Source organism: Dermochelys coriacea, chromosome 3 (genome assembly GCF_009764565.3).
Source record: "Dermochelys coriacea isolate rDerCor1 chromosome 3, rDerCor1.pri.v4, whole genome shotgun sequence".
Taxonomy (NCBI): domain Eukaryota; kingdom Metazoa; phylum Chordata; order Testudines; family Dermochelyidae; genus Dermochelys; species Dermochelys coriacea.
In genome coordinates this window covers 104,343,171-104,404,368 of record NC_050070.1, presented here as the reverse complement: position 1 = coordinate 104,404,368, position 61,198 = coordinate 104,343,171, and the positions used below count along the sequence as shown (strand labels likewise).

General features: G+C 41.3%; 1 protein-coding gene across 7 annotated transcripts; it reads right to left on the bottom strand.

The window, feature by feature from the left end:
• Positions 1 to 4,496: 4,496 nt before the first annotated feature.
• Positions 4,497 to 40,414, bottom strand: MYB (MYB proto-oncogene, transcription factor). Of its 7 annotated transcripts, none has more exons than XM_038397353.2 (16): positions 39,570 to 39,918; positions 34,893 to 35,010; positions 33,344 to 33,415; positions 32,534 to 32,626; positions 31,860 to 32,080; positions 29,586 to 29,820; positions 28,545 to 28,625; positions 28,038 to 28,142; positions 26,501 to 26,758; positions 24,108 to 24,470; positions 22,436 to 22,578; positions 21,877 to 21,991; positions 21,662 to 21,787; positions 20,175 to 20,285; positions 19,405 to 19,512; positions 4,497 to 5,884 (listed from the first exon to the last, which is right to left on the bottom strand). In XM_038397353.2, the coding sequence occupies exons 1-16, from the start codon at positions 39,590 to 39,592 to the stop codon at positions 5,768 to 5,770; spliced, it is 2,289 nt and encodes a 762-aa protein (XP_038253281.1). In that variant the 5' UTR covers positions 39,593 to 39,918; the 3' UTR covers positions 4,497 to 5,767. The 7 variants fall into 7 exon arrangements, with proteins under 7 accessions (XP_038253281.1, XP_043366947.1, XP_038253282.1 ...); XM_043511012.1 differs by lacking the exon at positions 39,570 to 39,918 and adding an exon at positions 37,916 to 37,988; XM_038397354.2 differs by lacking the exon at positions 24,108 to 24,470 and having other exon boundaries at positions 39,570 to 40,035.
• Between the last annotated feature and the right edge of the window lie 20,784 nt (positions 40,415 to 61,198).

Sequence of the window (61,198 nt, the reverse complement as noted above, 5' to 3'; positions counted from 1 at the left end):
TGCTACACTGGAAATAATTGGGAGATGTGTAGAGTTGGTCAAATAGAGTAAAAAACAAAATTTGTTTCCCCATGAAATGAAATTTGTTTCTGACAAAAATCAAAGTAGTTCATAAATGTTAAGCTATTCAATCCAAGGAGCAGAAATAGAGCACCATGTGACTTAGGTGACCAATCACAAACTTCAGTATAAGGAATTCTGATTAGTTGCCCAAATACTTTCTATGAACAATTCACTTAAAGTTCTTAGACCCAAGTATGTTTGTAAAAATGATTCGTAGAACCATACTAAATACATAACAAATTTAATTTGATTGCTGATAGTTCATGAATAAAAAGCATCAAACGTGTTGAATAAATTGCTAACTTTAAATTATATAACCAGCCCTATTAATGTGCCTGCATTTCTGAGGGCAGAATTTGGCTCTGGATGATATCTCCTCACTCATTTAAAATGCAATAGTCATCCAAAGGAAAAGCTCTGGCTGTTTCTTTCTGGCAGGAAAAGAAGGTTGTGAGTTCACACTGGCACCAGGGACTGCAGTGAAAACTGCCTAGACGCCTCTGTCAAGTCCAAAAAAAAGAGGTCAACAACAACAACTACTCCAGTCGGTTAGGAATGATCAATTTAATTTGAATTAAAGACATGAGTCCTGAGGATTGAAAGATTTGGCCAGGCTGCCTCTCCTTGGCTGCTCAGCTAAAAGCATACCTCAGACACACTGATTCTTGGCAATGCTTGTCTGCTCTATTGATTGACTCCTCCCATAATAATGAAAAAGCAGCCAAACAGGATGCAGAACAGTGTTTAAAAACCATAATACTTACTCTCCTTAACTCGTTTTCTTCTTCTTCCTTGTAGAAACAGCCTGGTTTATTCTATAAACTAAATCTTCCTCCTCTTCCCCCTGCATAGGGGAATGATTTAGATATAGAATTTAATCTGGCAGAAGGGGAATGTAGAAAGGGTGGAAAAACCACCTGGTTTAAATAATTGACAATGTGGGGTTGCAGTTTGCTCCAGAGCCGTGGTTTTCAATCTGTGGTCCACGGACCCCTGGGGATCCACAGACTATGTCTAAGATTTTCAAAGAGGTCCGTACCTCCATTCAAAATTTTTTAGGGGTCCACAAATTAAAAAGTGGTTGAACACCACTGTTCTAGAGTCAACCACTTGCCTGGCCTGCCAGCGTGAAGGAGCAATGCCAAAAGGATGACTAGGGAGAATACATTAGGATCAAGAGAGTGAGGGTAAAAGTAATAGCAAAAGCAATGAGGAGTCCTTGTGGCATCTTAGAGACTAACACATTTATTTGGGCATAAGCTTTCGTGGGCTAAATGACTAGTGACTGAATGAAGTGGGTTTTAGCCCACAAAAGCTTATGCCCAAATAAATGTGTTAAGTCTCTAAGGTGCTACAAGGACTCCTCGTTGTTTTTGCTGATACAGACTAACATTTTTACTACTCTGAAACCTGACACCATGCAAGGCGGTAAAAATAATGAACACCTGGGAAATATTTTTCCTTCCAGCTTTTTGTAGCGAGATGTAACCCAGTGGTCAGTTTGTGTTATGGGTCTCCTGCGATGTCTGATCCACTGCAGATGTGAATCCATTACAGCCACTAGCTAGGAGAGAGTGGCTCTTTAGCTCAAGATATACAGACTTATACTTTTAGCTCTGGAGATCCGCAGTCCAAGATGGTAGCTCTCACATAGTTGAGTCTTGTCCAGGATTTGAACCTGGAACCTCTTGCACAGAAAATGCACCATTCTGGAACAATGCACTGAGGACAGGTAAAAAATTGCAAAGCTTGCTGGAAAACTGCTTCAGGCGCTGGTATTTTCTGTTACTGTTTCACTGCTCCTCTGCCTCTTTTTAAAATTAAAAAACCCCTATACCAGAGACAAAATATCACCTTTGAAATTAGTGCCCCCTGCTTAAATAATATAAATATATTTTTTTGCAAAATTCAAAAGCCTTCACACTGGTGATGTTATGAACCTATAACTGCAGGGCTGTAAAACGGTTCATAGATGTTTGAGCCAAATTCTGCTCCTAGTTAAACTAAAAATGCAGAATAACTTGACTGAATCTCAGTGGGCCAAATTCTACTGTCACATACACTATTGACTTTGCTGGAGTGACTTCATATTTCCAACAGTCTGGGGTAAATTCAGCCAAGTGCAGAAGCTGAATTGGCACAAAGCCAATTACCTCTTGCCAAGACCACTTACAACCTCAAGAGAGGGTTTGAATGCTGCTTAACTAATGCATAGGACTTATGTTGAGCCTCTGCAAGGGGGTGTATTTTACTCTTTGAGCAGAATTTGACCGAAGGGAACTGTTCAGGTGAGCATGGCAAACAAGATTTAACCTTTATTTGGCAAAGCGAGCACAGTGAAAATTGGTAGAAAAAAATAAATCAAATAGGTGAGCCACAGCATTCAAACAAAGCCTGTTTCCTTGTTCATTCCAAGATCCACATGCATGCAGAATTCTATGCAAATCAGGCTGAATCCGCTGAGTGTTTTGCATTTTCAGTAAAAGGAGTGAAAGGAAAAAAGAAGAGTTTTCCTACATATTAGCTATAACTGTCACCATAAATAAGGCACCTATTAAAATGATGTTTGCATGCCATGTTAGGGCGATTAGTCCTCTGCAAAAAGATGAAAGTTCCAATGCTGGGTATTTCCAGAGCAAACCTCCAGATTCTCTATTTAGCTAAACCCTGGCTAGATGGTTACAGTAACGTGCTCTCAAAAACCAGCAGTGCTTTGCAGTTAGGACTGCATACCTTCACAGCCAGGGGCAGGCTTCTCAGTGAAATGAGAGACCTAACATAAGTTTGGGGTTGTTTTAGCTTTGTGCATGTTACAGCTTAAGACAGACATTAAACAGAACACTTTTCATTGTCCATGAAATCCTGCAGCCCCCTCTCCCATTTTGTATAAACAATTTCATGCCCCCATGGTGGAGGGTCGGTGCTATCCCCCACTCTAGCAGACTACAAAGACAGTAAATAAGCCGCAGGAGGCTGAGCAATTCCCCCAGTGTGTGGGCAGCGTAAGGCCTGTGGCTGGCCTGTGGCTGCTCCTACTTACACCAGGGGCCAAAAGCACCCAAGAATGCAGGCTCTTCACAGGGGCTCTCCTTTCTCTGAACTGCGCTTCTGGAGGTGCACCAGATGAGCTGGATGAGAAACTGTGCTGCACATCTTAGTCACAGCCCAGAAGGAAGGCAGCTAAGGTCACTTCAAGCCATCTTTTGACCTTTTATTATACTGGGCTGCTTTGGGGACTGGAGGGGCCTCCAAAGTAACTTAGGCAGCCCTGGGGAACCTGTTTACATGATGACAAGTCTCTTCAGGCTGGCCTATGGGTTGCAGCATTCCCTGCAATCTCTGCAGCGCTGGTGTCAGAGGCCCACTCTGCCATACGCCTCCCGCCCCAACACACCCATGTGCCAAGGCTTGCAAAGGGCATCCTTGAAGGGCAACCTTATGGCGATCTACCACCGTGGCTGTATCGGGAGAATCCTTCCCCAGGGGAATATGGGGCTCTAAGAGCTCCTTTACACTGCTCCAGCCCTTATACCTTGAGTAAAGGGGCTGGAGTCAGGGTGTGGATCTTAGCCCTGATTCTTAGAGACTTAGTAGGTTGGGCCTCAAACTATGTTAAATTGTCTCTCAGATGGAGCCAAATTCTGCTCTCATTTCCACCAGTGTATCTCTGGAATACCTGCATCAACTTGAATTTTAGCACATGATGTTCTGAAACAGTTAAGTAAGATGAACGATAGTTTTAATAGTGACTTGTATGATAGCATCTATTGAAAAGCTGATAGAGCAAGGTACAGAGTGCCCTCATTTTCCAGCTAAATCTAGGGAGGGTGATTCTCCTCTGCACTTTCCTGGATCTGGCCCTACAGGCCCAATCACTTATCCATGAAACTCACTAGGAGTTTTGGGTTAGATTTTGATCTCTGGCTTGTTTAGCCATGTAAAAAGTATGCATGGACGTCCTGCTGCAGTATATGCACCCAGGATATTGCTTTTATTGCATCTGGTATGCCAGTCTCAAATGGGAGGATGCAAATAAACTGGACAATATCCCATCAGAGCACCAGTTTTGCATAGAAGCTGCTGCTAGCCTCTCAGTTGCCAAGATTACTCTGTTTTTTGGTATGGCTGTAGCTTTCAGGCCTGAATCTGCTGGAAGGTGAGCATCCTTGACTCCCATAAAGGTCAGTAAGAGTTGAGGGTGTTGACTGTGCAACAGGATGAGGCCCTTTAGGTCTGAACAAAGTCATACTCTTAGAATGCTACTAAGAATATACTACTACTATATACTGGACTGAGGCAGAACCCAACCTGCTAATGCTTACTCATCTAATTGTCCCATTGGCCTCAATGGAAAAAGTCCCGTTGACTTGATGGTGGCAATATCATTTCTGACAATAATGTTTAGTATGAGCAAGTTTCAGAGACTAAGCGAATTTAAGTAAAAAAAAAAGGACACACTTTATTTATCTACAAGGCAGTACATTGTCATATCAAAAATTAAGTGCAGATGAAGCTGCACCAAATGCTATTAAGGCAGCAAAGTCAGAGTCTTATTAAAAACAAAAAAAATCAGTGTTCTTGCCATATCGGTAGAGGTTTGGTACGGCAGTATAAAGAACCATACATTTCTAAGAACCTGATTCAGTACGTGAAACCCAAGTTAGGGGACAATTAGGCTAAACATGGAACGAAACAGACAACATGAACAAGACAGCGTTCTCCCAAACATATGAAGGTGCAATGCATGCTCTTACAAACCAATGAGAAACAAAACACAACCAGACAAAAAATAAAAAAGAAATCTCCCAGGAACAGTGTTCAAAAGTATTGCTTATAAAAAAAGGGGGAGGGGGAAAGTAAATATATAAAAAAATAAAATAAAAAAGGTCTGAAATGCTAGTGCAGAGTCAATTAGCTAACACCAAAGTTTGTTTTCTTTCCATATAAAGCTCTACTGCCCCTTTTACACTAGCAGCACGTCTACATGCTAAAGTCCATAGCAGCAAAACACAGTATCCATTTGGCATTTACAAAATTAAATTACTGAATAAAAATATAATTTGCTCTCATAAATCTATGTTTCATACAGTAATAATTTTTAAAGCAAGCTAATAAAAATCCCCCCAAAACAGAAACACACAATGTATAAGTGGTCTAAAACCATAACAAAATCAAATAGTACTTCAAACGGTATGGATTTTTGAGCATTCACAATCTTGATCAGTTTCCCCCTTTGTATAGACTAGCGTTTGTAGTAATGCTTTTTTTATTGCAGTATTTTATATCAATGCATTTTGTTCAGTGATTTAGAATAAAACTGTCTGAGTACCTGCTCTTTATAAAAACCCTACACATTTTGTCACTGAAATAACAATACTGGTGTATTATGTCTGCTTGATCTGAAAAAGTACAAAAAAAATCACTTGATTTTTAAAAGTCTGCATTAAGATAATAATTAATTGATTAAAATTCAATACCTAATAATTTAGGCAAGTGTCATTTATTTAAAAAAATCCTTTTAAGTTGGGTGAAATCCAACAAGAATATGCTCAGTGACTAAATGCACTTTGTGCTGCTCCCAACTGTTGTACCACAACAAAAATATGTTCTTCTCCCATTCGTGAAAAGTTTTCATGTAGAGGAATGGTGAATTCCAGGTCAATGTGAAGTGTTTTGAAAACTATAATGCTTGTCTGTAGACCCTTTACATGACCAGAGTCCGTGCTGAGAATGCATTCATGTATTTGCGTGCCTGCTCGGTAAGGATCATCTGATCCTCTATCTTCCCACAGGATGCTGATTCCCAGGCATTGCTCAGGTGCTAAATTTTAAAAACAAGGAGAGAAGTTAGGGTCTGGTAGAATATTATTTATTTTTTTGTATCATGGTAGCACCTCCAGGCCCCAACTCAGATCAGACCCCAAGGTGCTAGACACTATGCAAACATACTCGGAGACAGTCCCCCGCCCTGAAGAATTTAACATCTAATTAGACAAGATATACCAAGGAAATATTATTCCATTTTACAGATGGGCAACTGAGGCAGAGAAAGAGATTAAATGATTTACGATCAAACAGGCAGAGCAGGGAATGGAACTCAAATCTCCTCAGACTTAGAAGGCTGTCCTTCCTCTGTACAAGAGTATCTTCAGAGAGTCCCCTTCTCTTGCCTTTCTAGTAAAGGCCTAATTAGCGATGTTCTTTGCAGGTTAACCCTAACACTGCTCTGACATTAAAAATTACAGGCACCTGTAAATTCCTGCTGGATTTTTAGACTATAAAGATAGATTCTACCTGCCTCTGCACCCCTCAACCAGATTTGATGATCATGACAGCAGCTAACAAATAGTTCAACCTTCTCAGCCACTTTTACCTATGCGTAGTCATTAGCACATACCCAGTCATAGATCCACTTTAGCAGAGAGGAGGAAGAGGAGGAGAACTGGCTTTCAGCAGAAATAACATGCTAATTATAATTGAAGACATTCAAGTTCTTGGATTATTTACAGGGACTGGAGACTGTTCAGTACAGTGTTACGCTGAGATAAACATATCCACGGTGAGGGCTGCGCACAGTGTGTTTGTTTACTCACTATACAGGTGAAATGTTCTTCATTGCCTGGAGCCATAATTAGTGTAGGAATTTCAGCTCCTGGAATTTACTAACACACACATTTTTCCTCTGATCTACTTTTGTTGTTCAAACTAACACTTTTGCCAGGGCAATTTACCATCTAAACACACAACTGCATTATTAGGCAGTGCAAGCCATATAAATTTCTGTGTTCCAAACATCTAAACATAATTTCTTGATTCAAAATTGTTTGCTAAGAGGGGAATTGTTCTGTTGTTCACAACAAGTTGGTGGATCTCCTGATTGCCTGAAGATCTAAAAGTGTGGCCAAATCAGCAGAAACAAACACGAATCCTCCTTTGCCTGCAACATGCAGCATCTTGTACATTTCAAGATCCACACTGCTTAATTACATGGTCATTATTTGCCCTAATTCTAGGACTCTAGATTAAAGCATGTGCTGTTTAAGGTACTTGTTTTGGCCTACTGAACACATAATAGTCTCCTTAGTTAGTCTCTAACCTGAATTTATATAGATTATCATCCTAACTGGGAACAATGTTATTTGAGACACATTTAGGTTTGATGTGGAAAGCCATGGAACCCAGTATATAATTTGATTGATTATATACATGTGTTATCCTAGATAACATTTAACAAATATCCCCAATAAAAACTTTGCTGTGCAGGGTGCTGTACAAATACATAAGCAGATGTACTCCTTGCCCAAAAGGGTTTACAATCTGAAAGAGAGAGAATAAATGAGGGAAAGGGATACAACACATAAGAAGTGGGATCCAGGTGAAAGCTGCTGCACATCATATTATATCTGGATTTTTCTTTTTTAATTTATTTTTTGCCTTTACCCATTTATTTTTAGATTCCAAATGTTGGGTCTGATCCTACAGTCTTTTTGCATGCAAAACTCCCACTGACTTCCAGTAAAGTCCCCCACCCAGAAGGAGTGCTAGGTCAGACATGAAATCATTAGGCTCTGCATGTATCTGTGAAGAGACATGTCATACACCTAGTTCAACCCAACCTCATCTTGTCATACACCGTGTGGTGTGACTCCGTCTAGATTACATACCACAGCTAAAAAGCAGGTGTGACATACTTTTCACTTCACAGACACACGTGACATGCCTCAAAATGCTGCAACTTCCTCGTATGTTTTAGGTAAACAGCTTCCAGGGTTCAATTTTCAAAAGCACCTAAGTCATTGAGAAGCCTAGTTAGATTGACTTTCAATGGGAGTTAGACACCTAAGTGACTTAGGTGCTTGTGAAATGTTTATCCCCCACATTTCTGGATTCTCTCTCAAAAGGGTCAAATTAATTTCTGGCGTAACGCCACTGATTTTACTACAGGGTCGAATTTGGCCTCTAGTAAATAGTTGAAAGAAAACTTTCCCCTGTTTGGTCATTCCAGAAGTCTGATGTTTTAAATGACAAAAGTATGTGTCCATTTTCCTTCTGAGCTTCTGAAGTTTCAATGTGCTGGTCTACAAAAGTGGGTTCAGTCTTCCTTTAAATAGCTGAAAACATATGGCAGCAAGATTCCATCTGTCTCAAGCTGACAATTTTTTAAAAATGGAACTAAAATCATGCAGAGAGTGTCCCAATTTCATAAACGATTCTTGAGTGTCAGGTATTTTTACATTGGGCTCTTTGCATTAAGAGATGTATGTGTTAAAAACCCATGTATCCTGCCATCTCCATATCTCAGCAGGCTGCTACATGTCTGTTATTCCACTTAAAGCATTAAATAACATTTTCACCACATTGGCCTTCATTTAAGTGAGTGTCAAGATGGAAGAATCCAATGAAACAGTACCAAACCCTACTTTTGGTATCTGTTGTCTCCCATGCCACAATGAGAAAGCAGAGTTAGATCAGGCACAAAAATATTATGAGGGGGTAGAGGAGAATTCAGTGGATACACAACATGCATCAATTTTAAGTGACTTATGTCTATAGAGAAGAACTCATATGATGACGGAATTTGGCTTCTAATATGTTTTCTATCTGTACTAGAAATTTAGACTTCATTAATTCTCCCTCCCCCCACACACAAAGTACCCGTGAACAGACAAATTCTTTAGTCCAATTTAAGTCAGTATGAGTTTTGTTTGAATAAGGACCACGGAATTTGGACCAAAGTACCTGTATGATTTCTATTAAAGTTTTCACTCTTGTCGTTTGGTATTCAGATAATGTTTTAAGAAAGTTAGAACAAGCCCCTAACAAAGCACAATGCCTTTGCTCTGCCAGCCTTGCAGCTCACTTCTGGAGGCATGTGTTAAAGTCATCTGAACTCAAGCAATTCTACTTCCACTCTTGGCACAGATCGTTAGGTCTCACAACCCAGGCAGAGCACATTTCCGGATGTGAATACAAAAGTCGAAAGAAGCCACTTTGTAAAGAGGGAAAAGCAACTTGGAGGCTGAGAAGCACAATGAATCAGATCAGCAAAAGCATCAACATGGCTCAGTTTCAAGAGAATTTCAACATGAGTGCAAAAAGCAGAGCCTAATATTCACATCAAAAGATTAAAAGAAAGGGACAGGGGTTGACCAGAAAGCTAGAGACATAAAGGAAACAGGTCAGAACCAGGCACTAAAATACACCTTTTAGAGAGCCGTCATTACCTTCCCTGTTTCAGAGCTCACTTAACAGTGCCTTACATAGGCAAAACTGTTGCCGTCAATAGGAGTTTTGCTGCACAAAGACTAAAGGATTGGGCCCATAATTAGAAGCTTTAGGGCATGATCCAAAGCGCACTGAAGCCTAATGGGCTTTGGATCAGGCCTTTAAGTCTCCATATGGGTAAGAATTCTTTCAGTTTTCTGTTACCAATATTTCTGTAGCAGTATTTTTGTTTATTCACTGACAGTTTTTTCCCTCTTTAAAATTAGAATAATGGAAAAAAAACAGAATATGTATGCTACCATGAGTTCCCATACAATTAAGAGACCTGTGGTACAATTCTAGCCATGTCATTCTCCTTGGTTCATTTTTTGCATCAGTAATCCTATCAGCACATCCTTCTCTTGGCAGAGGAATTATCTCACTTATCCTGTAACGTGCCTTCAGCTGCCCCAGGCAGAAGTGAACTGTAAACAAACTGTTAAAGCTTTAACTGGGATATCCAATTAAAGCACTTTAAATAAAAACTTGGATCCTTTAAAGAAAACAGAACAGTAAGGCAAGACAAGGCTGTGCAAAGGTGCTTTTCTGACAGGACTAGCCTTTCTGCACCCAGAGTATGAATTCCTTATATTATGCAGTCTGTATATTTTTAACACGTTCTTTCAGCATTACCACACTGTACCTGCTGAGAATGGTACTCGCAACGAGCACTTCTGTAGTCACGTAATACAGAGCTACTACACTGATGGAAATATAATAAAAATCTTGGGCAAAGGCACATATTGGAAGATATATTTAAAACTCCCTGGACCAGATTCTGATCTCAGTTAGGCCAGTGAAAATCTGCAATTGCTTCACTGAAGTTATTGATGTTCCTCTACATCTGCCCAGGTGCATCTGAGCAGCATTTGGCCCAGTTGTTCTTACATTAAAGAAACTGTCACAGACATTCTAAGGGGTGAGACTATTGAGAGTGTTTTACCCTCCTTCTCTACTTAAAGAGTATGTGGGGTACTGAGACTAATTGCAACCTATACTGATATTTTATGGCTCAGTTACAGCATGCCGTTAGAAGCAGGGTTACAGTAGAAATGCAGAGCTCCTTACTTAACAGTAACAGCAGAATAGATGCCCTAATAAAGTATTTCCCTAACAGAACATAATACCCATCAAATATAACCTTAAGCTTCCCTATTTCATCAGTATTTGGAACTGAGGCATGTTTTTTCACTAGCTATTTATCAGTTCCATGTGAAGATTAATGCGCATGTCAAGTTACCGTAAACCAATTCTACTTCATTTGCTTAGCGAATAATCAGTTCTAATTTGCTTAAGTAGCAGCAATAGAACAACACTAAGGGATATGACTACACTGCAAGTAAACACCCGTGGCTGAATCATTCAGCTGAATTGGGCTTGCAGGGTTCTAAAATTGTGCTGTAGACATTTGGGCTCTGGGTGAAGCCTGGGCTCTCGGACCCTACGGGCTGCAGCCTGAGCCTGAACATCTACACTGCCATTTTACAGCCCCACAGCCAAACCCCGGCATTTCCAAGGCAGCTGACATGAGCCAGCCACAGATGTTTAACTGCAGTGTAGACATTGGCTCTTACTGGGGCACTGAGCAATCCCCTCCCCAACTTGGTGTTCTTCCAATTGTACAGATACGTAGCCCACTCTTGCTAAATAAAATAAAATGTCAAGGCCCTTTGGCTTTTATTATTATACTGATTATATCAATGTTAGGAACAAGTATTTGGTAGTGATAGGAATCCTACTTCAGGCAACATTCACATTTGGAACCAACGAGAGTTTTTCTGGGTAAGGATAATGAGACAAACGCTGAACACCTGTCAGATTTTGTTCCCAAGTAAAGACTTCAGGATTTTCCCTTTAGATTTTTCTTCCTCCTTTAGATTACATTCTTTCAATTCAAAGCTCATGTTAATGCTGCAATAGCCTCTCTGCTGCCATGTGCCTGTACTCTTTCCGTGGTCTCTGAAAACTGTATGAAGGAACCACAGTTGTTAAGGCAGCAGTCACTTCTGATGCATTTGCTGCCCAGAGAACACAGTTGCACAGACTGATTGTCCCCTGACTTCTGACCTCTTCTGCTTTGCACAACTGAAGGAAGCAAGGGTGCCTGTGTATCAGCCATAGAACAGAGAGAAGGAGCTACCCAACTAGCAGAAAACATACTATACATCATGGCCACATTTCCCTCCACACAAAGTTCAACTCTTCTAGTGGGATTAGGGCTGTTCTGATCCCCTGCTTCACTCTGGGAACAGAGGGAAACATGGCCTTATGATCCCAATATCCCCAGAAAGCCAGTCACCAGCAGGTTCTTCACAAAGATCTCTGCTGCAAGCTATAGATGCTGTCTCATGTGTATGTGTTTTGCTTTGTAGCCTAACTTCAATGTCCTGTAAGAAACTCCACAAAATAAAAAAGGAGAAAATTGAAGATCCTGTCAAATCATAACAATGGCCCTTGGAGAAGACTAACAAGGCTCCAGAGTAGAAGTAACTGTGTTTTTAACTTGCATTAAACTCATTCTTTAAAAGAAAATTAAGATTGTGACATAAACCATTGAAAGTCAGGAAATTCAAACTGAAGGGTGTCAGTCTGTGGTTAAAAAGAGGAAAGTGATGGGAGCTAAAGGTTTAAGAATGTGCTGTTTAAACATGCAGAGCTTGTACAACATGTAGTTTCCTTTTGTTATTTCTAAACAAATCAATTTTTTTAGACGTTTTCTATTTTAAAATGGCTGCTGTGAGGTGATGTGTTTTACCAGAGTGAAGACTGCGGGAATGGGTGTGCAGTCTGTGATTTAGCCTGATTTTTTTTCCCGGGTATTGTATATTTTGTGATCGTTCTTGTAATCTGATAGACTAGTGAATATGTTAGTTTATTGGGTGAATATATATAAATGAATAACATGAATATATATAAATGTTCTTTAAAAGCATACATATTACACTTGAACAGCCAAATCCTAAAGTCTTTACAGAGCCAGGTTTTACTCAGACAAAATACCACTGAAGTGAATCAGTTTACCTGGGTAAGGACTTATCCCTAAGTCTTATCTCTTGAAGTCCTTACTCAGGCAAAAGTCCATCTGCAGTGAAATGGAGTTTTGTTTGAATGATGACCATGAAAGGACTCTGGGTGAAATTAACCCATCACATAAAGCCCAAACACAGTACACTCTGAACGGCTTGGGGGACATCCAAAGCTTTCAGATAACTGGGTGTTTGGATAAACAAAGATGTTTGTTTGAGCTGGGGTCTAGCTTCAGGCTGGGCAGTAAAGGTTCAGGTACAGCTACTTTAAAGTGGGTGCATAAAACTGTTCCCGGAAACTAGTTGTCAGTGGTTCACAATCAAGCTGGAAGGACATATCAAGTGGGGTCCTGAACGGATCAATTCTGCATCTGGTTCTCTACAATATCTTCATCAATGATTTAGATCAGAGGTGGGCAAACTATGACCTGTGGGCCACATCCAGCCCGCGGGACTGTCCTGCCGAGCCCCTGACCTCCTGGCCAGGGAGGCTAGTCCCCGGCCCCTCCCCCACAGCCATGCCACTGTGCGAGCAGCGCGGCTTGAGCACACCCACCTCCCAGGCTTTCCGATAAGTCTGTCCTGCTGCTGGCATGGTAAGGGGGAGGGAGGGGTTGGATAAGGGGCAGGAGGTCCCAGGGGGCAGACAGGGGGAGGTTGGATGGAGTGGAGGTGGCAGTCAGGAGACAGGGATTGGGGGGGTTGGATAGGGGTTGGGGTCCCCAGGGATCAGGGGGCCTCAGGGGGGCAGTTAGGGGACAAGGAGTAGGGGGGTTGGATGGGTTGGGGGGTCTCTGGGGGCCTGTCAGGGACTGGGGGTGTGGATAGGGATTGGCGCAGTCAGGGGACAGGGAGCAGGGAGGATGGATAGTGGGTGGGGTCTCGGGGGGCAGTTAGGGGTGGGGGGTCTTGGGAGGGGGCGGTTAGGGGACAAGGAGCAGGGGGGGTTGGATGGGTCGGGGGTTCTGAGCGGGGCAGTCAGGGGGCAGGAAATGGGAGGGGGTGGATAGGGGGCGGGGGCCAGGCTGTTTGCAGAGGCACAGCCTTCCCTACCCGGCCCTCCATACTGTTTCGCAACCCCGATGTGGCCCTCGGGCCAAAAAGTTTGCCCACCCCTGATTTAGATAATGGCATAGAGAGTATACTTATAAAGTCTGCAGATGATACCAAGCTGGGAGTGGTTGCAAATGCTTTGGAGGATAGGATTAAAATTCAAAATGATCTGGACATATTATTTCAGACCATTTCTCCAAATAGGATGAAATTCAATAAGGATAAATGCCAAGTACTCCACTGAGGAAGGAACAATCAATTGCACACATACAAAATGGGAAATGACTGCCTAGGAAGGAGTACTGCGGAAAGGGATCTGGGGGGTCATAGTGGATCACAAGCTAAATATAAGTCAACAGTGTAAAGCTGTTGCAAAAAAAGCTAACATCATTCTGGGATGTATTAGCAGGAATATTGTAAGCAAGACATGAGAAGTAATTCTTCTGCTTTACTCTCTGCTTATTAGGCCTCATCTGGAGTATTGTGTCCAGTTCTGCATGCCACATTTCAGGAAAGATGTGGACAAATTGGAGAAAGTCCAGAGGAGAGCAACAAAAATGATTAAAGGTCTAGAAAACATGACCTATGAGGAAAGATTTAAAAAACTGGGTTTGTTTAGTCTGGAGAAGAAAAGACTGAGGGGGGACATAACAGTTTTCAAGTACATAAAAGGCTGTCACAAGGAGGGAGAAAAATTGTTCTCCTTAACCTCTTCAAGATAGGACAAGAAGCAATGGGCTTAAATTGCAGCAATGGAGATTTAGGCTGGACATTAGGAAAAACTTCCTAACTGTCTGGGTAGTTAAGCACTAGAATGAATTGCCTAGGGAAGCTATGGAATCTCCATCACTGGAGATTTTAAAGAGCAGATTAGACAAACACCTGTAAGGGATGACCTAGATAATACTTAGGCTATGTCTACACTAGAGAGCTTACAGTTGCACAGCTATACCGATGCAGCTGCACCGCTGTAAGATCACTCACGTAATGGCTCTATGTCGACTGGAGAGAGCTCTCCCATCACCATAATTAATCCACCCACAATGAGCTGCATGAGAAGCTCTCCCGCCGACACAGTGCTGTGCACACTAATGCTTTTTGCAGGCATAATTTATGTCACTCGGGGGTGGAATATTCACATCCCTGAGCAATATAAGTTTTGCCAACATCAGTGGTAGTCTAGGCATAGCCTTAGTCCTGCCTTGAGTGCAGGGGACTGGAGTAGAAGACCTTCCCTTCCGTCTTACGATTCTATGATTACTAGTAAACCTACCTAGGTAGAAAACATTTAGAAAATGGAGCGGGGGGGGGGGAACAATGTAAGGGAAAGCTTACTGAATCTGGTTATGCACTAAAGAGTTTCAGCTGTTTTGTACCTGTTAGAAAAAACATTCTGCTTTTACTACATATACAGGATCCTCCTGTAGTGGATGAAATGAAGCTGATGAGAGTATAATTGTCCCTACAAGTTGGAGAGAGAAATACTGGCCCAAATTCATCACTGATGTAAATCCACTGGTGTCAACAGTTACATCAGGGATGAATTTGGTTCTTTTGTTCTTTATCTGCATGTCACTAATGCTAATTTGGATTTGTTATGAGAGACACAAAGTCAAACCCTGATGCTGCATTACTATAAAATGGCTGTAATTCACCTCTGGGGAGAAAACAGATAAGTCATAATAGGTAAGCATTTCAGCCTGTAGCTTCATTCTTAATTTTTATTTTATATTTGGGTTAAACATTGAATGTCTCTTTGTCAAATATGGAGAAGAAAAGAATTTAACCTTTGAACTATTGTTCCAAGGTGTCTTGTGTCAGCTACTTGTTTTTGTATTTTTTACTACTAGTTCTTCTTTCAGTTTCCCAGTTACTAAATATTAGGCTAAGTTATTAAGTCAGTTTTTATTCCGTCCCTATTTAGGTAAAATACCCTTTGGCCAAATCCTGAGAGGTCCTGAAAACTCAACTGAACATCCTTAATGCCCACTGAAGTCAACAGTATTTTTATCTAATGGAAATGTGTCAAGATTTTGTATAGAAATTAGGCTGATATATTAGTCGGTATACATAGCAAAACTCTCCACAGATACTGATATGAGGAAAGAGGAAAAAATAGAATAAGGCTCTTGGTTGATAACAGTTAATGAAGAAATTTACTTTGACAAAATAGGATATGTAACTTAATTTACTATTTCCAAAGATCAAAATATCCCATTCACCAGACAGTAATGTTTTGTAAGTCACTAGGGGAGGGATTTTCAAAAACTCCTAAGGAGCACAAGTGCTGATTTTCAATGGAATTTCTGCTCCTATGTCATTTAGGGAGACAAAGTGGGTGAGGTAATAGCTTTTACTGGACCAACTTCTGCTGGTGACAGACACAAGCTTTCAAACTACACAGAACTCTTCCTCAGGTCTGGGAAAGGTAATAAGGGCATGGCTACACTGGAAACTTCAAAGCGCTGTCACAGGAGCGCTCCCGTGGCAGCACTTTGAAGTGTGAGTGTGGTCGAGTGTGAGCACTGGGAGAGAGCTCTCTCTAGCTTTAAAGCGCTCTGACTTGCTGTGCTCAGGGAGGTTATTTTTCACACCCCCGAGCCAGCAAGTTAGAGCGCTATAAAATGTAAGTGTAGCCAAGCCCTAAGAGCCTCACAGCTTGAGTGCAAGAGCAAACAGATAGTTCAGCGTAAGTAGTTAGCACATATTCTAAGGGACCATTCAAGGTAGAGTGGTCCATTAACACCCCTGTAGTCATAGGATAAAAAGAGGGGCCATAAATCCAGTGTCTCTATTCAGTCCATGATTTTTAGTGTCTAGCAAAGTTATGAATTTAAGCTCCCAGGCTGGTCTTTTGAATGTGTTGTGCAGGTTTCCTATTTCATTTAGTCATTTTGGAAAATATCACCCTAGAACAGTGGTCGGCAACCTATGGCACGTGTGCCAAAGACGGCACGTGAGCCAATTTTTAATGGCACGCTGCTGTCTGCCGGAGACGGCAGACAGCAGTGTGCCATTAAAAATCCTGCCCGGCCCGCTCTTCTCCGCCCCCCCGTTCTTTCCTTGCAGGGCAGGCAAGCTTCCCCTCTCCCCCCAGCGTGCTGGGTTCCTGCCCCTCCTCCTCTCCCTCCCTGCGGCTGATCAGCTGATGGCCCTTGCTATGAGCCAGCCGCAGCGCGCTCTCTGCTCCGGGGACCTTGGGGAAGGGGGTAGAATTGGCATACGACCACCACGACCCCATCCCCAGCCCTGACCCCTGCACTCTCCTCATACACCCCTAGCCCTCTGCCCTGATCCCTGCACCCCCCCACACACCCCCAGCCCTCTGCCTTCACCCGTGCACCCTCCCCACATCCCAGCCCCGTGCCCTGACCCCTGTACCCCCCCACAACCCCAACCCTGACTCCCGCACCCCCCACATACCCAGCCCCTCCAGCGCTCTGCCCTGACTCCTGCACCCTCCTCACACACCCCCAGTCCCCTGACCTGACTCCCACACCCTATGCCCTGATTCTTGCACCCCCCCACATCCCCACCCCCACCCCTTGCACCAAACGGGAGACCCTGCACCCCCGCCACACATTCCCACCTGCACCCCTCGCACCAAATGGGAGCTGCCCAGGTAAGCTTCTTCTTAAACATTTTGAAAACCTTGTTTACATATGACAATAGTTTAGTTATATAATATATAGACTTATAGAGAGAGACCTTCTAAAAACGTTAAAATGTATTACTGGCATGTGAAACCTTAAATTAAAGTGAATAAATGAAGACTCGGCACACCACTTCTAAAAGGTTGCCGACCCCTTTCCCATGAATCTTAAAATTCAGTTGGGGTTTACTTTTCCATGGAAGTGTTCAGGATTTAGCTAGACATCTCTCAGTAATGCAACCTGATCTTATACATATTGACTAGAGCATACTGAATTTTTTTTTTTTTTTGGACAGAATGCTTTTTCACCAGAAAATGCTCTTTTGTCTAAACTGCTGATTGTCAAACTGGGGAGGGGGCTGCAATTCCAAAGGCGTGACGAGGTTATCAGAGGCATGGTGGCTGTCTGTGCAGCAGGGAGAGCAGGCAGGAAGTTCCCAGTGGTTGGGGACAGGAAGAGAAAGCACAGTCCTGCTCCGCCCCAGCAGCAGCCTGCTGCTCTCCCCTTTCTCAGTTCCCTGGCCACTGGGGACTCCCTGTGTGCTCTTCCTATTGCTGCCTTGTCCTGTCCTGGATACCTGGCAGACCACAGCCCCGCATATTTTAAATCCTCTGGAGCCTGCAGGAACAAGAGGCTCTGGGCAGTGAGGGAGGGAGGGGGAGGACCCTGGTCTGCTCCAGTCTGTGCTGCCACAGGCACCTCTGAAGATGAAGCCAGTTGGGGTCCTGCAACCACTCTGGATATAAGCTGTCCTCTGCTCTCAGTGAGTCACTTTCTTCCCCAGATGGGCGGGAGTTGGGGAAGAGGCCTATATGTGATTCCCATGGAGAAGGGGGGTGCCGCAAAAAAAATTTGGGAACCTCTGGTTCACACGGAAACTTTACATTGGCATGTGTCGATTTTAAAGAAATTGGGTTTAGAAAAGAATATGAAAAAGAAGCATTCTGATACAGTGAAAATGTTCCATTTAATTGTTGGAATGGAACACTTTTTTTTAAAACAAACTTTCACTTAGGAAATTATTTTATATTATTAAATGTATACATATATTTAAAACTCAGCTTCAAAACAAACTGTTTCAATTGGCCCAAAGCAAAATTTTTTCAAAAATTTGGTTCTGCTGGAAATTTCTAAATTCTTTGTTTTCATTCCAATTTGGAAAGAGAACAAATTTAAAAACACTGGAATTTCCTGCTAAATAGAAATTCTGGTTCTCACACAGTTCTACTACTGATATTAACATATTATTAACCTTTGAAAAGAAGAAACATGGACAGACTTATGATCTTTTAATATACTGCTTTATATACCATGGTTTAGCTAATTAATCAAAGGCAGATTTTGCTGCTTTGTTGAACTGTTATAAATAACCAACTTTCCTATTAATGCAAATTCAAAAGTAGATTGTTTATCTGTAAAACTATTCTTAATCTGTATGTATTAAAGTAAAGGTGATTCATAAATGCTGAATCATGCTATTACTAGCTAGAGAGGGAGGGGAGGAGTATTAGTGGTATACTGTAGAACACATGCCTGAAAACTAGGAACTATGGGATTCTAATCCCCACTCTAACAATGATGCACTCTCTGGCACTGGGCAAATCACTTAAATGTCTCTGCCTCAGTTTTCCCCACCCGTAAAAGGGGAATAATGTTGTTTAGCCACCTACCTTAAAATGAACGCTGTGAAGGAAGATTAATTATTCAGTATCCGTAAAGTGCTTTATTCTTGTTTTATTCAATTTCCTAACTTTTTACTGTTGTTTTCTAGGGTCTGATTCAAAGAACATAGAGATCAGTGGGAGGACTTTCCATGACCTAACTGGATCAGACCCTATGTTGTTTCTTTGAATGTTAAAGGCTAAATATTTATATGTTAAAATTTGGCAAAACATACATATGTAAACACTTAATGAATCTAGCCTTATTCAAATTACAGTAAAACATACAAACATTTAATACAGTCAAGAGAGACCGATACCAAAAGCTGGACAAAAAACTTGTTGAGTTAAGAGGTTTTCAAGTGATAGAGTTAAACCAAATAAATGTGTTAGTCTCTAAGGTGCCACAAGGACTCATAGTTGTTTTTAGAGTTAAACATGTGTCTCTGTTATCCTCTTATTTTCAGCTAAGAAAGGACTAGCTTGACTGTGCCAGTCTGCTACATTGTATTGTATGGAGTACCACTGAATGCACAACCAGATAAAGTGAGGCCATCAGTTTGCTAAACCTTGGTCAATTAATCTTAAGATATCACCTCTCTGCACCTGAAAACTTGTTAAATCATTCTGTAAGAGATGTCTGGTATACATATAAAGAGATATTTATATCTGAAGATCAATTACCTGCAACGGACTAGCCAATGGCCTGTTTCTAGGTACTGCAAATGTTTTGTGAATGCTTTCATCCTCTTCTGACACTGGCATCTTTAAAACGGAACTAGTAAGAAGATTCTAAACAAAAAAAGAAGAGGGAATATTTAGAGGAATTTTCATAACACTAAATTTAGAAAGACCACAAACAATATTTAAATGTTTTAAAAACAGATCCACCCTAATTGCACACTGGATAATAGCATGCCTTGTTGCATTGGGAGCTTGGACCCTCTCATCCCTGAAACCTGATTATAGAGCAGCATTATAAAGTGTAGAGTAAGGCCCTGATTCAGTAAAGCACTTAAGCAATCCTAATGAACTGAATAGAACTACTCAGAGGTTTAAAGCTAAGCACATGCTTTGCCAGAATGGGACCCAAGTGGAAATTCATCTCTTCTACCAGTTCTAACTCTGTGATCTAGTCGCTTTTATATAGAGGTACAGCTCTCTTCTAAGTGGATGCCTTTTACAAAGACAGTCGGGAATGCCACACCTATATCTGAATGCCTGAAACTCCCACTGTCTTCAGTGGGAGTCACCAAGGTCTAATTAAGACCAGAATTGCCCCTTGTCTTTCACATATGTGTAAAATACACAAACACATAGATGGCACTACATACATAATGAACCAATACTTTTCCTGTTAGGAAGTTCAAAAATAAATTGTTCTGTCTCTTGCCCTTAAGAATATTGGATTAAAAATGACAAGAGAGTTCTGGAGTTTGTACACTTGTACGTACGGGCACATCTTCCATAGTAGATGCATGTGTGAAGAGCTGAGTGTTCAGGTTTTCCCCTTCCCAGTGATTCGAGCAAAAGAAGTTTCCAGCTTTAGCTGTTGGAGACTCCACCTGGAAGCAGAAAAGGAACCATGTGTTAAAAGGCAAAATCCATGAGAATATTTATGCTTTAAGTTCCTCAGCAACTGGACTGGTCTGCAGGGTCCAGGTGTCCAAAGCCACAATTTAGCCCTTTGTAGCAATTTTGTTCTTTACATCCAAAAATTCTTAAATACTCAATTAAAAAATAATAGATATTTGAATATGTGCATTCAGATATTCACTAGTTCCACTTTCAGTTATTTATACAAGTTGTAATCTTTTTTTAAAAGTAGTGACAGAACATGTATTTTGGGGCTTCACATAAATGATAAATTAATGTAATGAGATATTTTCAAACCACCGGACTTCTAGGTCACTCTGTAGTTTGGTCCCCATTCGGTTATTTTATATATTTCACCAATATTAGAAAAATTAGTCTAAATTTCTGGACAAATTTACCTTTATAAGATGCAAATAATGCACATTATAATAGCCTGAACCAACTCCCACTGGAATCAACAGAGACTTCCAATGAAGTCAAGGGGAGATGACTTGGGTACTAATAGCTAAGGCTGCGTGTTGGTCATGGAGTTCACAGAAGTCATGGATTCCGTGACTTTCTGTGACCTCAGTGACTTCTGCAGTGGCCGGTGCTGGCTCAGGGGTTGCCTGAGCTGGCAGCCCTTGGTCCAGCAGCAGCAGTCTAGATGTGGGAGGGGGCTCAGGGCTGGGGAAGGAGGTTAGTATGCCCCCGGGGGTGGAGGGTGCTTACCTGGGAGGGGTATCTGGCTCCCACTGGCATGTCTCCACAGCTCCTAGGCGGAAGGGCCAGGGAGGGACCGCTCTTGCAGCTCCAATTGGCTGCAGTTCCCGGGCAATGGGAGCTGCACCTGCGGAGCTGGCGCTTGTGGAAGGAGCAGCGTGTAGAGCCCCCGGCCACCCCTCCCCCTAGGAGCTGCAGAGACACAAAGCTGGGTAGGGAGCCTGTGAGCCCCACCAACCCTCCCCCGCCCCCAGAACCAGCGTGGGTCCCAGGCCACCCACTCAGCACTCACAGCACCCCTAAACCGCCACCCCACCCCCCTGAGCATCCATGGCCCCCCAGCCCAAGTTTTAGTTTGGGGTATATAGTAAAAGTCATGGACAGATCACAGGCCGTGAATTTTTGTTTACTGCCCATGACCTGTCCATGACTTTTACAAAAAATACCCAGAACTAAAACACAGTCTTACTAATATTATTAGGACTAATTATTTAGCTCATGTGTTTTATTATTAGCTCAGGCACTAAGATCTTGGTATTCACCTGGAAAAAAAGACACCTCTGATTGTTTGAAAATAAGTTTGATAGAACTGTTTGCTGTGAAACTGATTTAGGTTGCTCCATGTAAAAGTTTTATGCCTTACCTCTTGTTTGATTTTCTTCACCAAAGGGATTCCACTTTCGTGTAGCCCAGACACAATACCAGATTCATCAGATTCTTGTTTGATAACATCGTGCAGGTCTTCTACAAGATGAGTTGGAGTTTGAGGCTGAAAGAAAAAAAAAATGTATAGTTTATGTCTCAGGCAATCCCTTCACACTAATATCCAAGTGACTTTTATCACCATTTCTTTCTTACCAGCATCTTCAAGGGGCCATATTTGATTTCTTGAGCTGCAAGTGCATTTTTGAATGGAGTAGGTGTTCTTGGAGAACTCTCCAATATTGACCTCTTGATGGCTGGAGTTCTGAAACTTTAAAATGAGTGAGAGAAAAATTTTGTTACAGAGAATGTGTTTGAGCATCTTTGTTCTGACCCTATAATTCAATGGAAAAGTGACCAACTGTTAAAGACTGATGGATTATTAAATTAAATTAATATTAAATATTATCCTGTGATAATGCCATGAGTTCACACTATGCTATTTTACTTTTATGGAGGAAGCACGTGTTTTAATAATTTAATGTAAAACAATAATCTAATAAATTGATGACTGTATATACATGATTGTTAGCCATTCAGAAACTCTATAATGAAAAATACAAGTATTTTTCTAAACTAAAGAAAATCCAAAGAAAATGCATCAACAAACAGGACTGTAACAAACAATCCAGCATTTTGTGCTGGCTGAGTCCTAAACTGAAAAAATAAACCCCGGAGAATCTGAAAATACAATGTTAAAATAAAAAGGACTTACATATTGTTTTCCTTCTGAGTCTTAAAAGTTTGGTCTCTGTGAAGTGGTGTTGTAACAGACACTTTATGACCACAGAGTGGAGTGGAAGTTAAAGTAGGATTGTCCAGGTCCAGATTTTCATGGTTGGCTGAGGTGTTTAAGAACTGCAGTTATGAAAAGAAAAAGCAATATGCACACCTAGATGATGAAGATGCCTTTGAGTAAAACTGGGGAAAAAAATCATCTTTCTATACAATTAACAAGATTATTTCTATTGACCCGCATATCATTGTATGTATGGCTATTAGTGTCTGATTACAGGGTAAGGGTGTTAACTCATGAGCAGCTGGTTGAGAGAATCATGAAGCAAAAATTAGCATTTCAAGTGCTGGAACTATGAACAAAAATTATTTTCTGTTCCAATAAGAAGCATTTACTACTACTCACAGAGCTAAATCTTAAGAACTCTATTCAGTTTTTAATCAAATAAACTGCAAATGACTTCCACCATCATTTGCCTAAGTAAGGCTTCAGTAAAAATAAATAAGGATTTCAGGAGTTGGCTCATAAAGTATGGTGGTTAAATTCCATTAAGCTTTATGTAAAATATTAGGCATGTTTTTAAATTAGTAAATAAAGTGTTTATTATAGGACACTGAACTCCTGTTATCTCTCTGAAAATAGAGTACTCCATTTGCACAGCACAAAATGAAAATTATAGCAAGCTACAAATGCACTGAATCTTCTGAAATGCAAGTATTGGACTGATTGAACAGGAGACAGTTGTATTATTTAGGTAAAGATTCTGCATTGGGAGGGTGTGGCCTTAACCTCACTTCCATCTCTAATGCTTATGATTCTATGAATTTAGTGGCATCATTACTCTGTTAGTCAAAGTTTTGCCAAAATATATATTACCCAATAGGCCTAGTCGTACTATATTTTTGTATGTGCATCTTTTTAATTTGTTACATCTCAAAATATGCACTTAGCTCAGTCAATAATATATGTTTAAATATACCTATTTGCAAATGTACCAGACCTTTAGATAAACAAAATGCATTTAATAACCTCCAATAAATTATTTTTCTCTCTTTAAGGATCATCAAAAAAGAAAACCAAGAAATCCACAAAGAAAAAAAATCATGCTGACATAATGCTACAGCTGTGACACAAAGCAACAAATGACAGGAAATTCGAAATGGAGATCAAGATGACCTTCATATACAAATTTTATCCCTGTCCCATCCCACCCCAAGAATCATTTGAATTTTCTGTCTGTTGTCAGTTTGTCTCACAATCTGCATGTTATTTTAAATAAACAGAGTTTGGGTTTTTCTGGGTCAGTGAATCACACCGCGTAAATGGACAGAGATGGGAAAGTGTTACAACGAACAGAAATGTTAAACTCTGGTAGTTGGAGGAATTAAAAGCAAGAGAAAGCAAACAACCATTTTCCCCTTCAAAACCACCAAGAATTAAAGAGACAATAAAAAAAGAGAATCAACAGTTAGCTTGCTGATAATCTAAACTCAGTGGTGAAGACTAACAGCAGTGAGAAGATTCAAACATGGAGTGAAATCAACAAGTGCAACAGCAATTAGTCATTTGTTCCAAAGGATTAGTTTCTAAACTGTAAACACTCTGGTGACTTTTGAGAATTAGTAACATCTGTGCAGAAGACTTGATCTACCTGCGAGGGAGAGAAGGGTAGGCTTTTGACAGGGGAGCGCTTAGGAGTTGAACTGCTGGCCTCAGCAAATATGAAGGAGCTACTGTAGCCACTGGCTAAGTGGCTGGAATGCCCTCTCTTTTTGCGAAGAATGACCAACGGAGCTGTGCTGCATTTTGAGGCAGATAAGGACTTTGGTGAGTCAAGAGAACCCTGACTCAACATTATTTTGCTCAAGTTTGTGCTAGAGCGTCCTTCAGGTCTACACGCATTGGCCTCTCTTTGCTGAAGCTGTAAGACTTTGCCTGAGGGAGTTTTGCTAGGCGAAGTGTCTGCTTCTTCAAAGAATTCAAAACTGCTGAGATCACCCCATGATGAAGGATCCTGAAACAACGTGGGAGGCACGGAACTATAAGACAGTATATAGTGCCACCTCATGAAAATACAGCATTATGATATGCCAGTAACAACAACAACAACAACAACAAAAAAGCCCTTCCCAATTAATTCACTTTGACCCTATTTTTTTGTGTAATATTATGAACACTTACTCATGTTTTTAATATATCCACTGAGTATATTAAACTGAATATTATTCCACTGGTATTGGAAACCGAATTCCTGAAAGTAGCAATGAATCAAGTGATGTCCTACCAATATTAGTTACATCAATATAGAGATAATATCTTCGTATTATGGAAGAATACGTTAATCAGTCTCCAAATGAAGCTCATCCCCTCTCTAACCAGGATGCTTGCAACTACATGCTGAATGAGTGTAGCAAAGTTTGAAATGTGCACCCTAGTTGTTATAAATTAAGATGACACCTAAAAACTCATATCAACGTAATAGCTCTATTTCAACTGACATACCCAAAAATCACAGTGAACAAAGGCCTATGTTAAATGCAGTAAGCCACTCAGTATTAAATTAAGGTTTCCAATTCTTTAAATATGCCATGCAAGCTCGTTAAGCTTTGAAAAGAGGCAGCTATTGATGTTATGTCCCACAGCAAGGAAGAATTCCAGAAAAGCATATAGAAGTGTGCACAATCACACATAAGCCTACAGACTCCTGACACTTTTGTCAGAATTAAATATCAAGCTGGTTTTGTTATCTCTAATTTGATTTAATTTTGAGATGGGGTATTATTAAGAGTCCATTTAAACCAGTGCTTCTCAAACTATCTGATGTGGCGGACCGGCAATTTTTTTTTCAATGTACCAGGGACTGGTACCATATTTGTGCCATATTATTATTGTATTCACATAGGCACATAGCACATCAGATCAGAAAAACTAACATTCTTCACTGTATTAATTGGAATGGGAGTGTGGCGTACTCGCAGAGATGTTCTCATTTAAATGCATTGAAGACTGACTGAAAGGCTTTGCGTCTGTGCAGATAGTATAAAATGACTATTATTATTTGTATTATGATCCAAGAAAATATTATTTGAACATTCATAGTAATAACTTATATCAGAAACAATATAATGAATATAATAAAAGTTGGCAGACATTTTTTAGGGGGCTTATCCGCTCCCACCCAACAACCTGCTGCAGTGTCTTTTTCCTCCACCAGCTCTGCTGATCAGTGCAGATGCGGTCAAATTTCACAGAGCAACAACACCAACAATAATTAATCCTGCTCTCCCCAAACTTGCGCTAAACTGTCTTCCAGCATCAAGGGGCTACTTTTTTTATTTTTTTGGAATGGGGTGGAGGGTTGAGAAAAGGAGAGAGAGTGTGGCAGCCAAGCCCAAGAAATTGCCAGAGATTAATGAGCCTTCTCCTTATTAGTGTGTCCGTGGGCTTTGTCTGCTCGGGGCTGGGCAGGGGGCAGCGTGAATGGATGCCACAACCTGCAGGAAACACACACATACATTACACACGCTGTGCCTCTCCCTCGCCGCGGTGTAAGGGGGGGGGGGACCCGGCCCATGGCAGAATCTCTGGCAGCTGCTGCAGCAGCGGCCAGGGTCAAGCCAGCATGAGCTGGGGCAGCCCGCACGGAGTGGAACCAGCGCGAGCAGAACGCGCTGCCTCAGGACCCAGGCACCGCGGACCGTCAGCTGATGGCTTGCGGACTGGCACCGGTCCACGGACCACCACTGGTCCACGGACCACCACTTTGAGTAGCACTGATTTAAACTACTGAATTTTGTAGTTTGCCGAAAATTACTCCTCCCACACACACAAGGAGGAAAAAAAAAAAAAGAAATCCATATATTATATAAGATTAAATCACTCTTTGGGACTTGATACAAACAACCATGTGTTATTTTAAAAATAAGTTTCAAATCTTGCATTTATGTTGTTCTGAAAATAGAAATAAATATAGGGAGCTCCCAGCTCCACTCCCCTTATACCTTGATTGCATGCAAATTCACCTGAACTGACAGTTCTACTTACGGAATCTATTAACTGAAGTGTTTCTGCAAATTCTAAGAGATTCTTAACATTATCCAGGATGTTGCTCTGATGAACGATCATGCATCTTGCAGGGGATGCGCTTTCTTCAGGTAAGCAACCATGATCCACTGGCGGAGATGGAGTACAATGGTGATGCTCCCCCAAACAGGAAACAGGTGCACTGTCACCATTAGTTCTGGTATTGTCAGCAATTGTGGTGCTATGCCAGCCTGGGTAGCTTGATGTGTGGTTCTGTGTCTAAGGGAAGAAGAAAAAAAAAGGAGGGAAAAAAGGCAGAAGGAACTTAGCAATGAAATTGCACAAGGTGTCAGATGCTGCTGGAGGAAAGATAAAAGTAGTTGCATCATCTAAAAGCTTACGCCTATGAAACAATTGTCAAGATGTTTCCTTTCATCAATGCAAGACCTTGTAATGGTACATTTTATTTATCTTGAAAGTACCTCATTATTTAGATTCAGTATTAGGTATCATGGGCATATATATTGTATATCCAATACATTCATACTACTATGTTACTCCAAAAGTCCCATAAAGAGTCTACAATTCTTGTGTGAAGCAAGAATTGGCAAGAATTCCCTGCTTAACACTCAGCCCTGTAAGAGGCTAAAGGATTTAAGAGTTAGAGTTGCTTTTGTTTGCATATCTCATCTTCTTCTATCCCTGTCTAACACTACAGCTTACACCAATGCAATGAAGAGGCTGTCAAATCAACGTGGTTAGGAAAGCAGAAGAGCAAATTAACAGAAGTTTCTTTCCAGTGTGATCATGCAACAGAAGAAATTGCAAAACATTAACTAAAGTTAAAAGTGGCCAAACTAACACATCATGCACACAATCGTTTTATTATTAACCAGAAAACATTACTCGTAAAAGTATCTGCTGGCTATCACTTATGTTCTAGGATGATTTTGGTTTATTTGTTTTAACTATATTATTACATAGAATAAGCTACTTATCTATTTTACCACCTATGCGTGACAAAATGTGAGAATTCAGTAATAGCCAGCACGGGTTGCACACATGCAGCTAAAGGTTCTAACATTATTCACAGAAAAGTAAAACAAATTATCAAACATGCACCAAGTCTGAAGTTTACAAAGTATGTAATACATAGCTGAAGTAAGGAATGCAACAGAGAGGAAAAATTAATGAACAGGCACTACATTTTCATTACATGAACCATTGCACACTTTCAGAAACACACATCCCCAGTAATATCAGATCTGGTGGGATTTACTCTGATAACTTTAGTGTTATCCCTTGTGGTAAAATGTAGAGCCCAAACTTGCTCCCGCTGACATTGCAAAAGTAAAAATACCTGCAAATTGTTTAGTACCATAACATACATAAATTTATAAAGCAAATTCATACTAAATATGTGCTATGTTTCATTCTTTTAAATCGGAAATATAGAGCCTTGATTAGTGTCACAGGCAGAGGGGGAGAAAAAGGTAAAAAGACAAGCACTGGGGTAAAGCTGCTATCCCTCCATCCAAGCACACAGTGACAGTCTTACTGGTAATGCCTGCTGCCCTTTCAGTTCATTCTCAGTCGACATTAGTAGCAACTCTAATTCCTTTATTCGTTTTTCTTTCTCAGGGTCTTCATCATTATAGTGTCTCTGCAATTAAGAGTTAAGGGAAAAGAAAAGATAAAGGTCTGATCGGATGTTGCAACTAAAATGCTTATGGCTTGCCGTCCTGTGGTATCATGGCCAAATTAGCCTCAGAGGTAAAAACAAATGTCAATTGTGTTTTCCACTGTAAAAATCCCTGTTGAATTTCAATACAGACATTGAAATAGAAAAAGTGAAAGCCATCACACTAAATATCAGCTAATGTGTTTCAAATTTACCTCAAAAGAACTGATTGTTAGCTATGTCAGAACACCCTCCCCTTCCCCATTTTCTTCTCCATCACTCAGTATGTTAAAAATATTTTTTCCAAGGTAAGAAGTTTGCATTTTAACTTCCATATCAAATATTTAACAAATTGACTCGTGAAATGATCTTTAAACTATCTACCTGAATAGCTGCAGCGGCTGGCTGAGGGACATTGACAATATTTACATGCAGTGCTACTGGATATGGAATTTGACCAGGGACCTAGGCCAAAACACAAAAGACACTCAAAGTTATTAATTCCATTATGCGAGCTGCAGTGTGTGTTTGGGTTAAACTCAAGCACTACTCCTGCATCTTACATTGAACATTTAAAATCCATAAAATCCCTCTCTCCTAACTTGCAAGAAAACTGAGCAGCTTTTAACAAGTAAATACGACACTAAGTATCAGAGGAGGAAAGACATTCAAATAAGAAGCACCCACCAGTTCTGAGAATGGATGAATAATTCAAAGAAAGTTTTATGTTTGTTAAATGTTTCTAAACTGAAGTGCAAATGGGAAACAGATAAATTGCAATAAAATGTAAAACCCAATTGCAATCTAAAATTCATAACACAATTGTGTTTAAAGGTAGCAATAATTTTCATATTAATTATTAGCATAAAAGGATTTGGATTATAAACAGTAATAATGACCCTGCAATCAATACTCAAACAGAACAAATATTGAAGTCAGTGGGAGAGTCACATAAAAAGGGACTACAGAATCAGGCCCAAGTATAGCTGAATTTCAACAAGTGCAATACTTACCACCGTAAAAAATGCTATTTCATATGCATTATGGTTGGTTAGTTTGTTTTAAAAATTAAGATGTTAGAACACTGTAGCACAAAGGTATGAAAGCAGGTTTACCTATTTTAGGGTTATGTATGCCCATTATTGTAGTATATGATACTCCAGTTCTCCAAAGAACTTGCTTAACTTTATGCGTGTGAAGTCCCATTGACTTCAATGGGACATAAGCATGTTCTGAAGGTTAAGCACATGCTTAACTGACTTGTGGAATCAGGGCCTGAGTGTCTAAGATCAGCATTCCTTATTTTCCCTCATTCCTCCAGCCCATCCATGAAAGCAATAACAAAAACATCATTCTTCATCAATTTCAATGCAGATAGCTTAATCACAGATCTATATATGCAACAAAAAGTTTTCAGCAGCTTACATTTTGTGGCTCTGAGATGTGGTAATAGGAGTAGTCATTGTTAACTGGGGGTTGGGTGGCTGCTGGAAGTTGTGCAGAAGGTGGAGTGTGAACAAAGCCCATTAAGTGATTGTTTTTCTGAAAACTTGCAGCTAATGATGACTGGTTGGCTTTGGAAGACTCCTGAAGATAACCTTCCTGTTCAACCTTTCGACGCATTGTAGAATTCCAGTGGTTCTTGATAGCATTATCAGTTCTATGGAGGAATACATGCATATAAAGACTTTTTCAAATAGAACTTTCAATTCAAATTCAGTACAGTTGTAACCATATCAATCCCAAGCTATTAGAGAGACAAGGAGGGTGAGGTAATATTTTTTAGTGGATTAACTTCTTTGGCGAGAGAGACAAGCTTTCGAGCCACAAGGAGTTCTGAACCTGAAGAAGAACTCTGTGTGGCTCAGAAGCTTGTCTCTCTCACCAAAGAAGTTGATCCAATAAAAGATATTACCTCATCCACCTTGTCTCTCCAATTCAAATTAAAGTTAATTGACTGGAAACTGTTCTTAGTATAGAGTATTTCTAAGAGTCCTCAATAAATTTGTTACAATTCAATGGTGTGTGTAACACAGAAAGGTGTTCTACCCTCCTCCTACTAACCCATAATTCTTAAGCACAGATTTTTAACAATTCCAAATACAAATCAGCTCTCTCAGGTCATTGCACTTTGAAATCAACTACCAGTGGCAATTTTCACCATAAGAATGTATGGGATAAGACGCATGGATCTCTACTATGAATAGGATTTATGGATCCAGTTCTGATGTTTCTCTTCAATTATATCTCACTGTGAGAAATTAATCACTTGAGGTCTACCACATCTCCACTAAATGAAGCAACTGGCATGTGGAGCAAAACCCACCTTCTAGGTTGCTTCATGCACCATCATTTTTTTGAAGCATTAACATTCCAATAGAATTTTTCTGCATTCTATTACTGCAAAGAGAAAGTGCAGGAACCAGCAGTGAAATGGTTAACCTCCAAGCAAATTTCATAACTGGGCAACTGAACAGTTATTAGGGAAAGTTTTTTTTAAATTTCAGAAAACAAATTTTCAAGTATTCAATTGTGTGATTAGACAAAAGCTATGAGAACTGTATTATTAAAATCAGGTCTTGGGGTAACTCAAATATAACTCCTCTATCTGAAAGTCTTTACTTCACCATCACCCAGTGTTATTAACTGTGGGTGTCTGTGGTACAAGGAAGGCTGCAATAAGATTGTAAGGCTCTCCAAATGACAAGCCTATTTGCGGTTCTTCTCTCCAGCCAAAAAAGGCCATCACACTTGTGTCTTGGAGATGTTTTACCAACTACTGGAGTCTAGAGGGAAAAAAATGTTGCTTGTTTATCTTGTATATTTGACAGCACATTGTGTTTGGGCACTTTCACTGTTACCTCTGCAATGTCAGTAAGACTTACAGATGCAAACTTACAGATGAGTAGTCCCATTGAAGCCAATAGAACAACTCATATGAATAAAAATAAAATGCATCCGATGAAGTGAGCTGTAGCTCACGAAAGCTTATGCTCTAATAAATTTGTTAGTCTCTAAGGTGCCACAAGTACTCCTTTTCTTTTTGCGAATACAGACTAACACGGCTGCTACTATGAAACCTGTCATATGAATAAAGTTACTCATTCTACATGAGGGTTTTCAGGACGGCATTTTAGTTAGTTAGTTTCCCTTAGTTTGTATTTGGATCATTCACATAGCAACAGAGAAGAGTAAAACACTTTAAGATATGGGGAAAATATTAATGTAAAACTATCAAAACTGTCTGGGACACAGGGGCAGATGTATGTTGTGAAACAACTTTTAATTCATTGTTAAAAATACTGACTGGATTTCAAGTTGACTGTATCCTCTTAGCTGAATGTAAACTTAGTTTCATGTGTAGAGTCTGATCTTGCACCATTGAGTCAACAGAAGTTTTGATAAATACTCCAACACAAACAAGACTAGAGCCACACTTAGGAAAGCCCTGATGATTTACTATGCTTACTATTTCTTCAGTGGCAGTGGCAAATACTTTAACAAATATTTCTCCATATACTTGGTCCCGTTTAGATCAATGGCAAAAACACACATTGATATCAATGGCACTAGGATTTGGCTCAAAGCATTTTGGTTCATAACATGCAATTGTTTCAGTGTACTAAGAAGTCATCTGAAACAGACTGCTCAGACTCAAAACCTTCTCTTCCCTATTTAAGGGCTATTATATGTCATTACCGTCCAGGCAGCAACTTTGCAATTTCTGCCCATCTGTTTCCCAGCCTCTTGTGTGCCTGGTAAATAATTCTATCTTCTTCTTCAGTCCAGGAGGTTTTCTTTACTTCTGGATTCAGATGGTTGTGCCACCTCTCCCTGCATTGTTTTCCAATCCTCCCCTTCAAGTGCTTGGCAATAACAGACCAGCGCTTTGGGCCATATTTTTGCACAAGTTCTATCACCTTCAAGGAAACACAGAAGAACCACCCATATTTTAGTGTGACATAATGAATTAGTGCAATCATTCTGTAATGCTCCAACATCTTCAATGAAGTTTCTCAAAACTGCTATAGTAGAGCAGATGAGTAGGCACTGCTTTGTATTTTCTATTTATATATTTACCCGAAAGGAAAAGGCTTTGGTAATATCAAAGGCATTTCTAGCATACATTTAGATTTGCAGCATTAAAGTATTAATTACTTGATTTGTGTAGAACACTTTGAAACTGTACCAGGAAGCACTAAATAAAATGCTAAGTATTGATATTATTGGGACCAGTCTTCAAGTCCTTCCTCAGGCAGTACTCCCATTGAAATCATTGAAGTCTAGATGAGTTTTATCCCAGTTATGACTGCAGTATTGGGCCTATCATTAAGTACTATTTAAAATATGAGGCTGAAAGAAAAGTTGATTACCCGCTGATCCTCTTCTTTAGTCCATGGACCTTTGATAAGTTCAGGATTTAGTACTTTCTGCCATCGATGCTGGCACTGCACATCTGTCCGATTCTAATTACATATAAAATATACAAATTAATCACTTGTCAAATAAGATGAAAGAATTGCAATATTTCTTTCTAGGTGCACTTGCTCCCCAAACAGACCCTCTATGTATCTCATTGCCAATTAATACAATGAAGCTATATGGGAATAACTGAGACAAGATTGAAATGAGGGTCCTCAGCAAATCAACGGCTGGTAAGTACTCTGCACATTGAATTAGAAAAGCATCTTTTCCATAATTGTCACTGTATCATGGTAACTAAACAAATTTATCCTTTAATATCTATTAAAGATATTTTTAAAGAATAAGTGTTATGTTATCTGTAGAATCTGAACAACAGTAAGAGATCACAAAAGAGATCTCATATTTTATGAGCAGCATTTACTAGTGATCAAAGCTAGTTTTTTTTTCTGTACTAAGACATTTTTGTTTCACTGACAGATCAATCATCAGTTCTATAACAAATCCCCAAAAAAGTCTTTTTACATTTCCCCTCCCCCATCTGAGATGAGTAGTGAGAGAAATAAAATTGAGCATAAAAAATGATATTCAACAAGGCATCCTACTGTATTATAGCTGCATTTCTTAAGTTCCCATTTGTGGGGGGCTTTATATCACGTGAAAATGTAGTTAAGAATAACCTCTCCCCCACCCCTTACTTGAAAATGGGTGATAAAGAGTTGTCATCTCTACAAACGAAAACAGAAACAACGTCCACTTACAGGAAGAAAATTGGCAATAACTTTCCAGTCTTCTGTACCATTCTGTTCCACAAGTTTCTTTAGTTTTTCATCCTAGTTTTTCATAAAGACAACATCATCAATGCTCCAATCATTTAGTGCTGCAACTAAAATATATCAGTCAAGCTAAGGTAAAAAAAGAAAATACTCCACTTTGCTGAATTTTTATGGATCCACTTCTTTCAGGGATCCAGGACCGACATAAAAGGGAAGTCTCTGGCCTGATAATACTTTTTTTTGCCAAATACACCTCCTCATTCAGCAGATAGTTTTTCTTTGGTTATGGGTAGGAACTTAAATATATTTTCTGGGCTTCTGGACTATGCAAATTATGCTGATCTGCATTTTACCAGCCAAGGCAATTTAAATTATTATTTTGGGGCTGGTATTTTCAAACAAGTCTAAAGGAGTTAGATGTCCAAAGTCCATTGAAATTCAATAGGATTTAGGTTCCATACTCCTTTAGGCTGTTTTCAAAAAGCTTTAAATGTTAATCACAATACTGCATAAGATTCTATACTGAATGCATAACATAAGTAATCCGCCATATTTACTGCTTGTGTAAATGGGCAAAACTCTTAAATGGGTGAAACTCCATTTACTTCAAAGGAGTTTTGAATATTTTCATCAGCAGAGAATTTGGCCCAATATCCTAATAGGAAAGTCCAGTAATGTAGGCCCTAAAGACCAAAAACAGCCAATTAAAAACATCAAGAAGGACAAAGGCATTGCCATAGCAATTCAAGCTTTTAAAAAAACCTTACATGAAGCGGCCTGCTAATGTTTATGTATCAGTATGAATCACTGGTGTTGAACAAGCCCAAATATCACTCAAATAACTGAATTAACACATTTCACACAAAAATTAAACCATTGTAAATGACCATGGATTATCCACCCCTGTAAATGAAACTTTTTATAACTACAATTTGCACAGAAAATAGACACAAGAGCACTAAAAGTTACCAAAGCATATTCTCTTATATTCAGTCTTTCAAAAGGGGAACGTATCTTTAATGTCAGTTTGTGGTACAGAATAGATGTTTCTTCCAGATTTTAGTTACTGCCCCATTGAATCACAACTCCATTATTAAAGCACAAACTTCAGATGATCCATTTATTTGTAATAAGAAGGCAGAAGTTTGCACCACAGTTGTTTGCTGCTGTTAAGATACTGAATAGACGTCATTTCTCACATAGCAACCATTTTCAAACAAAAGAGCCAGCAATAACAATCAAACATTGCTACAGGTAACTTTAAAATTATTGAATCATGCCAGTTTAATGCAGTAGTTTGAACACATATCCGGTATAACAGTCTTTCTGGAGTATTTAGACTTTTTTTTTTAAAAAAACAAACAACAACCCACAAATTTACATCTAATTATGTATATAGCCACATTCTGCCCTCATACATTTGCATGAGATTCACGCTGAAGTTGATATCTAATGAAATCTGCATCTGAGAGAAGAATTTGACCCATTTACTCTCTCTTTTTAACCCAAATGTAGTAAGTGAATCTTTATTTACCTCTTCACGGGTCCACCTGGTTTTTCCTAAATGACGTTTTCCAGCCTTAGGAAGCAGACCATCATAGTCATGATCATACATCTCAACATCTTCATCGTCATCATCACTACTATATATACTACAAAAAGAAACAGGAGGCGACTTAGAGTGGAACATGAAGATTTAAGTTCCTGAATTACAAAATATATGAAAAACAACAATCTTTACAAAGGTTATACAGATAAAAGTTTGAAAACTTGCACAACAAGATTTTGTTCTGCATTCTGTTCTACTATTCTGAACTGGTTTTGCTGTTTTTGGTATCCACAGATACAAGCAAAGGGCTGGCAACCTTCTTATTACTGTACATGTTTAGACCTGCTCATACTGTTAGATCAGTGGCAATTTACACCCTTGGCAGCCTTTCAACCAATGAAAGTTTCAAATTAAAATACAATGTTTAGGACAATAAAGAGAACAAGAGGCTATGTCCTTTACACCAGTACATATGCAAAATCTTTAACTCGGGCTACATATTTTGAAGAGTGCTTAATGTTTTCACATATTTGATGAAGTAGCTGGTTACACAATTCCCACATGGTATTTTATGTACAAATATAAAAATAGTAAAATTATGCAATAATATACTTAGTCATCATTTTGGGATTAGAAGACCAAAAATATTGAAGGCCACAAGTTTTTCAAAACTAATTAAAATGAAGGCCATCAAGTGATCACACTATTTTGTAAATTCTTATCAAATATGTCACAGTTCATGGTCAAGTATAGACAAAGCTGAGGACAAGTACAATATAAGATCTCTATAGTAACCACATAAATGATCAAGTCTCCTTATACTGAGTATTTTGCTAACTTTATAATTTTACTACCTCTATCCCATTTCTAAATACCTCATACTGTTTTTGAAATACTCTAGTCCTCACCTAATTAATGACTAAGGGATTTCCCCAGAGGCTATCTATGGGTAAAAAGGAATCTATTACTGTTTTCACAACCAGCACTCACCCTAATCCCGCTAGCTAAAATTGAAGTGTTTTGCAACAGGAGTTGTCTTTCTGTTGGGTAAAGTATTATTTCCAACTTTAAGATACAAACATCACTTTTAAAACTTCAACAAAGAGCTGACATCTTTTGTACTACAGAAAAGACAATGTAGTATTTAACTAATGATCATGATATGTGGAAGAATCTTTAGATACAATTTTAAAAACCTTTTTTTGATAAACAGCCATATTAATAAATCCACACTAACAACACTTCAATTAAGGATGGATCAGACACTATTCCTCCTGTTAACCTTGTTTTTCAGAGACCTTTTTTTTTTGTGGGGGGGCACTAAATTGAAGTTCAATGTACAGGTTGCTAGCCAAGATGCAAGTACCACCAAAATTCAAGCAATCAAAAAGCTTAAAAGAAAATATATTAGGTTAAAATAACATTAAGTCTTCAGCCCTGTCTTCCAGCACATGTTGCGTATCAAGGAAAATCGCTATTTAAGAGGTTTTTCAGCATCTGCAGTGATGCATGTGGCCTATTTGAGAGCAAGACGCAAATGGCTAACAAACTGACAAAACAGGTCTGCTAATTCCATTCTTAATTTACTACCACTGTGCCTAGGTAGGGTGGCACATGTGACTAGATATGGGGTTCTCAAACTGGGGGTAATGACCTCTCAGGGGGTTGCGAGGTTATTACATGAGAGGATTGCCTGAGCTGTCAGCCTCCATCCCAATCTCCACTTCACCTCCAGCATTTATAATAGTGTTAAATATTTTAAAAAGTGTTTTCAATTTATTGGGGGGGGTCACATTCAGAGGCTTGCTGTGTGAAAGGGGTCACCAGTACAAAAGTTTGAGAACCACTGGACTAGATAGTTCACTCAGAAAGACTTGTGGAATATTTAGGTATAGCTAGTGACTTCAGCTCAATCCAATCCTTCAACTCAAAAGAGTAGTTATTCACAGTAGTAGTCTCACTGACTACAGTAGGACTACTTACATGAATAAAGGTTGCAGGGTCCTATTCATATGAACAGAATGACAGCCTTAGCTCTGTTTCTTTGCTTTTATTTTTTTTAAAGTTAGATTTTCTTTTCTAAGTAACACATGGAGACAATTGTGTGACTGCTATTAATGTTAAAAGAAGTTTTGTAGCTAAATACCCATGTATCATTTTGAAAATTGGTGTCACTGATATTGGAAGTACCAGGTACAGCCAGCAGGGTGACATCTCCAGTGCTGCCAAATGTTCCAGGTACATCAACGGAACATGACACAAGTGAAACTGGAGCAGATTAGTGATGAAAAGGTTACCATTATTTTAATGTAATGCTTATAATCTAAATTCTTTCCTTACTTACCAAGGACCTTATTATGGCATACAGAATGAGTAACTCCTACTCTGTGTCTCCTGTGACAAGAGAATTCGGCCTGGGGGGTTATAGCATGATCCGCACCACATTTAGCAAATCTGTTTTCTAGCATATGTCTGAAACATTTTTTTAAATATCTGCATGAATAAAATCTGGCCCCAACAACAAATGCACTTGCTAATTACCAGTGGTGTGGACTAAGTGAAATGGTTAATGATGCCACACATGCTAGCTTTCAGTGCTGTTTAAATACTCTACAAATATGAATGCTACATTTTTGTCAAGGAAACCAAATTGTGCAATGATAAAAAAAGGGGGTGGGGGTGGAGAGGAAATGACTTGCTGCTCTACTGTGATTGAAAAAACTGGGCACAAACAACCGAGGGGACTCCACTTTCGTTGTTTTGACTAATCCACTTTGCCGACATCTCCTTGCAGAGCACTTCACGGAGCTGCTTAAACTATGTAATCTAGAGTTTCCCTTCTCGCACCAGTACATCCCCTTCGCAACCAGAGGGAAAGTATCTGCTGCTCCGCGAGCACGGCGAATCACCACCACTCGGGCTAGGAAGGACCATTCTGAAAGCTGCTAAGCAGCTCCCCTTTCCTCCCGTCTCTCCCGCTCATTCAGTTCCTGTAAAGAGCAACTGACCCTTTCGTTTTGCAGGCCTGGCTTCCTCCACCACTCCTGACACGCTCATTCCGCCCCTCTGCAAAGTCAAAATAAAATACAGACTACCCACTAGGCTCTCACCCCCCACCACTACCACCTCCCATCTAGCCCCAAGAGGGAGGCGCAAGCGAGGCGGGGACACATGCACATGCACTGTGACTGTGTCCTCTCTCTCTCTCTCTCTCTCTCTCTCTCAGGAGGGACAGGATGAGTAATTCATAGTTCGTCCGACCTAGTAACACACTCGCTCTCTCATACTTAAGTAACAACCTAGTTTGCACCTAACCCCCACCCCCCTTCTAGATTTCACAGGCTGGGCAAAGCAAACCTTTCTTAAGTCAGCGATTGGCAACAAGAGGGAAAAGCTGCGGGGGAGGGGGATTGGCTTTTCTGTCGCAAGCCGTGTGTATGGGGGGGGGGGCGAGGAGGGGTTGCTGGACAGAAAGGAGAGAGAGAATCTCCACGTGTCCGACCGCCAGTCCAGAGATCATTAGAAAACAATCCTCCCGCAGTGTGTGTGTGTGTCTGTAACAGCAGCCACCACGAGGCGCTCAGACCTCTCCCTTCCCGTTCGCAGCACGCCGCCCGCCAGAGGGAAGGGAGCAGCAGGGATCAGTCACCCCCCAGTAACCCCCCCCCCCCCGCCACCACCACAACACAGCTCGCGGTCTGTGCCCCCCCCCCGTCCCGTGCAATAGCCCATTCCCCAGGAGGAGGAAAACAGCAACGGGAGCAGCCACATGACAGCTGCTGCCAAACGCCCCTCTCTCCTTCTTCTCTCCCCACCCCACCCCCTCCTGCCAAAGTCTAAAGAGTTGCTCTCATCGCGCTGCTGAAAAGCTTGCTCGGGCTCCGACATGTGCGGAGCGGCGTGTGCATTACAAATAAAAAGCCTTGCAGGGCATAATTATAAACCGAGAGATGAGCGGGGCAGAGTCGGAGTCATTAAAAGAAAGGCTCTGCAACTGCAACTGCAAAAAAAAAAAAAAAAAAGAAAAAAAAAAAAAGGTTTGCTCCCTCCCCAGCGCCTCCTTTTCACGCCGCCTGTCTGCCACCCACCTGACATCCCACCTCCACAAAGAATGAATGAAACGGGAATGAACTACCTGCAGCCACTAAACAAGTCCGACATTTTTGGGCTTACATCTGCCATCTGCTTAGCTCCTCCAGCCCAAACAGACCGCAGAGCAGCTCGGCACAGATCGCTGAAGGCAACAAGTCCAAGTGGGAACCCTGTCTCCCCCTCCCCACACACACACTCACCCCCCCCTTCTAATTTGTAGCCACGCGTGGCATGCACGGTCCTGGGAAATTTCTGCCTGAGCAACTTGCAAAATGCACTGCAAATTGCGATCTTCCCAATATCCTGAGTGGTTTTTTGGGAGGGAGGGGGGTGGTTGAGAAGGGAGGGAGGGAGGGGGTTCCTAATATGCTATTCATTTGGTCTTGCAGGGTCTGTTTAAGTTTCCCTCTCCCCTTGCCTGTGCACAGTCTGACAGGCGTGGAGAGGATCCGGCAAACCACTCCCGCAAAAACTAAAAAAATAAAAAGAATAACCCAAATAAACCTCTCTAGCCATAGGCTATTAAACGTCCACACGCACACAAATGCTTTCATGCTGCAAAGAGTTTACCTGTGCCTGGGTCTCCTGGCCATCCTGGGACTAGCCACTGGGGGAGGAAGGGGGGACCTGTGCTGGCTGAAGTGCTTTGCTTTCTGTGCTGCTTAAAAGTGCCCCACCGCCGCACAGCGAAGTTTTCAGGAGCAGCAGGAGGAGGAGGAGGAAACAGGTTGAGATTAAAGAGTAAACTCTGTAAACAGAGATGCCATCAAACAAAGGGCTTTTTGGACACTCCCCCTCCCGCCAAATCTGGCGCCCCTGCAATGCGCAAGCGCCTCAGAGCGCGGAGGTTCCAGCCGCGGCCGCTGGGGTTTAGGGCCGGGGCCGCGGGTCCCCGGCTGGCCGAGGAGCCGCTTCCAGCCTCTCCCCCTGCGTGCCTGGGAGCCCGCGCGACGGCGGCGGCCAGGAGCGGGGCAAGGGCGGCAGCAGGAGAGGCGCCTTTTGCTGCACAATCCCCGCTCAGCCGCATCAAGTCCCCATGACTCCCCCTCCCCCCCCCCCGCAACACACATACACAAGTTGTCCCTGGGCAGCAGAGCTAAGAAGCACCGCTCTCGCCCCCCCCCCTGCCAGCTCTCCGGGGGGGTTGATGCGAAAGAACCGTGTAGTGATTAAACCGCCCCCCCCTACACACACACACACACACCAGAGGAGGGAGGACTTGCGCTGGGTGCATTTCAGAGCCAGGCTCACAGACCCAACAGTGTGACATGCCCCGCAGCCGAACGGCCACAGCCTGAGGGGAGCCTCCTCTGGGGTGCGTCCCTGGCACGCGTGTGCGAGGGACAGGGGGGTCCGGCTGTGGGAGGGGTGCGAGGGTCCTGCTTCTGCAAGCCTGTGCTTAAGTGCGGGGTGTGGTGGGTCCGTGGGGGCTGAATCTGCCTGCGTGGCGGTGGAGTAGGATTGGCTGGGTAGAGCAATGTGTGTGTGTGTGTGTGTGTGTGTGTGTGTGAGGGGGGTGATACGTGTGAGTCAATGTGTGGTATGTGACTGACTCTAGGTTATTCTGAGTTGTATGTGTGTGTGACAGTAGTTCATTCAGTGGAAGGGGGAAATGTCCCCAGCTCAAAGAACACCTGTTGCTTGCTTGTTTAGTTTTAGTTTGCTCTGCTTCAGCAGGGTTTACATTGAAACCCCCAAAACGAAGGGAGTGAAGCCCAGTAGTTTGTAAGGGACGAATCATTGTTTGTTTGGGTTTGTATTGCTGCTGGTGCAGGAGGCTGATTTTTGCTGGAGTCTGTCATGCAGTCACGCTGGGGACTTTTACTGTCCTTCCTCTTGCTGCAGCCGGGACCTGGACTGTGCCTGTTACTGCGGCTTGTCTTCCCCCTTTTAGCAGAGGTAGTGGGTGTCCGATGAGCTCCAGAAAACTTTTTTTTTTAATACATAAATGAGTCACAATTTGAAAATGGTGAAACATGCAAAGTTCCCAGGCTACTCTGCAAGTTACAATTCAGACACCTGTGGTGTTCCTCAGCGTATGGACTCTTCGACCAAAGGCTTAGTTTATGAATGAACGTTTCTTGCCTTCATTCCGTCTGGGGGACAGTGGAGCCATAAGCACCCTGAGCACTTTCAGTTTTATGGACTCTAAAGTGTCAGGCTGTCTTTAAAGAACAAGACCACAAAAGATCCACATTCTAAGATGTGCACTTTAAAATTACCCAGGCAAATCACCAGAAGGATACTCAGACTGAAAGCGCACCCAAAAGAATGACAATTTATGAGTTCTCGGTGGCGTTGTTCCTCTCTGAATCTAACTGTGAACTCTCCAAACCTTCCAAACTTGCTGAGCCAGTGGCCTGAGCTCACTTCACTCCAAGTCCTTTAGGGCTTTTTAGAAGTGGAAGACTTCTTTCAAGGTAGTCGTGAATAAAATACAAAGTGTAACGCATATAACACAGTCATTTGTAATAAACAGTCACATACTGTAGCCCTTGCAGTTATGTAGACTTTTTAATTGGAGCAGTTAGCACACCAGTAACTGCAACATTTTATGTTTACATACATGCCTATTGAATTCTGTATATATTTCATAATATAATTTGTTAAATCTTAGTATCTGTGTGTGAATTTAATATTTGTGACAGGGGTACTCCCTAGATTGTTAGGAGTCAGAAGTCACAACATGTCATTGGAAATATGAACTTCAATAAATTAGCAATAAGGTGTTCTCACTGCAGCTTTGCTACTGACTCACTATATGACCTTGGGCAAAACCCTTTGCCATTCTGTGCTTCTGTTTGGCCATTTGCATAATAGGTCTAATTTCCTAATTCCCAAGGTTGTTAGGTTTAACTTATCATTTTTTGTAAAGTACACTGAAATTCTCAGATAGAAAGGAAATTATAAGAATAATTAATGCTGACATACTAAAAAAACAAGGATCCATTCTAGCGTCCCTTGAAGCCACCTCCCACTGACTTCAAGAGAAGTTGTATTGGGAATTCAGGGAGCACAAGAAATACTCATGGCCTCAGAGTTTCTTCTGGTAAAGAAATCCTTTTGGAGTCAGGGAGGTAGCACTGCAGAGGACAAAGCTTATTATACTGTAGTATCTTAATGAAGTTCTTAAGGGATTGGTAAAAATTGGTTACTGAGCAGTGGTGCTGGTGGTTTATTAAAAGTATTCCATAGGAAGTTGATGGCAATTAAGTTGGTATTCATGAAGTGAAACATCAAATCTTCATTATTATACCCAGCCATGCTCGTTGTATGTTACAGAGAGAACATCTCTTATTTGTAGCAAAGTAACCCTTACTTATTCTCATGTATAGTCAGAGTTTGTCAGCTCAAGAATCAAAACTTTTGGCAATCCACAAGAATAGAACTTTTATTTGGAAAATGTACACTGCATTGCTGTTGATGGGGGTGGTACTTATTTTACCTCGCCTGGTTTCTTAGGGTCTAATCCTGCATCCCTTGCACAAAGCTCTTCACATGAGTAGGACACATATGAGTAAGTACTGCTCAATGTGAGTATGGTTTTCACAAATGGGCTCTAAGGTAGGCCTTTAACCAAGACAAACATAAGAATGGGACCTTGAATTTGATGGACCTACTTGTGTAAGTATTACTCACCATGACTAAAGAGTACTCAATGTGCGTAAAAATTGGTCATTTAGTGAAATGATATGTACATACTGTCTATTATATATACAAAATATCTCCTAAATGTGCTGTTTCATGGTCCTTCCTTCCCACTCCTTTTTAAGAAAGATGTTTTCCTTTTTTTGACTACTTTCAGATACATAAAGAGTGAATGTTAGCTAAGACAAACTCAACACATCTGCAGTCTATTCATATCTAAGTTTCCACAAATTAATTCATTGAATTTCTGTTATTGTCTGCTGAGTTAAGTAAGTGAGTGGTTATATGTTCAAGCTTCCTTGGAGGTATTTACATTTATTTATTTATTTATGCCATTTCTATTATAAACCCGAACAAACACATTTTTCCTCCCATAATTTTTTAAAAAAATCAATTTGTCTGTCTGTGTTCAACATCTATTTGGAGTGCATAATGACTGATGCCCTAGAAGATCACATATGCACAGTCAGCATTGGGGAGGCGAACAATCTCAAATCTTCGGTTTGCTGATGACATTGACGGCCTGGTAGATAACAAAGATGAACTTGCAGACCTTGTGAAACGATTGGATGAAATCTCCGCAAAATATGGCATGGAAATCAGTGCAGAGAAAACTAAGCTAATGACAAACAAACATGACCTGATCTGCTCACATATCATTGTCAGTGGACGAGAGCTGGAGACAGTGAAACAGTTCAAGTATTTGGGGGCAGTCATCACTGATGAAGGATCAAAGGCAGAAATTCTGGCAAGAACTGTGCAAACAACAGCAACAGTAGCATAGCTAAAGCCAATTTGGAGGAACAAGAACATCTCCCTGGAATCCAAACTGAAACTGCTGCACGCACCGATCATCTCCATTTTTCTGTATGTGTGCGAGACGTGGACCCTTATGGCAGAACTTGAAGGGAAAATAAAGGTGATAGAGATGAGATACTTCCATAAAATCCTGGTCATCTCCTACTTCGACTACATCACTAATGAAGAGGTCCACAACATCATCACCAAACGCGCTGGGTCATATGAAGACCTCCTGATGATCGTGAAGAAGCACAAGCTGAAGTCGTATGGCCATGTAATGAGATCATCTGGCCTATCCAAGATCATCCTCCAAGGGGCAGTACATGGGAAGAGAAGAAGAAGTAGACAGAAGAAGAGATGGATTGACAACATAAAAGAGTGGACAGGAATGGACTTCACGGAGACTCAATCACTGACACACAGTTGTCAGGGGCGGAGACAATTGGTTGATTGTTCATCAATGATGGTGCCCCAACGACCAGTGCGGTTATGGGGAGTGATGATGATGATGATTCTACATGAAACTGCAAGCAAAACATAACTTTCAGGGGGAAAGATTTTATTTTGTAACAAAATTAATTTAACTGTCAGTCATCTCCTAAGATATATGTGTGCAGCTCCCACTGATGTCAACAGGATTCGTGCACGGGGGAATGTCTTGCATCCTTAAAGTTTACAATATAATAATGATTAACTAAAAGAAAGTAGCCAGAACTTCTTTTCTTTTCACATTTGCACAACTTAAAACAATTTTGGGTGTCAGGGGGATTTTTGTATATCTTTGCTGAAGCCCCGTTTATATCTGAGATATTGAACTTTAAAACCATGTACTCTGGATGTGCAGTGACACATTTTTTTTTATTGTTAACCTCTTCCTGCCCAGACTTCATTAATCTATGATGTGTCTGCACCTATTTACAGCAACTGCACCAGGCGACAGAATAATTATAAAAGGCATAACTACAGTGATGTAGTTTACAGTGATCTTTTATTTACTTTTGGAAACTGTAATAAGTAACTCAATACAAGTAATTATGTACATAGTAAATACAGGATAATAAGCAAAAATACTAAATCTTTACTCCCCACACCACCACCGACTCACACTGTATTAAAGTATGTAAAAAAACGCACAGTTCAGAATGAAATCCATAATGTGGGCACTATGGGTTCATCCTTGATATTTTCCTCTTGTGCGCTATATCTAGTTCTTGAAAGTCTGGCATTCAGTCCTGCAATCCTTAGTCAGGCAAAACTTCCATTGATTTTAATGGGAATTTATCTTGAGGAAGGATTATAGGATTGCACCCTTACATTGGGTTTTTCAAAAAGGCTAGGAGTTGGTGCTTAATTTTCTCAGGCCATTTTGCAAATACCAGCTTCAATTCTTAACCGTTATCTGTTCCTGTTTTTTCGGGGTTTGTTACAGAACCTTAAAGGGACACTGCCAACTTAAAATTATATGTTATAAATCAACACCTTTCTTTACCCATGTTACCAGTAACACCTTAGATTATCAAAAGTAATATTTTTTAAATAATTTATTATTTGTGCTCTTTGTTTGCTGTTTGCATTTCCCTCAGATTGGACAATGAAAATCAATGAAGTAGGTTTTACTTTTATTGTTTGTTTCATTTTTGGATTCTTGTTGCTGTAATGTTTGGGTTTCATATGCTGCAGAAGAATGTTTATTGCTTAAAATCAGGTGGTTTTAAAGGACTTAAAGAAATTTGGAAAAATGTGATATTTTTTTAAAACAGGTTTGTTTTAACATTTAGATTTGAGACAGAATTTAAATTGATGGCGTTGCTTTAACATAGACTCTCTCAAATATAATTTTGTATATGTGAATAAGGAAAGAAGAGTGGTTAAGACACAAGAGGGGGAGTCAGGAGGCCTCAATTGTAACATGGGTTATGCCACAGACTTCTTGCCTGTCAAGTCACTTAGGGTTATATATATTTTGTGTCATATTCCAGGCTCCCTTAATTGTGGGTACAATTTGTGACTGAAAATCTGCACCTACATTTTTACTCCTGCAAAATGAATCGAGAATGTACATCTGAGCAGTCAGACTTCTAATTTCTTGACTTGTACCTGCAATCAAGGTAATTAAAAGTGTCACTACTCAGATTTGTAACTTCAAGGGAACTGCAGGAACAAAAAGGTAGGTATAAGTAGTACCATAAAGGCAGGCCAGCTTCCTGAAAATTTACATTTTAATTAATCTGGAAGGGCCAAACCAGATAATGTACTGAGGGTTTGTACAAGGGGAACCACTCTAAAAGGACTGTCAAATACTTAATTCCATCCCACTGTTATCACCTTCTCCAGTGTCCTTGTAATGGGCTGGAGTTACATCAGTGGGTAGATAGAGGAACAGTAGTAAGACTAGGGAAAATCCACTCAAAAGTTAATGAAGAAGACCCTCTCTGTACTAAGCCGAGCCCCTCTATGCAGAGGAACTCAGCAACACATGAAGAGGGCCATGATCTCACAACCTCCCATCACCCCCCCACACTCTGGAGTGCATGTAGGTAGCTCAGCCAGTAGCAAACATCAGGGTCTGAGTTACCCACATGGAAGTCAATAGAAGTTTTGTGTAAAAGGGGACTGCAGAGTACAGAAATTCAGTTGCATTCAAGTGCAAACTATATTTCAGATTCTCACAGTGGCCCAATCTTGGAAGACCCTGCTATAAGGTCTAAAGTAAGTAATGATCTCTGTATAAGGGTAAGGGGAAATCAACAGTAACCTGAGTGCTTCATGCTGCCAATAGGAGAGCACTATAGAGTGCAGCTGTATAATATCAGGATGGGAGGAAAGAGGTATAAACTGGATGAAATGATGATCCTTCCTGAATAATGAAAAATCCTCCACATTTTAGCAGTGGTTCTTTTTTGTGGCAACCCCTCTTTGTTTGTATAATGGCTTGGAAGGGAAAGCTATGCCCGGGGCCTCCCAACTGCAAAAACAGAATACTATAGAAGCTGAACATGTGTTTTACAAAGGCTATTTCATTAGTTCTGAAACAACAGCACTATGTTTTGTTTCTGCAGAGTGCAGTAGGGTCAAATTCAACCCTGGGGGAAATGGGACCAATTCCTTGGCCATCAAGCAAAGTTGCATGTGCTTAAACCAGGGCTGTATTTGAGTCTTACACTCTGCAAAGGGTGAAAGTGTATTGGACTGCCCAGATCTATGAAGCTATATTTAGCTGTGTGAGCTTGATAGTACAGAGGACAAACACAGTGCATACGATGAAACACAATGCTCTCATAAATAAATACATAAATAAATAAATAAAATTATATACTTTTCTTTCCAAGGCACAGTAGAGAAAATAAGGAACATCTTGTGCATCCATCTAACCTATAGCAGGTTATTTATATCAGAGCCTTAAGAGTAATACAAAGATAACAATATAGCAGGATATTAGTATTGTATACTTTAGGTCTGCAGAGTACAAAATACCTCTCCCACATAATCTTGTCACGCTGCAGACTCTAAGATTCCTTTCTTTCATTTCTTTCATCTCAGCTTCTGACACTGTGTATTTCCAAGGTAATAGTTGTATTTATTAATTTTCTTATTAATTGATTTGAAACACAATGTGATAAAAGTATTGGACACATTAGATTAATAATAGTAAACACAACAAATAGACCTAAACACAGGCAAACTTTTTTTTACAAAATGCTTCATTTAAATACATTAATATGTCAAGAAGTAGCAAGATGCTTCTTAAAACGATACTGCACACAGAAAATGATTTGATCTATCTATATTCATGGTTTATTCTGGAGTGTGTGGTTATTATAATGTGTGCCCGCTGTCAAAGAGAGAGGCTTTTGTTGTGTGTTGCTTTTAAATGTGTTCCCTGACTGAGGTGCACTTTCAGATGACTTCAGAATGGACCGAAGTCCAGATTTTTCTCTCACTTACACTAGAATAAACCCAAAGTAATGCTGCTGATGTCATTGGTGGTACTCTGAATTTATGTTGGTGTAAATGAAAACAGAATTTGGATCCTAGGGCCTGATTCTCCACTCATACTAATTTTCCCCTGGTGTAGTTAGGGAGGCATCTGGTCTGGAATGGGACTCAGGAGGCCTGGGTTCTGTTTCCACTCTGCCACAGACCTGCTGTGTGACTTTGAGCACATCACTTTCCCTCTCTGTACCCTGGTCTCATCATTCATAATAGGTGATAATGAATGCCACTTTCCTTTGTAAAACTGTTTGAGATCTATTGATGAAAATCGCTAGGGAAGAACTCAGTATTAGATTCTAAGGCCTGTGTTATACAGGTCAGACCACATGATCACAATGGTTCCTTCTGTCTGTAAAATATGAATCTGCATTGACTTAAATGGAGCCACTCATGATTTACACCAGTGCAAGTGGGAGGCTTATGGGGCCTAATATTCCACTGCCTTCCAGTTTATGTAGTCATTTACTCAATGGGGTGGAGAATCACGCCTATTGTCTTTAAAATGCGTGAAATTTTACTAGCTGTAAAACAGTGACAAATGGCTCCATTAGTCCTATGGTCCCTAATCACTGATCCTCATCCTTTCCTAGAGGTTTCTTTTTACAAATGACCTGTAGTTAACCCAGCTTTGTAAAACTGTCATGGACACTTAGTCCAGATACAAGAGGCACCTATATTTTCCATGATTATTATTATTATTATTATAAAATAGTGGAGTGATATTTTACTTGTTTGTTTAAAAAAAAAAGAAAATCTCAATACAAGGGCATGAGTAGAATTTTTCAAAGGGGCATGAACCCACTGCTCTCTGTTCTAACTTCCCTACACTTTTATCCCACTATTGGGATTGTAGGATAGAGGGCAAAACTTCTTCTTACTTGTTATAGTTCAATGATACCAGACCCTATGTGTTGCTCCTTTTATTATGTCAGCAGATGGTGCCAAAAGAATGGCAAGAAAAGTCATCCTGTTAGGCCAAGAGAAAATTCATCACTTCCATTTTACACCCTGCAGTTCTCACGGTGTATGGATATTTGAGGGTTTATCAAATGACATGCTCAACAGAGCTGACAGTATCTACAATATTATGTCTTGTTCCTGAATCCCTTATGCCCATGAATACTTCCACTAAAGTCAATTGAACTACACATATATCAGGCCTTTAATTTTGAAAGAATATGCTATTCCTAGTCAGGATTATAGATTAAAAAAAAGAGATTAAACAGGTGACTACAATTATTTAGACAATTTAAGGACAGGCACCATTTTAATTCCAAGTATTAGTACCAAACACATTTTCTTTCAGTTTCTAAAACCATTTATGTAAAAATAAATTACATGTATTGGTAATAACTTTTCAGATTGCATGTTACATTGCATCTGCATTCATCTATGTGGGTTTTCTTGTGTTGCAAGTGCTTTGGGAATCTACATAAATATTTCTACAGTTCTTTTGTAAATGTTGATAAACAAAAGACAGAAATTTTCTGGCTGAGAGCACAGTCTGATAGAGGAAGTCAAGTGAGTCATTCAAAAGACTTAGCAACCTATGTAAATCAGGAGTAACTCCAGTGAAGGCAATGGCAAAAGTGAAATGAGAATCAGGCCCGTTTTATGATGACTTTCTTGTAGCAAAGGATGGCTGTTGTAGCTTTTTGGCCAGTTTGTCGTGTAGTTGCACACATAGATTGTCAAAATGAAAACAAATTTTAAGAATAGATTGCAGAATGGAAATTTTCTGTGTTTTCCCTTTCATCTGTGTTAAGTGAGATATTTTTAGGTAAGCCAGGGGATTTATCCCATCATAGTAGGGGAATTTCTCTATGTTCACAGTACCCCAGCTGAACTGAGTGATGAAGTGAGTCCTCGTTCCGATTCACTTCACTCCGGAACCTGTCCACCTTGACTTTCTCTCCCAGCCCCATGTGAACAGGACTCGCATCACACAGGGAACACTGAGCCCAGGACTTCCTGGATGTTTTACCTCAGTCCCTCCATGGGTGCCCCTACTCCAAGATATTCCTAACTCACTTCCTAACACACACCAAAACCTAGTTCTTCGGGGATTAAAGACCACTTCACAGCATAAGCACTGTGACGACATGGCTTGGGTAATGTTCAATGCAGCAGTCTCTAAAGCGCAAAAAAACCTTTACAATTACAATAAAATGTATGAGTTCAGTGTCTTCTCCCTGGAGCTGGATGTGCTGCTGTGTTGCTGCAGGGGTGGCACTTGGCCAGGATGGGTTTGGCCTCTATGTGACAGAACCCGTTCTTCCACCTTTGGCCTTCTGGCCTTCCTGTCAGGCCACATCCCTCTTTGGGTCTGGCACTTAATGTCCTCTTGACAGACTTTGGGAAAGAGGCCCATCTCTTCCTCTCTCCTTAGACCAGCATACACAACCCGGCTGTGGAGAGAAGGAGATTCACCCCATCACTATCACTCCAGTGCTGCTCTGTCTCCAGCTGCAGCTCTGGCTGCTCTGAGCCACTGCTCTGGCTGCCCAGGCTGTTGCGTTCTCCCTGGCTGTGCCCTGGCAGTCCCAGCTCACAGGGAGGATGGGCTCTGGGCTTTCAGCTCCCACATTGACCTGCCTGTCCTGTCAATCCAGCTGACTTGGAGCAATGGCCTCTCCCCATGGGCCCAGCCCCTCCGTGGCCCCACCCTACCCCTTCCACCCGAGGTCCCATCCCTCTTCCACCTGAGGCCCCACTCCACCTTGCCCCTTCCGTCTGAGGCCCCAGCCCCAACCGCTTCTGTCTGAGGCCCCACACCTGCCCCTTCTGCCCAAGGCCCCACCCTGTCCCTCCTCTTCCACTGGAGGCCCTGCCGAAGGCAGAAGGGGTTGGGAGCTGTGGACCCTCCACCTGGCTGGTGGTGGGAAATCTGAGAGCAGCCCCCGGCCCTTGTCCCCAAACCACTGGCCCCCCACCCAGGCCAGGAGAGTCCACGGCTCCCCACAGCTGCCCGTGAAGCTCTTACCAGGGTGAATAGGAGGGCTGTGGGCAAGGCCAGTGGGAAAAAGTAGATGGGGCAGGCCCATCCACTTTCAAAAAGTGGGAGGGCCATAGCACCCTGGCTCTTCCTGTTCCAGCACCCCTGCTCTGGGCTATTGTTGTGGTTACTCTGGCTGTTTGGGCTGTTGCACTCTTCCTGGCTCTGCGTTGGCCTGCTACATTCTCCCTTGCTTTGCCTCACTGTACCCTGGCAGCTGCAGCTCACATGGGTGGAGGAGGGCCTTGGACTCTTGATTCCCTCATTGGCCTGCCTGTCCTGTCAATCTGGATGACTTGGAGTGCTTGCCTCTCCCCATTGGCCCTGGGGACCTATCTGATCCTGACTCCTCTCTCTCCTGAGATTGTGAGAGGGCCAACAAAAACAAACAAAACCAAAATATAAACACTGACATGATCATAAGTCCTTTTTCTGCTTTGGGCTACATCTTGGGATCTGCTCAGAGCAACTTCACAGAGCCCCTTCAGTCTTTCATGGTAACCTTTGATCCAGTCATCAATGGTGGTCATATCTTCCTTCTTGGAATCTTCTTTGGTCAGGATGTCCAGTGGCAACCTGGGATCTCTGCTGAACATACGATAAAAAGGAGGGTAACTGGTGGAAGAGTGAACATGACAGCTGTAAGCCAATACTTAACTCAGGGAGATGCTTCTTCCAGGTTCGCTTCTTTTTGGGTGGAAGTATCCTTAACACGTCATGCATGGTCCCGTTAAATCTCTTACACTGAACGTCTCCTTGTGGGTGGTAGGGCATTGTCCAGCTCTTAACTATGTCATAATGCTTACACAATTTGGTGATAACCTCTGACTCAAAATTCCTTCCCTGGTCCAAATGCAGTGGTGGTGGACAAGTATAACACATGAGCCAGTGCTTTATGAGGGTCTGGGCAATCGTCCACTCTGATTTCTGTTTGGAACAGCAATGGTAAATGGGTAGACATGTCAGTGAGGATGAATATATTTTCATATGCATCTGACGACCTTTTTAGCTGGGTGCAGTCCATTGCTAAGACTTCCTTTGGATCTGTAACACTGGTGCAAGTTAAAGGAGCACTAGTATGAGGAAATATGTCCTCAGCTAGGGAGCATTGCATTCATTGCTTAACCCAGAACTGGACATCCCTAACCACCATGGGCCAGTAGTAACGTCTCATCATCATCTCATCATATCTCCAAAGTGCTCTCTGTGATCATGTGTGGCTGCATAAACTTTCTTGAATATTGATACTGGCACAACCAGTTGCCACATCTCTTCTCTATCTCTTGGGTCTTATAGCAGCTAGAATGCCACTCCATGGTGTAATTTAAACTATTCCCACTGCTCGATTAATTTCTTGGATTGTGGGTGCTTGGTTCCAAATGTCCAAATAGGCCTTGTTTGCTTCACGACTGCTGCTAGGACTGTTTCAATGTCACCCTGCTGCTGCAGGACCCCAAATCTCTTTCCAGGATTACCTTGAAATCATTGTGCCATTCCTGGAAGACACAGGATCCTCCCTGGCCCCCACTGCATTTTGGGAAGCATTCCTTACATCTCTATCACACTCGGGTTCAGGCTGTTCCAGCCACAGGCAGGCCTGTGTGACATCTTCAGGGATTACTAAGAAATTTCTCTCCTCCTGTTCCTCCATTAGGAGCAGTTGAGACAGTGTGTCAGCATGATGTTTTGTCTTCCCAGTTTGTAATGCACTTCAAAAGCAAATTGTGCGAGCTGGGCCACCCATGTATGCTTAACAGCACCTTGGTTGGTGGTTGCCAGGTATCAGAGAGGATTGTGGTCTGAAACTACCATGAACTTCAAATACATTAAATAGTCCTTAAACTTTTCTGTGATTGCACACTTAAGGGCAAGCAGCTCCAGCTGCAAGGCACTGTAGTTCTTGTAGTTTTTCTCTGAACACCTAAACCCATGGCTTGCATACACAACCACGCTTTCAGACCCCCCTTTGCTTTTGACTGAGTACCATGCCCAGGCTGTGAAGGCTCCCATCTGTGGTCACTATGAAAGGCAAACTGAAATCAGATTTTGTGAGTAAAGATGGTGTCATTAACTGTTGTCTGAGCTCATTGATGGCTTCTTGATGTGTCATCCCACGCAAACTGTAGATACTGGCCTTTCCCCTTCTTTTGGTCTTATTGGCCCACTAGCCAATGTAAAGGTGCAGCATTGTGTGAGGATTTTGGGACAAATCGTATGTAATTACTCATGAAACCCAACACCTGTCTCATTTGTTTGGCATTCTTAGGGACAGGTCAGTTTTTCAATGCCTTGATCTTCTGTTTGTCTACCTGAATGTCCTGTCTTGAGATCACATAGCCCAAGAATTTGACTTCAGTTTGTAGGAAGCAACACTTGCTAGGTTTCAGTTTCAAGCCATGCTCCTTCAAACATGTGAAGACCAAATCCAGCTTTTCCATATGACTTTCAAAGTCTCTGGAGAACACAATAAAATCATCTAGATATATCAACAAGATGTCCAGAATGTAGTCTCGCATTAGCCTCTGGAACGTAGTGGATGCATTGCACACAGAAATGGCACATGTGTCCATTCAGACAGTCCTAAAGGAATCATCACTGCAGTCTTTTTCCAGTCTTGTTTCTCCACTGCTACTTGGAAATGACCCAAAGTCAAACTGAAGATTGAGAACACTCTCGCATTTCCCAATGCATCTAATGGTTCTTCCACCTGGGGCAGTGGGTAGGTGTCCAGGAATGTCACTTAATTCAGTTTACTGAAATCACAGCAGAACCGCACTCCACCATCGTTTTAGATCACATTACTGCAGACATTCGTCAGGGACTGTGGCTTTCCTTAAGAACACCTTGCAAGATCATATCCTGGACAAGCTTTTTAACCTCTAGAAACACTTGTGGCAAAATTCTCCGATGACTCTTCTTCATTGAGGTGGCATCTCTTGTGGATATACAATGCATCACTGTGGTGGCATAATCAAAGTCTCACTCATCCTTAGAAAAGACTTCTGGATGCTTCTCTAGCAGTGCCTTTAAATTTGCCACCTGTGCAGGAGTCAGCCCTTGGAGTTCTGCTTGAACTGGAAGTTTTCCCACCATGTCTTTCTTGAGAAGAGGCAACTTGTTCTCCCTTCTCCCACTTTGTCACACACAGCTCATCTCCATTCTATTCAAAGGTAACCTCCACCTGAGGGATCACTTTCTCAGGCCGATGTATCTCTGTAACTCTGGTTTGAGGATATAACTCCACAGCCTTCACATCTGAGTTTAGAAGTCTCACTGGTACTCTTCCTTTGATGGTGTAGTCCATTGTGGGTGGAGTGGCTCCTCCCCCTCCATGTCTGTGGGTGGCCAATCCACCCCACTACTTCTCCGGGGGTCACCTGATGTGAGGAATCAGCAGGGCGACGGGAGACGGGAGCTCAGGCCTGTGATCAGGGCCGAACAACAAACAGTTACGGAACCCCTGCCCTTGGGGGGGCGGGACAGCAAAGAGTCTCAGGCTTAGGCCTGTAATTTGGGCTTAGGCAGCAACTGGTCAGTTAGCCAGGCCCTTGATCAAGGTGGGGTAGTAGAGAGTCAGAAGGCTCAGGCCTGTACGCAGGCTGAGCTACAAACGGTCAGGCCTCCTAGCTCTGGCAGAGGGCTGACAAGCCAGGTTTCTTCCTTAACCGAGAGGGAGACTGCCACCCATACATTGGGGTGGCAGGGGGGGACACAGGCCCACCCACTCTACTGTGTCCTGGCCCAGGGCCCTAGCAGTGGCACAGTGGTCTGCCACTGGGTCAGCGGGGATCCTGACCGCAACACGCTGACTCACTTGCCGTCAGTGTTGCAGCCAGACAAGGGTCGTCTAGCCCTGGGCCACTTCCCAACTGCCCCTCAGGAAGTACCTGGCTCTGTAGAGGGTCATCCTGGTTGTCGGGGAAGAAGACCTCTGTCAGTGCTTGCAGCTCCTCCATGTTGGGGTCCGTAAATGGCCCTGGCAGTCCTGGCCAGTCCTCTGCTCCCTTGGGGTCTGCAGTGGCCTCCCAGCTCGGGAGCCCACAGGAGATGTCTGGCTCCACCGGTGGCTGCCTCCCAACTGAGTTCTCCGGCATGCCTTTTGTACTTCCGGTCCTGGCCACTGACTTCCGGTGGGAGGGTTGAACGTGGCCTGCCTCCGCCCACCAGGGTTCAATGAGGGGCTTCTCCCCGTCTGGGTCTGTGGGCGGCCAATCCGCCCCATGACAGATGGCATTAGCCAGTATATTGGCTAACAGGAATCCATTAGGTACGCTTGCCCCAGATGGAGGCTCTACAATCACTTGATGTCTGTTAGTATTTCCTGGTACTCAGCAGTGTGCATCACTGATCTTCTCACTCCAGGTAGGAATGACCACTTTCTTTTCTTCTTTACCATATCCAATTTGCCCAGTGGTACTCAGGGATTGGCTCTGTCTCTCCACTCGAGCCAGCACTCTATTCAGCACAGCATTCTGCTTAGACTGCCCATGCCAATTCATCCTCCTGGTTTCTTCTCTTGGCAACAGTAGCTCCTTCAGCTCACTATTGATGTTCATCCATAGAATTGCTGGGACTCCATCTTCTATAGGACTTCCTTCAGGGACTGTGTTTTTCAGTATGAATTTTCATTTTCTTGGCAACATCTGACCCATGTATTCTACATCTGCATCAAGGCATCCCATTATAGGGATTGCCAATCCATTAGCTGCACAAACCATGTGTTGTGCATAGTCAGCTCCTTATCCTTGAAATATTTTTGAAATGTGACTCAGTAATGGTGGTGATTTCTGAGCCCATATCTAACAAACAGCTGGTCTTCACCCCTGCTATAGATACTTCAGCAGTTAAGCAGTCTCCAAAGCTCGCTCAGAGATGTTGCTAGATACACTAGTGCTGTCCGAGTTCCTTTCAACACTGTTCGCAGGTTGATTTTCCACCAAGGACTGGCCTAGGTATCCTTACATCCTTGCTTGGCCTTCTAATGTAGAAGGGCTGCTTGTTTTCAATGTCTCACTGTCCTTGGGCACCTGAGACTTTGATTTCCTTCTTGAGGGACATTCTCTACTAGTATGCACAAGCTTCTCACACATGTAGAAAATGTACCATCCCTAACTGTTCTTCAGAAGAGATTGTTTGAATCCAGATGACTTCTGGTACTTCAGTATACTTCTTGATGTTTTCTCCTTTATCACCACCTTCAGTATCTCTCCCTGCTGTATAACCAGTTCCTGGATAGCCTCATGTAAATTTTCTTATGTTAATTGTGTCTGTGAAGAAGCTCTTTCCATGGCAGCTGATTCACTATCCTGCCACTTCTTGTATGGGGGATGGGCCCAGCATCATCCTTCACAAGGATCTCCTCTTCCTCAAACCACATAATGGCAGTTTACGTGAAATTGTGGAATTTCTCATCTGGCTCCTTCTCAGCTTTCCTCTTCATTTCACAATGGAATGAATCATCTCTGGGCCCAATCACTAACTGTTCCTTCCAGATCAAATCCCCAACTGGAACTTGTCGTGGGTCCTGGTACTCCACCTGACTCATTTTCTCCTGGAGTTCAGGCATTCCTGGATGTTTACCTCTTTTTTTCCATGGACAACTCTGGGCAGGGATGAGAGTGTCCCTATTCCAGGATACTCCCAACTTAATTGTTATCCTTTTAACCTGTAATCACAGCAATTGATTTAAACATATATACAATTTATTTACACTAAAAACTATTGCTTTGGGGTTAAAGAGCATTTACAGCATAATCACTGTGAGGACATGGCTTGGGTAAGGTTTAATGCAGCAGTCTCTAACGTGCAAAAAACTTTACAGTTACAACAAATTTACAAGTCCGGTGTCTTCTTCCCGGAGCTGGATGTGCTGCTGTGGCGGTAGCATTTGCCAGGATGGGTTTGGGCTCTTTGTGACAGATCTTTTTCTCCATCTTCAGTTCTGGCCTTCCTGCCATGACACATCCCCTTCTGGGTCTGGCATTTAGTGTCCTCTTGACAGACTTTGGGAAAGAGGCCCATCTCTTCCTCTCTCCTTAGACCAGCATACCCCATCCGACTGTGAGAGAAAGAGATTCACCCCACCACTATCACTCCAGTGCCTCTCTGTCTCCAGCTGCTGCTCTGGCTGCTCTGAGCCACTGCTCTGGCTGCCCAGGCTGTTGCACTCTCCCTGGCAGTGCCCTGGCAGTCCCAGCTCACATGGAGGATGGGCCCTGGGCTTTCAGCTCCCACGTTGACCTGCCTGTCCTGTCAATCCAGCTGACTTGGAGCAATGGCCTCTCCCCATGGGCCCTGGGGACCTTTCCTTTTCAGGATCCTGAGTCCTTTTCAGCCATTCCCTTTTCTCCTGGAATTGCAAGAGGACCAAACAAAGAAACCAAACACCAAGTTTCTGTAAGGGCCAACAGCCCCTTTACAGTTGGTTATTTAGAAAATGATACTTAGGAAGACTTCCCGATGTTTCTTATTTAGGCACCTCAGAACCTTTCCATGCATCCCTTTTCACACTTGAAGAAAAGACCTTCAACTTTGATGTTCACGTTTCTGCTGCTGTCATTATCTTCATCATTAATGATTTCACATTCTGGATCACATTGGTTTTTGTATCCCTTTAATGTTTTATTACTTCTGTTTTTGTTCTTTCCTTATGTTTCTGGGAAGAAGTTGCCTCTTTTTTTCCTAGTCTTGTTTCTGCTTGTTCTTTCTCATGGATGCCAATTAATAATGAAGGCTATGTGTGTGCTTCCCCTCCCTATGGTACAATGTGGCTTTCCCTAGATCTCACTTTCTGTGAGAAGTAGGCCATCTACTGTTGCTTTCTAGTATGGATTCCCAACCACCAGATAGTTTGCAATATAATGCACAGCAAATGGCAATGTTACATACACAGTTCCCCAACAGTAAATGCATCCAAAGATAGAAAGCATATATTACACTATTTATTGGACACTTATTATTTTTAAAATATATTTTAATACAACATAACCCCTCCATAAAACACTAAAACCTTACCTAGTTTTTTACATGATAAATGATGTGTTTGGGTTACATGCCAAACCGCTGTATTTTGCTCCTAATTTTATTGTTTTACAGGTTTTGATTTCAGATTTACTTTTTATAAAATTAACAGTGCTCAATAGTAAATCTTACTAATTTAAAAGTTTTTCCAGAACAAAAGTTTTTCATAGTAATAAAGTAAACTTATCGGTAAAAAAACAAACAAACCAAAAACTAGGTTACAGGACAGGAGGTGGTTGCTAACAACCAAGAGAAGATGCGTTAATGACAGTTTGCAGCAGTTTAGCAGTTTTTTTGTTTTTTTTTTCTTAAGTGTGGTTATGAACAGAAAAGTGACTCTTTAAAAATGGCATCTTGGTACTGTAGATATCTACTCTCCATATGTCTTCTGAGTCATATCTGGATAGTATATTGACAAAAACAAGTTCTAATACTGTCAGAACTGCACAGCCAATATAGCTGTGAAAAGGGAGCTGGAACTGTTTTTAATTCTGCCTATTGCATGATCAACTGAGTGACCAGAAAGGTTCTGATTCCTGAATCGTTATTTCTGGTGGTGATGCAGAAGCTGGCAGAGCACAGCTACATTTTTAAATTCTGTAGCTTGTAGTACAGGCAGGTGTTTTCAATTTGATTTGGCAATCATTGCTGGAAAAGAATAAAATACAACAAAATTACACTTTTTGGACCATGACCACTCATTCAAAATAACTTTTTATAGGTTGAGGTAAGATACTTCCTCCTTTTCTTCCTACGTTGACTAGCTACTCTACTACATTATCAGTGGAAAAACTGACTTTATCAAAGAGGAATAAATGGAAAATATACAGTATCTTTTCACAAAGAAAAGATTTGCATAGTAATCTAATTGCATATCTATGTTCACATAACTAAGTCTAAGTAGTGGTCTTCACGTACTTCAGTTGGAATACTTGCATGAGTAAAGACAGGTTTCAGAGTAGCAGCCGTGTTAGTCTGTATTCGCAAAAAGAAAAGGAGTACTTGTGGCACCTTAGAGACTAACAAATTTATTTGAGCATAAGCATTGGATGCATCCGATGAAGTGAGCTGTAGCTCACGAAAGCTTATGCTCAAATAAATTTGTTAGTCTCTAAGGTGCCACAAGTACTCCTTTTCTTTTTGCATGAGTAAAGTAAGCAGAATTTAGACCAGTCTCCAATAAAATATTTATCATAGGGTTAATTAATAAGCCAATAGTGAGCTTATATTATTATGTGCAGTTCATTCATTGGTCAATTTCAAGAGTATATAATGTTCTAGTGTATTACTTCTTTTTACAGAGTTCTATGGAATACTATGGTGGTTGAATTTAAAATATTCATTTTGGTTTTAGAGATATTCAAGTAGAATACAACTAGGATGGTAATATCTGTAGCGCTGGAATGAACTTAAGTGTGCATGAACAAAATTGCAAAACAAATGTCACCTCTTTGGATATATTATCCCTTTTAAATTGAACAATAACAGAGACAGTCCTGCAGTGGATATTATGATTACACAGAAAATCAAAATTACAATTAAAAGCACAAAGCATAGGACCATGGAAATCACTCAGAGAATGAAAATATGGAGCCTCACACTTCTAGGTCAGTGATGAAAATGGATGACAAATAGAAGCAACATGCTTTTCATAAGGAAGACAGTTGTGCTTTTTAAAATTATTTTTTGGACTGAACTCCTGCTGTGACAATATTTTTTTCTTTAAATAAAACCTTGTACATTGATGTTTCTGAGTGGGAAGGTCCCCCAATATCTACTGTCTGGAATTGTTGCTATCAATGTTATTTTCTTTTTGTGTTCTTTCCCTTCTTCCCAGATTTATACATGATAGGTGGGTCTAGTGGAAACAAGGCCTCATGTACTTTGTTGCAAGAGGACTTACATTCCATGGCAGGTCCTCAGTGGCACTTTGGTGTGGCAGACTGGAAATTCTGTGACAGCTTTTTTTAAATTTGAAATGGTAGGCTTTTAATCAATTAAATATGAAATTGAACAATGTAATCAGTATAATAGTCCTCATGTTATCTATGTTGATATTAAATTCAATTTATTTTACATTGATTCCACATTTTAAATTGTTGACTTTTGTATTGACCACTTATCAGAATTACTTTTTACAGTAGCACCTAGAGGCCATAACCAAGATCAGGGCCCCATTGTGCTAGGCACTGTGCAAACAGTGCCTGCCTCAAAGAGCTTACATTGTAAATAAACAAGACAGACAAAAGTTGGGTGAAAAGTAGTAGTATTATCATTCCCATTTTACCAATGGGTATATGAGCCACAGAGTCCCTTTCAAGTTACCTAAATTCATACAGAAAGCCCAAGGTCACAAAAGATGAAGAACCAGGAACTGACCTAAGAGCTCCTTAGTCCCAGTTTAATATCTTAACTACAAGGTCATCTTCCTACTCTGGAGCCATTGTATTCTAGAAGTTGTCAGGAATGAAGCTGGATGTTTTGGCTGTTGAATATGGGGCATTTAGAGCTTTTGGCACTTAAAGAGGTTTGGGAGGCAGTCTGGGATTGTCAGATAAATACATTAGCTGGCTGTTTCTGCTGAAATGATCAGCTGTGCAATACTTCACAATGTCACCATTTAAATGATCATCTTTAGGTTTCAGACTTAACCAAGTAAGATGAATGGGGTGAGTCATTACTTCAGACGGCTACAGACTCAGGAAGGATACATACTGCCTCAGTGTACATTTGGTTCATGTTTTCAAGAGGGTTTTTGATTAGTTTTTGTTTTTTCTTTTCCTGAACCATAAGGTATAGAAACTTTTTTTTTAAATTGAAACTTGGATTTTGTAGTACAGTTCTTCCATGAGAGTTGGATCCCCTGGCAAATTCTGTGACCATGGAATCTCAGAATATGCTGGGCCCTGACAGCTGGCTAAATCACTGTTTCAGTTTAAGATTAATGTGAGGCATTCCTGGAGATAATGTCATCATTTTCTTAAGAGACCACACTCTTGCTTTGTGTTTCTATTACATGTGATCTTGGTGAGATGCTTTTTTCTTTGACTACTGCAAATACTGCTCATCTTTGCTCCCCATCTAAACTCTGGGAAGGTTCTCAGGCAAATACACTTGTCATAACATTGCTTTTATCTCCCTCATCTTTCTTATCTATGCATTGAATTTGTTTGAAAATTGGCTATTTAGAGCTCAAACTCTTCTATAATGTGGGAACAATAGCTGTGTTTCAGAGTAGCAGCCGTATTAGTCTGTATTCGCAAAAAGAAAAGGAGTACTTGTTGCACCTTAGAGACTAACAAATTTATTTGAGCATAAGCTTTTGTGAGCTTCAGCTCACTTCATCGGATGCATCCGATGAAGTGAGCTGTAGCTCACGAAAGCTTATGCTCAAATAAATTTGTTAGTCTCTAAGGTGCCACAAGTACTCCTTTTCTTATAGCTGTGTTTGTTTACTAAGCATCTCTGACTTACTTGAGGAGGGGAATTGATCTGTAAGTTAACAGTGTCAAGCAGTGATCATCTTGCCATATGATTTTTATAGCTGTCTGCACATCTCTTTTAGCCCCTTCATTTGCTTTGGGATATCGAGGGTTGGTGGTAATGTGCTGGAACTTATATCTTGCCGTGGAAGCTTTGAAATCTTGCCCTATAAATAGTGGCCCATTTTTTGTAAGGGTTCCTCTGGAATTCCCCAGTAAGCAAACATACTCTTAACCTTTCCAATAACACTCAGTCTCGT

Coding starts and splice junctions, on each gene's coding strand:
- MYB (XM_043511011.1), bottom strand. CDS start 35,048: ATGTTCCACTCTAAGTCGCCTCCTGTTTCTTTTTGTAGTATATATAGT. Junction 26,759..28,037: donor AAGGGCAGCAGGCATTACCA/GTAAGACTGTCA, acceptor TTCTTCCCTTAG/ACACAGAACCACACATCAAG. Junction 19,513..20,174: donor CTACTATGGAAGATGTGCCC/GTACGTACAAGT, acceptor TTTTTTGTTTAG/AATCTTCTTACTAGTTCCGT.